Genomic DNA, 64406 nt, shown 5'->3' with positions numbered 1-64406 from the left:
TGGGATGGGTAACAATTCCATGCTCTCTACCTTTAGTATTGGTGGGACGGAATGGGAAATTCAACTCAGCTGCCAACAGGAGTAGGAAAAACACAGGAAAACTGCAAACTGACTGTTCCCCCTTCAGACTTCAGGGAAATGACTGCCTTTCCCAATGCCGTTGGCAGCATATTCCAAATCTTTTGGGTTGTTAATATGGAGGGACTCCAGTCACCTTCGTCTCCTCCTGCCGGGATGAATAAGTGGCACTGGGCCCACCTGCTGCCAGGCTAATTTTCCTCCAGCCCATGTGCTCTAATCTTGACTCTGCCCTGCTGCAAAACTGAATGAATGTCCTCTCCCCGTTGCCACCAACTCGTCATCTGGGCACCCAAGGCCCCAAACACTATGGCCCCCATCTGCCTAGGGTTCATCTCCTACTTCACCTCTAAGTCTATAAATATAGACTTTTGTTGCCCCCAAATTTACCAAACCAAGTCTCACCTTCAAGCCTGTGCTTTGGCTGTTTTTTTTTTTCCTGCCTGGAATGCACTGCCTTTTATAAACTTCTTTGCTCATCCTGCATGAAGCCTTTCCTGATTCCCCCCAAGAAGATATGACTTCTCCTTTTGATTTCCAGAACTGACTACATTCCATCTTAAGTAAATTTGCACTTGTTATATTTCATTCTCCCAGATGAAAAGATCCTTAAAAGGAGGTTTAAAAAAGGGGCGAGGGTGATGATAAACACATACCTTTCTTATACTATGCCAGCCAGTACTGCTATGTATTTCAAATTATTTCATGCTCATAACAACTCTTTTTACAAATGAAAAACGGAAGCACAGAGAGGTTTAGTAACTTGCCAAAGGTCACACAGCTAAACCGGGATTCAATCCCAGGTAGTGTGCCTCCCCGAGTCCATGCTCCTGACCACTGTTACACCTTCTCATGGAGGCAGATGAACATTTACTGTGAAGCCAATGAAGCGCTTTTCAAGGTAGCAATTTATAATCTTATATATTCGTTCTTAATGAGACTTTCAAAACTGTATTAATTTCAGGTCCTATAAAACCAGGATGGAAGTACTCACTCATCTTTGAATCCTCTTAAGCCTTGTTTGGTAACAACGATCATCATGATGATGACGATCATTCCGACCCCTGTGCAGAGCGGTCACCAGGCACCTCAGCTCTCCCCTTGGATCTTTAGAACAGCCTGAAAATTAACCATCGTCCTTGCCACTTTTATAGATGACAAACTGACCTCAAAGAGACTGAGTGATTTTGCCTAAGGTCACCCAGCTGGCAAGTGATAGAGCTGGCCTGAAAGTCAGCACCTCTGATCCCACACGTCATGCTTCCTCCACGCACACATTGGCTGCCTGTGGGTTCTGAGAGCCTCCCCAGCGCTCCAGGGATATTGTTCCTCCCCACCCCTGCCCCGACCCTTTCGCGGAGCACTCTATCACATCCGGCAATGATTGAAATCGAAGTTGCCCATCCTACCTTTTAAGTTCTTCTCCAGCTAATGAACCTTTTCAACTAACACAGGGTGCTCGATGTTCATCACACAGAGAAATGTAAGCTCAATCTGTTCATCTTCGAATATACAGGGCCTAAAAGATATAGAAATTGCCTCTAACTTCTTAAGCCCTACTCTTGCTAATTTCTTAGGGGAAACTTCTCAGCCACCTGTCTTCAAGAGACGTTCAAAACCATGAAGCAATTGCTAAATTGCTTAAGCGATGCTGGAAATACATTTGCCTTTATCTAGAGATTTTTGGTAAGCAGGCTATAATTTCTTGTTCTGTATAACAGAAAGCCTGTGAAATTATATTATAAAGAAGTGGTCAGCTTTCATAGCTGATGTGTAAACACATTCCTAAACCAGAAAAGCAGTGGATTGTCAGTGATGTCTAAACACTGACCCCAGGGAAAGCACCCGAGGTCCAGTTATTTCCGAGGACAGACCGTCTTTAAGTGCCTCCCCCCACGGGGCTTGTCTCCCCTCCTAGACTCACGTAGTCAGTGGTAAAGAGGTAATTGGAGGCAGAGGTTGAGAACTCAGGCTCTGGAGTTAGGCCACCGTGGGTGTGACCTGCATATTTCTGTATAAAATAGGGTATATAGATCCATAGATAAACCTGGGTGTGATATATTACTTAACTTCATTCATTGATTCAACAAATATTTACTGAGCACCTACTAAGTGCCAGCCACCCTTGTAGGTACTAAAGACAAAACAGTGAACAAAACAAAACTATCTCAGGGAGCTTCCATTTGTTTACAAAATGGGAATGAACGTAGCACCTTGCCCATGAGTCTATTTAAGGATTACAACTCAGCATGGTACCTGGCACATACTTATTAGTACAAAAATTAAAAAAAAAAATGTTTTTGTACCTCAAATCTAGATTTTAAAAAGCTCAGGGTTGGTTGGTTGTATGTATGTCGAGCCTCTCCAAACTCTGTTTTTCAGAAAATCCTTGAGAGGTTTCCCTTGATGGTGCCCAGCACATCTGATAAGCAGCATCCGGTTCTTTGGGCCACGTGGGCAGGAACCGTGGTGCCAGGAGGAGGGCAGCGCGCGGAGTGAGTTCATTTGGTAAATCTAGTCATGGTCAGAACTGCTCGGGTGGCCTTGGCATGGTGTTCACGGGAGCTCTTCATTTTTGGTTTTATTATGAAGGGATTCTGCTGCTGTTACTTTCCCTTTGGAGTTTCTGTCTGTCAAGAACATAAGAGTTCAAAATGAAACACTTAACCTAAATCCCTGATGCTGTGGCTCAGATTCATTTCCTTTCCTCTTGCCCTCCAGGTCTCAGTGGTGGGGAGTCGAGTTGGATGGCCCAACCAAGAGAACCCCACTTCTGCTGGGGCTGGGCCCCTGCGCTGTCCCCTGGGCCCTCTCTGTGACACGCCAGCACCCGGGGCTGCGCCGGCCCATCCCTCCTCGGGACACAGACCCGGAAGCCCTCTGTCTCTGAAGACAAGAAGTCATCCTTTTCTCCCACTCCTAAAGTACCGTGCTTTCCTTCTTTTTTCCTTTATTTCCCTTTATATCTCTGGAAGTCCATTTCCCAGTAGGGTCTGGGGGCCATTTCTTTGCCCCAAACTTTTGAGATGGGGGTGAAATAAGAAGCCAAGTCAAATCTTACGAAATTGCCAATACCAACTATTTCTTACCTAAAGGAAAGAAGTAAGAAGCAAAGAAGGAAGGGTGAAAAGCTTGAGGAAGCGAGGGCTGGAATTGTGTAACTACTCCTATATTCTGCTCTTAAATAATAATTGTTTTAGTTAATTCAATGCTTCCTCTGTACCAAGCACTGGGCTAAGCAAAGTTCTACCATACATCATCTCACTTCATCATCACAACAATTGCATGAAGCTCCTCTTTAAATTATTCCCATTTCCAGGATGCAAAAACTAAAGGTAAGAATTAAGAGACTTGTCCAAGGTCCTTTAATATTTGACCACGAAAGCCATGCTTCATCTGCTATGTGAGAAGAAAGAGTTACAAATCATTATCCCAACAACTTCCACCACCTTTTGTGATGCTGTGTTTTCATGATTATGAGAGTAATCATGTTGAGTATAGGAAATTTGAAAATTACAGAATGTATGATAGAGAAAAAAAAATCACATCAAGTCAAAATAAGTTCTATTAATATTTTGGAGTCTCTCTCACTCTGTTTTTCTTCTTTATTCTGTTTTTTAACAAATTTAGCATTGTCCCCTTTATCTTGTTTTATAATCTGCCTTATAAAATAATTAACATTATGTCGTAAATATCACCCCATGTCATTAAAAATTCTCCAAAACACGTATTTGGTTGTATTATATTGACACTGAAATATTGTTCAATAGTTTTTCTCCTGTCGGAAAATTAGGCAGTTTCCAAATTTTGCTGTTATAAATGTGATGAACATCATTGGACACAATTTGGCAGCCAGTGGCAGCCATGTTTATCATTTAAAGGTGATTTCTCTCCCACAAGAAGTGTCACCATTTACATTTGCTGGTTGTTCAGCTACAGCGACCTCCATGGCATGACTGGGTCGATGTAGCTGACACACTGCATTTGCTGGGAACTGACGCAGCTGGGCATGGGTGGGAGCATCCAGACCAGAAGCCATTGCCAGCCATGTGAGAGGACTTGTAGCTGTTTCCCCGCTTTGGTGCTGCCCTGGGCTTGGCCTGGGGAGGATTTCCCAGAGGAAGTGGGGAAGAGCAAAGAGTAGAGAGAGCAGTGAGAGGTGCTGTGTTTTTGTCCTGTGCCTCTAAGAGCTCACTGCTGATTGCCACAGAGCGAGCTCACCTTTGCACCTGCCTGGGCACCTATGGCTGTCACCTGGTGGGCCCAGGCTGTGGATACTGCGTTTTCTGAGACCCCAAGGCTTGCCCTCCTTCTTTGGCAGACTTCCATCCCACTGAAGAGGAAGCCAAGGACAGCAAGCAAAACACTTCCTTTTATTTCTCCTTCCCTTCTTTCATTCCCAAAACCTTCTTACTGGGTCAAACTCACTTTCCCTACTCAAAGGAGAAAGGAGGGAACTGATTTTTTTTTATTGGGGGCAGGGAGAAGAGAGGATAGGTGAGAAAGTAGAAACACACAGATTAGGATGCATTGCCAATTTTACCTCTAGCCTGGTGCTTTCTTTCCTAAATTATGACACCACCCCCATTTTTTAAATATTTTACTCAACAGCATTTATTGAATATGTATTATGTGCCAAGCAGTGTGTTTAATCAATAGGGAATGGAAACGACCAAGGCTTGACTTAAAGGAAAATTTTATATAACTTTGCTTAGATTGGCTTGCTTATTCAAAGATTTAGAATATTGCCTACAATAATTTTCCTAGAGACTAGAAACATGAAGCCCTTTATTAATAGAATTCTAAAATTTTCAGACTAATTCTCTAGTCATTTTTACTTAATTTTTTCCCCTTTGTGCTGCAGACTTTTCTGTTTAAAATCATCAAATTTAGCAAATAAAAAACACAGGACATCCAGTTAAATTTGAACTTCAGATAAAAAAATACCTTCTGGTATATCTTATGAACTATCTATATGTGTGTCAAAATATTGCATAAGACATACTTAATACTAAAAAAAAATTTATTGCTTACCTAAAATTCAAATTTAACTGGGTATCCTATATTTTATCTGGCAACCCTATTTCTGTTGAATAAGAAATTGCCATTTATTGAGTCTCTGCATTAGGCTCTCAACCTGACACATTTAATCTTTATAAATCTTTAAGACATAGGTATCGTCCACATTTTACATGCAGGAAAACTGAGGTCTCTAGAAAACAAGTAACTGGTCTGAAATCACAAAGTGGTAGAGACAGCGTTCAGATTCAGGCTTTTCTGACACCCAGGCCCACGTTTTTTCCTCCAGAGGATAAGTACTTATAAGTATTTGTAGTATAGGATAAGTGTGGACTGGTTCTGGAATATTCTACTTCACTTGTACTTCAGTAGAATATTCGATTTCCAATTGAAAGAACAACTTATATAAAAATGAGGTAAGAAAGAGGAAATTTGCTCTTCTCCACAGAATATTTAAAACCATTTTCACCTGAAAGCACTTGAGCAAACGGCCCTCCAACTTTACCTGAGGATACTCATTTTCTAATCTATACCTTTTCCGAAGCAGGCGACCATTTCGCAGGACGTTTGTAGTAAAGCATCGCCCTCTTCTGGACAGATGGGTGTCACACAATGGCGATGGATCTAAAGGATTATTAAAAGTTAGAACAAAAGTACAATTCGATTATATGTCCAACCACACAATGAATAGCTGTCGTTATCACTGAGGAGGTGTATACCTTATTCTTCAGTATGGCTCCTCAGAATGGAGGCAGAAAGACATTTTAGAACTGGCTGAGCAATCATTTCCATCCATTTTTCTGGAGGTGGCTGATTGGTAGGGATGGAAGTAGGCAAAATCTTTAACTACAGGACATACCTTAAGGAACCAGACTGATATAATACCTAAATCATCAGCATCAAATAGCTTCAATGAATCCAGAATAGGAGGAATTTCACACATAAAAGATGAATGGAGAAAGAAGAATGGAGAGTATCAATCAGTATTGTACTTTGGAGTCAAATAGGCCTTCTCTGATTCCCTTCTCTTCCACTTATAAGCTATATGACCTTAGGCAAATTATCTAACCTCTTTACCCTCAGTTTCCTCCATCTGTGAAATAATAATTATAAAAGTAGCTATTTAGTAGGACGGGTGGGAAGATGAACTGTGATAATATCTGTTATGGTCTGAATGTGTATGTCCCCCGTCCTCCCCACCCCCTGGGCCTAAAATTCATGTGTTGAAATCCTCACCTCCACAGTGATGGTATTAGGAGGTGGGGGTTTTTGGGAGATGATTAAGTCATGGGGCAGAACCCTCATTAATGGTATTAGTGCCCTTATATAAGAGTCCTGAGACCGGGTGATGTCAGGGAAGACAGCTTTCTATGAGGAAGTGGGCCCTCATTAGACACAGGATCTTGACCTTGTATTCCTAGCTTCCATAACTGTGAAAAATACTTTCTGTTGTTTATAAACTACCCAGTGTATGGTATTTTACTATAGCAGCCCAAATGGACTAAGACAATACCTAACAAAGACAGCATACTGCTGAGTTAGACTCAAGATATGTGAACAAGTATTTTATTATTATATCTATCATGATTATTAACACTGTAGAATCAACTTTTTAACTTTTGAAGCACAAAAGTCAACAATGCAGAAGTGAAATGCCATACATTGAATGTTTGTGTCCCCCTCTCCCCAAATTCATTTGTTGAAACCTAATCTCCAATGTGATGGTAGTTTGAAGTGGGGCCTTTGGGAAGTGATTAGGTAATGAGGGTGGAGCCATCATAAATAGGATTAGTGCCCTTATAAAAGAGGTTCCCTAAGGATCTCCCACTCCTTCCATCGTGAAAGGATATAGGAAAGAAACTGTCTATGAACCAGGAAATGGGCCCTCACCAGACATTAACTCTGCTGGCACCTTCATCTTGGACTTCCCAGCTTCTAGTACTGTGGGAAATAAATTTCTGTGATTTTTATACCACCCAGGCTATGGTATTTTGTTAGGTTTTGCCTGAATGGACTAAGGCATAAAGTGTAAAAACAATTTCTTTTTCTAAAGTGTCTCTTTTATTTTCACCCAAATTTTGTCTAATAGCTAAAGTTTAACAACCCAAATATTTCTCCAAATTTGTCCACATTTTAGAGCTGTATATTTTTTTTCAAAAAAAATCAGTGATACCCCCACAAATATGTTTTAGAATAGAAACCTCAGAAATATGTGAACCTATGAAATTCATACCAAAGATAATCTATAACTTGTTTCATCTAATTTCAAAACTGAAAAAAGGTTTAAAAATACCTCAATATACTATTAATAGAATATCAAAAAGATGAAAGCATCTAAATATCCCTATTATAAATAACTTAGATTTTCCAGCTTTGTAAAATACTATCAAGTAGCAGAAAACCACAATGCATTTGATTTTTGGGCACCATTATCATTACTGGAGATGACATAGAGAAAATGTTGAGTGTGCTGAGTTCCCTTTTGTTTGGTGGGGACCACTGCTTCATGCCCCCACCTCCTTCAACACCACAGAGTTGAGTGTCCTGTAAGGACGAGAGGGAAGAACAGGGGCTATTGATGCTTAAATTTAACTTTGCTAGTGCTGGATTATAAACCACAAACTTGAGTCAATGGTGTACCTTAATTGCCTGACAAGTTAATTAATTCAAACACAACTACTAAAATTCTCTATTTATTTGACCTAGGACTGAGTTCTAGCTAGGAAACAAAGAATTACACAAAGAATATTTCAAGTATTCTCTGAGTAGCTTATAAACAACAGAAATTTATTTCTCACAGTTCTGGAGGCTGGGAAGTCCAAGGTCCAATTTTCAAATATGCTAAGTGCTTTAAAAGCAAGTAAATACCATACATTGATTACTTAATTATGTGTCTTATTTTTATTATATAATTTCAGACCCCCATGGCAAATTACCACAGGCCATCCTACATTTGTCTAAAGGAGGTTAAAGTCCATGAGAATTGTATGAAAAGATTCTACAAGATTTAGAGTAGGAATGAAGATGTGACTGTAGGTCACAGCTGCTTGCTCTTTCTTAAAATATATAAAAGGTCTCAAGGGTATGAATTCTAAGCAGGCCAGTCTACCCTTGACCTCTGGTGGTTTTTATCCTCAAATGAGTAGAGCTGACTCTCCATCTGGTCGCTACTTTGTATTCAAAGGTTTACTAGCCAATCAATCGCAAACAGAGAAAATGATTGACTTACGTAACTGAAAAGTCCAAGTTTGACTTCAGATATAAGTGGATCCAGATACTCACATCGTATCTATCTTGGTCTTCAGCTTCTGCTTTCATCTATGTTGTTTTCATTCTAAGCCAGATTCTCCTTGGGTAGTACCAAGACTAGCTAGCCACCAGTAGGCCTAGTTTTAAACCTGTAAACTTAGCAACCCTCATTAAGAAAGAGCATGTCTCCTGCTCTAGTCTCAACAAAACTGATGCTTATTGGTTTTGATTGGCCTGGCTAGTCATGTGTCCACAGTTAAAACTTTCACTAAGGCTAGGGGGATATTGCCAGGCCTTAATGATACACCTACCCCTGAAACTACAATGTGTGGCCAGCTGTATCTGAACCACATGTGCTGAGAATATAAGGGTGGTTTCCCAAAGGCAAATTGAAGAATGCTAATACCAGAAGGAGGAATCGATACTGGGCATGCAAAGCACTACTCAACTTTAACTTACGTGGTGGAAACAAAATAAAAACAAACCAAAAAACCCAAAGCAGATTCAAGAATTTTCTAAGCAGGGCCACATGGATTTGATAATATGAACAAGAGAAAGGCGTCAAAAATGACCGTGCTATATATTTTATTGACTCACCTAAGGCCAGATACAGCAAAATATCTAGTGAAGTGATTTGATTGAGAGCCAGGACCTTTCTGGGAATCAATTTGGAATAGAAATTAATTAGGTTACTGTATTAGGGTTCTCCAGAGAAACAGAACCAATTGGATGTGTGTGTGTGTCTATCAATCAATCTATTTATTTATGGGGAAAAAGGGTTGTTTTAAGGAATTGGCCCACAATTGTGAGCTGAGGACCCAGGAGAGTTAATGTTGCAGCTCATGTCTGAAGGCAATCTGGAGGAGAATACCTTCTTCTTGGGGGACTTCAGGCTTTTTCTTTTAAGCCCTTCAACTGATTGGATGAGGCCCACCCATATTATGCTTTATTCAAAGTCTACTGATATAAATGTTAATTGCATCTAAAAAATACTTTCACAGCAACATCTAGAATAATGTTTGGCCCAAACCTGGGTACTATGGCCTAGCCAAGGTGACACATAAAATTAACCACCACAGTTACCAACTTGAATTCTGAATGACCCACACGCTTAGCCAGAATGGAGCTGGCCTCCTACTGCTCAGGCCAAACCCCAGACCAATCAAATCAAATACCTGGGGATGAAGCTGAGGTTAAAGTAGTTTTTGGTGTTCCACAGGTGACTCCAATGTGCATCCTAGGCTAAGAGCAGTGGTTCCTCAAGAGTGTTTTTCAGACTAGACATCTTCAACCTCAGCTGTGAACTTGCTAGAAGTGCAAACTTCCCTGACCCCACTCCAGACCTACTAATTCAGAAAGCCCAGGAGTGAGGCCCAGCAGCCAGTGGTTTACCAAGCCCTCCAGGTGATCTAATGCATGCTCATTTCAGGACCACAGGTCTAGAATTATCCAAGGATATAATACTAACATATGCCAGAGCATAATATCACACCTGTAGTCTCATTTCTCTTAACCAGAAGGGCGGGTGTAAGGCTTTTTGTGTGAAAAAACTAACTCCTTACTCCTCATTAAGGTTTAAGTACTGGTGTATTTGTTGCAATGATACATATGAAAATAAAAGAGATCTTGACTGCGTGTCCAGGCTTCATTGAAATTGGGTATTTTCAAGATAAATTTATATCCTAATCTGACATCAACTCTGGCGACTCAATGGCAATTCCAGCAGTTGCTGCCTTTAGAGTGTTTAGGTATAGGGGACGCTTATGTTGCTTTATAACGCCTTAGTTATTCTGCCATTTCTTCTCTGTACAATGTACTGAATGCTTTCTCCTTTATCTTCTGTTTAAATTCCTGATGGGACCCGATTGGCTCAGTTTATCACCTTTATCACTTGGGCAGTGTTTCTGTAACATTTGGCCAACTTACAAGCTTTTGGCCAAGGTAAAGATTGGCTTTTCTTTGGTCAAGTCTCTCACCAAGCCCATTCAGCTGGGAACAGGGAAAACAAAATGCAGAATGTTAATCTCCTAGAGCCATTTCCCTTAAAAGGTTTAAGGAGCCTCGTGGATATGTCACAGTGTGAGGCTTGGTCTGTCAGGGATGTTTAGCCGTTCTCTGACCCTTAAATCTAGGTGTAGCTCTTTGACACAGACATCAGAGAGAAAATAAACATTTGTTCAACTATACCTTTTGGGGATGAGTTGGAAACTTTTACTGAAAAACTCACGAAATATTTCTCTTTCAACATTTTTTTTTATAGGAAAGTCTTATTGTCCAATTTAGACATACCATGAGCCAAATTATTTTGGAAGAAAAGAATCTTATTTGTGTACACCAAATTGTCAGGCCTGTATTTTATGCAAAAATTCTCTTTGCATAGTCTCATTCGCTAAACCATAATGGCTAGAAGATTGCTGGCATTATTTCAAAACCTCACCTACAAAGAAGAAAAAAAATTCAAGTCATAGTTTTCTTCAGATTATTTAAGATTGGCACCCTAAGCTCTCTTCTAATAACTGATCTGACCTTACTAGATTAAGCTGAACAGGAAAAATCCAATCCAAATTGAAAGTCTAACCTCTGCAGAAGGCATGAGAGCTTGTTATTATTTTAATGACTTTAATGATGCCACAGTTCACTGGACACCTCTGAATCATTTTACCTCTCTTAATGCCAAAATTAAATTTGCACTTTACCCAGAATCCTGTAGAACCCATTTACATGGTACCAGTATTGTCACTATTGGTTTCTGTATCTTCTGTCAACAAATACCCATTTTTCAAAATAACTATACTACCTTGAAGTTCAAATTGTAAATTTGGGGTTCCAGAATATAAAAATATCTTACTTGGATTTATCAGATTCTTCAATGTAACTGGTTGTTGATAAAAAAGGGATATTTACAGTTAGTATCTGCATTTTGCATTGTTTCAGGTCTCCTTTTAAAGTCCATATTCTCCAGTCTTGGCTTTAGATAAGTTCTCTCTTGGTAAGACAAAGATCCTGCTACCCTGAACCAATGTGTGATTTTTACTTTATTTCACTGAAGGAAAATGTGCCTGCAATTCAAAATATGCCTCTGAAAAGAACCGAGTAAAAGTGTATCATCCAGCAAGTTTACAATGAAAATTACACACCCAAAACTTATTTTGTGTTTTCAGGTATTATTTGTTGAAGTTGGGAGGTTTGGAAGGTTTTGTTAATTTTAGCAGTGTTTGCAAACATTTTAGTTTTAATAAGTCCATTTATTTCAAAACCATAGTGTAGGTAGTTACGGCAACCTTTAAAAAGTATTTGTTTGCTTGTAATGATATGGAGTTCTAATTATTGAATGTTTTTAAAAAAACCCATTATGTTTTAGTTGTGCCACTTCACAGGACTGAAATAAAATACTTCCAAATTTAAATATTCTTTGTATTTAAAGATGTAATATTATCATCCCAGTTAACAATCTGCTTTATATGGTAAATCTCCTTTATTTTCTGGAAGCTAAATTATCTTGGTAAGATTAGTCAATCCTCATAACCATGCCATTACAAACAATCTATAAATTGGGGCATATACTCTACTGAAGTCTACCTTTCAAATTAAGTATTCAATGGTGTTTAATATTTTTAAAAATAGATAAAAGCATTACTTCACCAAGTATCTCCACTTTATAAACATAAAAGAAACCCAACTTTGCCTCTGTACAGTTTCTGTATCCTCACTCATATTCTTAAAAACAAAACAAAACCCAATATAGTTGACTGCTGCTGGGCAAGACCTATGAGTGCTTCACAGAGAAACCCTTTTAGTTTGAGGATTTTTAATACCCACTTCAGCAGGCTATTATGGAATTACATGTCCATAGTTTAATTTAGAAGTGAAGAGATTAAGTGAAAGTAGTAGCAGCAGAGGGCAGTTTATTTTTATGAAGATACCAGCAGATGTCAGCAAAAACTAAGGCAGTGTCACATGAATTCTGCACAAGAATGTTAGGCTATTTCTAGCTGGGTAACCATAACCTAAGTAAGAAATCTCTAATTACCAAAGTTCCATCCAGATAAGACATTTCAGTCTTCTACACTGTAATTCAACTTATAATCACCTTTTTGGAGGTGGGAGGGGTATGTGAGGCCACAATGGGATCTGACTTTGTAGGACAGCAATAGCTTTTTCCAGGACTGAAACGTTCTGGTTTTGTTTAAAACCAACCAACCAACCATTCACAACACTATATAACAAGCCAAACTACACTTGAGACAGCTACCTTCAATGAAAAAAATCAAATGGTTTACAGAATATTCCACAGTACACTAATACAAGTTCAGGGGTTCTGAACATAGAGGTATTTGTGAATACACGAATGCAGTTATTTTTTCCTGGGAAGATAGTTCATAGCTTTCATCAGCTTCTAGAAAGAGTCTTTGACTCCCAAAAAGTAAAGAACCATGCTAAAACTTACTAAAATTATGTTTTTTATTAATAAATCACTCTATCTATATGTGTGTGCATATATGGATATTTCAAAATTGATTTGCTAAAATTATTTGCTTGAAACCATGCCAGGAAAGCAGTATTAGAAAGATTGCCAGGTTGTAGAACAGCTTGTTACAAAGAACCAGACTTAATATTTTAAAAATATAAGAACCCTATGTATGATATTCCAAGGTAAATAGCTATTTTCATATATTTGTAAAAAATAGAAAATAGGCCGGGCATAGTGGCTCACGCCTGTAATCCTAGCACTCTGGGAGGCTGAGGTGGGTGGATCGCTCGAGGTCAGGAGTTCGAGACCAGCCTGAGCAAGAGCGAGACCCCCGTCTCTACTAAAACTAGAAACTAATTAGCTGGCCAACTAAAATATATATAGAAAAATTAGCCGGGCATGGTGGTGCATATCTATAGTCCCAGCTACTCGGGAGGCTGAGGCAGTAGGATCGCTTAAGCCCAGGAGTTTGAGGTTGCTGTGAGCTAGGCTGATGCCACGGCACTCAACTCTAGCCAGGGCAACAAAGTGACACTCTGTCTCAAAAGAAAAAAAAAAAAGAAAGGATCACACAGGATGGCATCTATTTTATTTATGCATTTCTGCTTTGCGGTTTGTGACTTTATCTTAAATATAGACCTCTCCGCTAGGACCTACACACAGCAGAAATTGTTTCTATAACTTTTATTTTTGCTGTTTAGATTACTAGAATTCTAAAATGACTTAGCCACCTGGAATGTTTATGTAAAATATAAAGACGATCTAGATGATATCATTATATTCCCTATTTCTGTAATTTTTATATTAAAAACCACTAAGGACTCGTTATGTAATTTTTCCAAAACACAGCATTTATTACAGGTTACTCTAAATCAGATATACCTTTCTCTGTAAACATTTTTTATGCTCATGTACAGTCTGGTCCCCTAAATGGGCATGATGAATAATATTAGCAAAATTGCTCAAGAAGTTTTCCCTTGAAAAACTTTCTTATTACCATCTTTGAAAAATAATGCATCTATTCTAAGAAAGGCTGAAATACAGCAATTTGAATTTTACTCATTTTTCACTCAAAAAGATATTTTTATTTTAAATGCAATTACCTGAGATTTTAACTTGTCCCTGTGAAAAGCCTAACAAGCAATGGACTAACTCATATTTACAAACAAAAAAAAAGAAAAATGACTATAGTAATGTAACTAAGATCTTATTTATTATACTGGATGTTCAGATAAATTTGGAGTGTTTATATCCTCAACAAAATCTGGCATCTTACTTAAGTGAATAAAGCTAAAATATTTTGTCAGTGCTCAGGTGAAATATACAATGAAGGAATTGATAAGCTAACTTTACTTCTGACAACTAGGGCAGTGAACAATTAGAACTTAAAAATGACATTTCATTCCAAGGTTGCAAGTACCATTCCAAAGTGAAACCAGTTAAAAAGACAGCAACATTAAAGTGAAAAAAACATAAATTTAGTTTTAATGGCTACAAAATATTTCAAATAGCTAACACCTCATTTGATTAAACTGAAGTATTGTATTTATGGAAAAGAAAACAAAAACCTAATTTAGTGGCAATGTCCTAGGTGACAAAACCTTTTAGACAAAATGACAGATAGCTATCTATAGAAAAGAAAGTACAGAGAGAAGATACCATTCCTCCATTCTCCAAGTAGCCCCCATGCAAATTCCAACATCAACAATCAATTCCCCAAAAATTTGTTTATAGTCTATGTCTTAACCAGTGTTTCTCCACCTTTTTTTTAATTCTCATTCCCTTAAGGATAGGTCTTTTAGTCTTAATCAACCAACTCCCAAAGTGTGAATAGCACAGGTACAGTATGTTTATGTATTGTATATATACCTGTGCTTTATGCATAAGAAGACTTTTCTGCCCCCCAAAACAAATTTTCACTAAGAATTCATGGTATAAACAATCAAAGGTTTACAGTATTAAAACATTTTTTTATTTCATGAATAAATGAGAAATATATTTTAGCACTTAGATATGTAGATTATTTCCAAAATAGTTTAACACTTAACTGTCAGTTGTATTACAATCAGTTTTCCTTGAAGTAGGCATTGTTCCCAGCTACAGGCAGTCCTTGTTTTGCCACAATAACGTGGGACCATAAAAATGGCCATGCAAAGCAAGCTTAATAATCAATGGGAAAAATGTGATTGTTCCATGACCTTTAAAAATCTGTCAAAATATTAAAAACTAGCAGTTATAAATGTAGAAGAAAATGCAAAAAAGTTTAAAAATACTTTGTTGTAATTTAAAATGTTAGAAACATTGAGAATTAAACTTTCACTGTAAAAACTAAGAGAAGTCTGAATAGTGCTCGTCTTTTTTTTTGTTTAATTATGATACTGAGTAAAAATCTTTTCTATACGGTGGCAAATTATCATATTCAAGTTTGGATCAGCTTCTATCATTTTATTTGTACTTTCAATGTTGTAAAATATTTCTGTATCCACATTATATATCCTCTAATGTGAATTTTTTTTTAACCACCACTTCCTCTGGGACATGTTTATCTTTTTCGTCACAACCACTTTCCTCATTTATGTTGGTAAGTTTGCCTTCACTAAGTTCCCCTGGATGCCTATCCAGAGTCTCTAGAAAGGCAGCAGTGCAAACATTCCCATGGATCAGTGATTTCTTGTGCAAGTCTGTTAATGTTCCATTCAAATTTCACTTCCAGCATTATTATTTTTCATGTCTTTGCTCTATTGCCATCTTTGTTGGCACTTTTGTAAAATGTCAAGTGGGTGACAAGGAGACCACACAAACTTCGTTATGAGTGAACTGAGTAGCAGATGCACAGGAACCAACCACTGGCAGAATTTGAAAGAAGTAACATGATTGGTCACTGATCATGAAGCACATCTGTTACGTAGTCATCTGTGGACTGAAGAGCTAGCAGAGAAATTTCTACTTCATGCAATTACTCACAGTTAATATATTGTGGTAAGTGAAATTTGAACCACGCTGCTGGGAGACTGGTATTACTTAATTAAGTCATGGTCACTGAAATTTTTGCCTGTGGAAACCGTGCAAATCAAGGACTGCCTATGTACCTTACTTGTTTACATAGGCCCAGACTGGCTTAATGCTGACTTCTGAGAAATAGCCCATCTTAACTGACCACCAAATAATGAATTTTAAAGCACTCAAAATGCAAAATAGTGCACACTGAGTGGATATTGAGGTGGTTTTCAAATACTTGCCATTTGGCAATCAAGCTTAAAATATATTTTAAATGACAGAATTTTAGAAATAGCGAGAGGGTCTTTAAAGACCCCACGGTTTGATACTACAAATTATCCAGCATGTTTATTATGAATTATTTCTCCTCCTTCAATTTCGATTTGCTCATACAGCCACTTGCGGTCACAGCGGCACTCAGCTCCACATTTGGTAGAGCCACAGGCGGGACACGCATAGAAACATCCTAAGCAGTCTTCATCGAGGCAGTCACAGAGGTCCATCCCACTGAAGATCAGGAGGCCCTGGCTGTCATAGACTTTACTCTTCGCTGGTATCACTTGTCTGTGAAACAAAACACAATGAATTACACCTCATCAATATATTATTTTTAAATATTTACTTGAAAATGCAGTAATGAAAGAAATTTACAGAGATAAAATATTTTGAATTAGGTCTTGCCAAAGTGGTACACAAATAATCAAGGTCAAGGCTTACTCTACAATCAGTAGTAAATGAACTCCAGGTGAGGAGACCTAACTCTAGCGTGTTGAGAAGAATCCAAAAAGCCTGGATATGCCTCTTGAAGTCCATTTAAAGGTCATTTCAGCAAGAGAATGGACAAAAACTTTGTCCAAAAAATAAGTACATTTCTGTTACAATGATTTCCCTTTTACCTTAAACAAACAAACAAACAAATAAAAAAGAATGGCTAGTTAATAGTGGCTAATTTTTATGGCTACCAATCTCTTCACTGTTTCATGAACATAGTTTTATCTTTATTATAGTATACTACCCTGTAGGTTTTGATACTGCAATTAAATCTTTTTCTTATACTTTCATGGACTCTAGTAAATTGAGCCTAAAAATATTTAAATGACTCAATGGTAAACTTTAACAGATACAATAAATGGCATATATAGAAATGTTGATTGTATTTAATACTTAAAAATAATTCCAAATGATTATACTATATAACAGTTGTTTTAAAGAGTCATATTCTAAACAATTTAATTCTTCCATTCATTCTGTTGAGTGTACCAGAACTGCATTTTTATTTCAGATGTGTAAAAAATAAAAAGCAACCTTCCATCCTCATAAAATTTAATTACCTTTCAGCTGCCACCCACAAAGCAGAGATATACCAATTACAGGCATACTTGGAGATATTTTGAGTTCTGTTACAGACTGCAATAAGGTGAATATCGCAATAAATCAAGTCACAAGTTTTTGATTTCCCAGTGCATATAAAAGTTATGTTATACTGTAGTCTATTGAGCATGCAATAGCCTTATGTCTAAAAAAGAATGTACATACCTTAATTAAAAATACTCTATTGCTAAAAGATGCTAACAATCTGAGCCTTCAAGCGAGTTGTGATCTTTTCCCTGGTGGAAGGCCTTGCCTTGATGTTGATGGCTGCTGACTGATCGGCAATGCTGTTTGATAGCATTTTACCCACAGTAGAATTTCTTTCGAAATTGAAGGCAATCCTCTCAAATCCTGCCACTGCTCTATCAACTAAGTTTATGGATAATCTAAATCCTTCATTGTCATTTCAACAATGTTCACAGTATCCTCACCAGGAGTAGATTTCATCTCAAGAAACTACCTTCTTTGTTCATCTCCAAGAAGCAACTCCTCATCCATTAAAGTTTTATCACAAGATTGCCACAATTCAATCACATCGTCAGGCTCCACTTCTAATTCCAGTTTTCTTGCTATTTCCATCACATCTGCAGTTACTTCCTCCACTGAAGTCTTGAACCCCTCAGAGTCATTCATGAGGACTGGAATCAACTTCTTCCAAACTTCTTTACATATTGACCTTCTCCCATGAATCACAAATGTTCTTAATGGCATCTAGAATGGTGAATCCTTTCCAGAAGATTTTCCATTTACTTTACCCAGATCCATCAGAGGAATCACTACTGTGGCAGCTATAGCCTCACAAGATATATTTCCTAAATAGTAAGACTTGAAAGTGAAAATTACTCCTTGACCCAGAATGTTTTCATGTTAGTAGGCATGAAAACAACAGTTATCTCCTTGTACATTTCATCAGCATTCTTAGGTGACCAGGTGCGTTGTCAACAAGCAGTAATATTTTGAAAGGAACCTTTTTCTGAGCAGTAGATCTCAACAGTGGGCTTAAAATATTCAGTGAACCATGCTGTAAACAGATGTGCTGTCATTTAGGCTTTGTTGTGCCATTTGCAGAGCACAGGCAGAGTAGACTGAACATAATTCTTAAGAGACCTAGGATTTTTGGAATGATAAAGGAGCACTAACTTCAACTTAAAGTCACCAGCTGCATTAACACCTACCAAGATAGTCAGCTTGCCCTTTGAAGCCAGGCACTGACTTCCTCTCTGTAGCTATGAAAGTCGTAGATGACATTTTCTTCCAATAGAAGGCTGTTAATCTACAATGAAAATCTGTTTAGTGTAGATACCTTCATCAATTATCTTTAGCTAAATCTTCTGGATAACTTGCGGCTTCACCTTGCACTTTTATGTTATAGAGACGGTTTCTTTCCTTAAACCTCATGAACCACTACTGCTAGCTTAATTTTTTTCCCTGCAGTTTCCTCACCAATCTCAGCCAAGACAGAATTTAGAGAGTTAGGGCCTTGCTCTAGATTAGTCTTTGGCTTAAGTGAATGTTGTAGCTGGTTTGATCTTCTATCCAGACCACTTAAACTTTTTCCATCTCAGCAATAAGGCTGTTTTGCTTTCTTATCATTTATGTGTTCACTGGAATAGCACTTTTAATTTCCCTCAACAATGTTTCCTTTGCATTCACTACTTTGCTAACTGGTGTAAGAAGCCTACCTTTCGAGTCTATCTCAGCTTTTGTCACGCCTTCCTCCCTAAGCTTACTCATTTCTGGCTTTTGATTTAAAGTGAGGGACATGCAACTCTTTCTTTAACTTCTCCACTTAGAGGCTATTGTGGGGTTATTAATTGGCCTAATTTCAATGCTGTTGTATCTTAGGGAATAGGAAGGCTGGAGGAAAAGGTGAGAGACTAGGCAACAATCAGTTGGTGGAGCAGTCAGAACACATACAACATTTATCAACTAAGTTTGCCATCTTACACTTGTGTGGTTGATGGTGCCCAAAACTATCAGTAATAACAACAAAGATATTGATTAAAGATTGCCACAACAGATATAATAATGAAAAATTTGGAAAAATTGCAAGAAATACCAAAATGTGACACAGAGATATAAAGTGAGCATATGCTGTTGGAAAAATGGCACCAATGGACTTGTTCAACACAGGGTTGCCACAGACCTTCAATTTGTAAAAATCTATCTACAAAGCACAATAGAGTGAAGTGAATTAAGATAAAACAGGTATGCCTGTACATAATATCAATGTTTTTCCAAAAAGTGAATCAATTCTAAGACATATAGTATGTTTCAATTATTTCAACTCTTATGCCAAAAGTATCTTGTTCACTTCACTGCTACCTTCCTAGAAACAGATTTTTAGAATTGAAAGGGATGTCTTAATTGTATATGAATAAAAGCCAAGGTCCTCAGAGGTTTTTACTAATTCCATGCTATCCAATCTAAAATATCTAAGGAGTAAATTCAAAATTTAAGAGAAAAATAGAGGACAATACAGATGTGAAACAGCAAGTTAACATGTCTTGAGTAACACACAGCTTACCTGTCTGAACCAGTGGTTGCATTTTTTGTAAGCCTTCTTTTTTCTCTTTTACCAGTTTCTGGGGCAAATTCAGTTTGCTTTCCTGGATTTGTAAATTGTAATGACCTCAAAGCTTTAGCAGTTCTTCCCTGAATAAAGGTAAACAAATTATCAACTCAAATCTTGACATCACACAATAGTAAATCTTATACTTAATGTTAATCCAGATTATTCCTTAAACTGGAAGATAGTCTGGAATACATAAGAAAAAAAGCTTTTAGAGCCCAAGTGCAAGAAAATTTGCATGGCCCTGAATCACACTCAAAGCTCATTGGTTCATTAATTAATGACATTTCCATTATTTGATTTCAATCTCTGGCAGAGCAGGAGCAGAGGAGGACAGGCATGGTGAAAACCGCAATCATCTGCTGCCACCATGAGAAGGAAGGTGGAAAACTGCTGTATAACCCAATTGCACATAACAATCCTGGGTCCTTAAGAAAGGGTTCTGTTATTATATTCTATGTATTTTTAAAAGCAAAGAAGTAATATAGTTTTAAGTTCTGAAACAGTATTATAATCTTTTTAAAAAGCATTGATAAAACAAAATTTTGGTGCTTAAGAGTTTAAGTAATAATTCAGAGCTAGAAGCAAAGAAAACTCACAGGCATTTAAAAAACTCAAACAAGAATGAAATAGTGTTGAAGGAGAAAGAAAGATTGAAATAAAAAGCAATTATTGCAAGTCACTTCTCTGATGCTCCTTTTAAGGCAGTTATTTCCATGTCCTTCATAAAAAGGGGAATTCATACTGCTATAAAGACCCCTGCTGGCTGGCATGTCCCACTGATTACTTTGGTATCAGAAACTAAATCTTGGCTTTGCCAGAATGTTCTAAAAGCCACTCCTAATTTCTTAGCACTAAAAGTTGTAGCTTGGAGTCTCAGGCATAGTGTATCCTTCCTTTCCCAGGTTTGCTTTATCACCCAGTCTTGACCTTGGGTATATGGAAAAATTCAGAAACACCATTTACTTTTACCTCCCCAACTTTAAATTCACTGTATGCTAATAAATAAAGTAATAATGTAAATACGATTTCTTTATAGTTCAATAAAATCTCACATTGTAGAAGTTCCACAGTAGGAAAAAATTACTATTATACATACATCTGATTCAGGTTTTCTTCTCTGGCGGTCCTCAGAATCAACATCCACACTTCCATTGATTATCTGTGTACATTTTGGACAAAGCTTCCAACCAGGTACAAGTTGTCTTCCAAATTTTGCACTCAGAAAAGTGGCATCATCTAAGTCGATTACATGCAAATTTTTTTTGGCTAGTTTTTTGTGTATGTTAAATGGGTCACAACATGACTTCTGCAGATCCTCAAATCTGTCAATGTAAATTTTTACATGATGAAAGCAAATTGTATTGTTCCCAGACAGTGTCATTCCAGTTCTAAGTTGAAGTAAGAGCATATCATTTGATGACAATTCTTGCAAAGTCTTGAAACCTGTGTGACGAGTATAGTAGGTTTTATGGCACTCATTTGTGGTACGAAGCTGGACTCCAACTGAACATGGATCCATCATTCTTGATTCCATCAAATTTTCCCACTTATTTTGTTTAGAGATCCCTCTTTAATAGGTCATGTGCTGATCACCCTAATGAAAACATTAAAGAGAATCAGATTTGTGCTGCAAATTTTTCATCTGGGAAACTGAAAAAGCATTTGATAAAATTCCACACCCATTTAAAAGCAAATGAGGAATAGAAAAGGTATTTACCAAAAGCCTACAATAACCATTATATTTAATCAAACATTAGACATATTACCCATAAAGTCAGAACTACACAAGAATACCTGCTATCACAGATTCTACTTATGACCACATAAGGATTAAAAAGGAAGAAACAAGAAACATTATCCAAAGATGATATAAGTATCTACAAGAGAAATACAAGAGATTCAACAAACTACTAGAACTAGTAAGAGAATTCAGCAGGCATGCTGGAAAGCAAAAATACTATAAGATACCTTATAAAATATACAAATCTTACAAAAGATATGCAAGAGTTTCCCTAAATAAATATAGGTATTTTATCATGGGAAGCCTGATTACAGTAAATATGTCAATTCTCCAAGAATCTATCTATAAATCCAATGCTGTTCCAATCAAAATCCCACCAGATATTCTACCCTCACACCCTGGGAATTTAGCAAGCGGGTCTGTGTGAAAGAGTAAAGGTCCCAGAAAGCCAAGATAATCTTGAAGGAAAATAAAGTTAGATTATTAATTTACTACGAAGCTATGATAATTAAAACAGTGTGGTACTGGTATAGATTAGACAAATATATTCATGAATAGCTTTGTGTATGACATGTGGTACTATAATCAATGGGCATGCCACATTAATCTAGAAAGACTTTTAACCAGCTAACATGTTGAAAATGAATAAGATCTCTTTTGCACAAACAAAAATCAATTACAGATGGAGTAAAGAACTAAATATGAAAAGAAAAACTGTAAAAATGTTTATGAGAAAATAAAGATGATTTTGTGATACGGGAGTAGGAAAGAATTTGTCAAAGAAAGCACAAATCCAAGAAAAAGACTGATACATTTGATTATGTCAAAATTACACACATTTCTGTATAACAAAAGGAGAAAAAACACACACCTGAAAGTATTGTCAGATTATCCCAAATATTCGAACAACTTCTGACTTCAATTAGAAAATAAAGAACCCATTGGAAAACTAAACAAATAGGCAATTCACAGAGAAAGAGAACAAAGCCAATAAATGCATACAAAGTGTTTATCTCATAGTTCTTAGGAAAATGTAAATTAAATATCATTTCTCAAACATTAGCTTGAAAAAGATTTAAAACTCTAATATCCTACTGCTGGCTAAGATGTGGCCAATGTGGGGGTGGGGGTGGGCGCAGTGGCTCACACCTGTAATCCTAGCACTTTGGGAGGCCGAGGTAGTAGGATCACTGGAGGTCAGGAGTTCCAGATCAGCCTGAGCAAAAGCGAGGCCTGTCTCTACTAAAAATAGAAAGAAATTAGCCAGACAATTAAAAATATATAGAAAAAGTTAGCCGGGCACGGTGGCACATGCCTGTAGTCCCAGCTACTCAGGAGGCTGAGGCAGAAGGATCACTTGAGCCCAGGAGTTTGAGGTTGCTGTGAGCTAGGCTGATGCCACGGCACTCTAGCTTGGGCAACACAGCGAGACTCTGTCTCAAAAAAAAAAAAAAAAAAAAGATGTGGCCAACTCTTACAGGCTCCTTATACTTTGGTAGGAACATACATTGCTGCAACTGCTTTACATTGTTCTGCAAGTTCTTGCAAATTAAAGAAGTACACACTACAAGACCAAGCACTTTGAGTTCTAGATGTCTATGCTGAAAAAAATTATCTCCAATATGAGCACAAGTTATATACAAAAACTTTCAGCATTCACTGTTTTTGGTAGGGAAAGATGAGAAATAACCTAATTGTAAAAGATGACAAATTGTGGGTTACTCATTCAGGGGACTTCTATATAACAGTTAAAATGAATAAACTGCATGAATTATAGGAATCAACATGGATAAATCTCAAACACAAATCTGAAGTGAAAACAATCTGCTACAAGACATATAGTTTCATCATTAATATAAAATTTTAAATATGTAAAACGGTATGAAGATTTATGGATGAGAACATTAACACATACTAAAATATACACGAGAGTAACAGATGCCAACTTTGTGGATACTTCTGAAGAGAAAAAAACATTTTCTTTTTTTTTCTCCAAAAAGAATTACAGAAAATAAGGCTTGGTGGCATGTAAACAAGTGTCTCATTATTTTCTATACCTCCTATTTGAAATTTTTCAAAGCAAATTAAAAAAACTAAGTTGAATTCTTAAGAAAAGATGCAACAAATGCAAGTCATTAGGAAAAAACTGCTGCTGAGAAAAGATGTGACCCATTGAAATATGGGTGGCGGTGGGGTATTGTGAAATCTAGGATTCTGAAATTTTACAGTTTTGAAGCTTTGCTCTTCATTAAAAAACAACAAAAAAAGTGGTCAGAAATCTTAAATACTTTTTGACATGGTTTCTGCAGAAACTATATAATCAGTAAAGCCACATACAAAGAAAAAAACCCTTGTCTCAAATAATAGAAAATGGTGAATAAATATACATCTGTGTTTTAAGTCAAAATACTAAATTTAGAAAGTTAAAAAATACACTTTGAAGTGTTAAAATTTTATTCAACATTTTAGCTGAAAAAATTTTAAAACTGGTTAAAACAGTGTTCTGTTTTAGCCAACTTTTAAAATTTAAGAAATGTAGGTCCCAAATCACATCTGATAAAATGGCTTGTGTCATAGTAATAATCTGCTTTTTGTTCAAACAGAAAATTGAATTACGATAAACTAAGGAATGGAAAAAGACGAGGCCAGAGTTAAGGTTACAAAACAACAAAATATGGGACAGTGTATCTTAGCAAATATGGGACACAAACCTGGCTCTGATCTTAAGTCAATACAAAGAAGGAAACTAAATCACCCATCCCTCAGCACATTATAGAAACTGCTAATGCTTAATATCTTAATACCACAGATTCATTATATTTGCAGGTAACTGTCACCAATTTGTAGCCACTAATCTACAACAGGATTTTTTTTTAATCATAAAGCTATTTCCTAGTGTTCAAAACTTGGGCTGTCCTGACAGGAAAAGCATCTTATGACTTAGGAAATTTATTTTAGAAACCTTATCTGTCCATAGTAATAATACATTTTTACCCTTTAAGGTAATTTTATTTACCCTATTAATCTTAATTTTAGGTAGAAAAAATATTATTTTTGGCTATTGGGGGCCTCTGTTTCCTTAGTTTCCTTTAATCTTGGCTAAATACACTACTTAATTCACAAGTTCATCAGCAGACTCTTGTAACTTGTGCCAGTGTGAAGTTCAATACCTATTTCTAAGGACTTTCTTGGAAACTTGGAAATATAATTAACTCTTATTTAATCTATTTTTCTAGTAAGTTTTTGCTTGGACATCTTCCATAAGAGCACAAGTTCCTTTTTCCCTCACAAAATTCTTTTATTAACATTAAACTACTATGAACTTTGGACTCTTACTTGGAGTGCAGAGTTAAAAGTTTTTTCCTTCAAGTTAGCCATGATGCTATCAGTCTTTGAAAACATCCCTTCTGGTAAAGAGTGGCTTCCAGCCATTTTGAGCTCTTGGCATACTTTAGAACACTATAATTTTTGGAGAAGCACTTAAAGGAATTAAACTGCCCCCATAATTATGGTACTACTTTCTAAGCAGCCATTCTCCAAGCGTCACTGCTGGGGTGGAATTATTTATTATTGTTATTGCCAGACAAACTGCAGGATGTTCAGCTAAATTGCAATTTAGGATAATATGCAATTTTTATCTAACAAATAATTATTTTAATTATGTCCCAAATATAGCTAAAAATTCACTGTCTGAAATTCAAATTTAACAGTGCATCCTGTATTATTATTTGCTAAATCTGGCAACCCCATTTTCTGCATCTTCCAGTAAGTAGAGATCTTTCCCATTTGATGCCAACTCCATATTTTACCTGTTGCTAAGAGAAAACTGAATTTCCTATGAGCAAATTACAGGACTAGCTCAGTTTAAAATTAAAATGTCCTACTGGACAAATTGTCAGTTACAGTAAAAACTGAATTTTACACACTGATTAAAACTCAGTGGCACATTAATACCATTCACACTTGATTGAACTATCAGGGTAAAAGTGCATACCCCCAGTTAAAGACAGGTTCATGTTTTAAGTCTTACATAGGTTAGCTTCCTGACATAGGTTAGCTGATTTACAATGAGGTAGTTTGCTCATGTACTGCCAAAAAAGACTACAACTAGCTCAAAAAGCATAAAATTTCTGGCAGTGATAAGTGATCACCGTCTGCTTTCTGAAAACTATACCCTCTGGTGGCTTCTCCTCTGTTATATTCCTCAATGTCCTCATTTCCAGATTTTCTGTCCTCTTCTTAGCTTAAGTTCTGCTATAGAGCTCTTTGGATCTATTCCCTAGCAATTGTTATTGCTCATTTTGACCTGTGTTCTGGCAATGTGGCCTAAAATTGATATTTTATTTTCTTCAAGTGACAGTCCAGCAATTTCATGTTGTTCCCTTTACCTACAGTACAGTGCTATGTTCTTCTTTAGTAAACTACCTAACCCCTTCCTTAACTAATACAGTCAGAAATGCACTGCTATTTGCTGTCCATGAACCAGCACTGGCATCAGCTGGGACCTTAGAAGTAACACAGAATCTCAGTACCAGCCCTAGACCCACTGAATTAGGATCTGCATCTAAAAAAAGATGTCCAGGTGATTTGTAAGCAAATTACAGTTTGAGAGGCACTGCTTCAGATAATTCAATTAAAAAAATTCTCCAAACATATTCTAAATTTTATAGAATATATCAAAAAGAGTAAGAAAACCACACATGTATTTGCCTTCCAGGAAGTCTGACACTAGGGAAGACTATAGGGGCAGGGAGTTTTAAATTTGACAAAATAGGGACAGAGAAAAATATCTGCTTCAATAGAAAACTGCACTGTTGAAAGCACAGCCTTTCAGGTTTTCACATTCTGATTATATGGGGCCTCTGAGTCTTTCAACGCCTTTGAGTTATTTTACAACTGTCAACTGTAGATAGCCAGCAGCAATGAAAAATAATTTTTGTCTATATTCTTATAAATTCTATCTTGGTAGAGGTTCAATGAACTTTCCTGCCCCACTGTGGAAGAAATCAGTTTTGCCTTCATTTGAACATTTATTTCAATATTCCTGCTCTATAAACATGTCTGTAATTTTTATTGTCATTTAAATTGGTTATAACATCTTAACTGTTCCCTTGTTAATAAGTTAAACAAAAATCTTCAACATGTGTTCATTTTCTGTGTGATAGTCATGATTTTACTCCCCTGTCCCTTTTTGTGGAAAATTATCTCTTAACATACGAAAAGATTAATTTGCTCCAGGCAATCATTTTGAGCAGTACAATACCTAGTATTCCTCATGGAAGAAGAAAACAAGTCCTGCTTCTTATAGGATAACAAGCAAACCAATAACAAACAAAAAATCCTAAATGTGTTCATTTATACCTCATTAATTTGGATTTATTTTACCTACCCCAATCTTAGAAAGATTCACCACCATACAAATGAAATCTAGGTTTAAATACTTTCAAAACTACACCTAGTGATGTAGATTTACAAATACTAATACTTACTTAATTCCTGAATGGGCCAATGGGCCTCCTAAGGCCTTTTTTCTTTTGACACTGGGTCTCATTCTTTTACCCAGGCTGGAGTGCAGTGGTCTCCCATAGCTCATGGCAAAAAACTCCTGGGCTCCAGCAATCCTCATTGGCCTCCCAAAGTGCTACAATTACAGGCATGAACCACTGCACCTAGCTCTAAGGCCTTCTCATATAGATGTTTGTGTACTTATTTATTTTCAAGGTCCAACAGCAAAAATACCTTTTGACAAGTTGAATTTTACCTGAGTCCTGTGTTCCTGGTTCTTTACCAGCCATAGTTAAAGAAATCCTCCCATTGTTCCCTCCACTTGACTAAGACTCAAGGATGCCTGACCCCTTATGTACCTATGACCAGAGCCTTTTGCTTCATTTATGAATTTATGAATGATTTGCTGAATTGCTTGTCCCTCCTTATCAACTGGAACAAAATGCCTGTTGACCAGCCTTTAAAGTTTTTCTCCTTCCCTCAAGTCCCTGAACTTCAGCCAACCCTTGGCCAGAGGCAGTGAACAACCCCTCCTGAACAGGCTGGCCTCAGGGGGAAACATTCTCTGGTCTATACTACAAGATAAAACACTCTTATATCCCACTTCCTCACACCTATTATTTTTTTTTTAAAACCTCTGCAATTATTAGTTTATTAGTATCATCCAGAACTCAGATGTTCAGTATTCCTTCTGAAATTACATAAACAAATGCAAATGGAAAGAATCCAAGCCAAAATTATATAACGAAACAGCACTCCATCACAAAAGCGTGTAAAATTACACAACGCTATTTTAAAATACTGGCACTTTTTAGAGGATAATCCCAAAAAACCACAAAATTGCCACATTGTTCCCTAAATTGCTGAGCAGATAAACATAACTTTAGTGAATCAGTTTGGGTTTTGTAAAGAAAAATTAAATTCAAATAACTTGAATAATTTGTATTGAGATGCAAAGTTTAAGTTTCACCTTTCCTCATCAATTTGATTCATAAAGGGGCAAACCACAATACAGGAAAATATAATGTATTTTTAAAATGTGGTATCATTTTGAAGGCTGGCCCAATTAATTAAAGATACTCTTAATGGAGAACCTCAAGTTTCCTGAGTAGTCCATATTTAGATAAATGGGAAAAGACATTTATAGCCATCACTTTCCTAGTCTTTGCTGGGACTAACATCAACAAAAAATGTAATATGGCAGTCTTGTATTTTAAGCTAACGCTTTTGGGGATACATTCTCAGGTCTTCTTTAATGTGGGAACTGCAAAATATAACTGTCATTACATGGTAATGGGAGTTAAAGAATAGAGCCCTCATGTAAAGATTAGAACATATTTTTCTACCTATTCTTTGTAACATAATTTACTCCTTTGAGATGCTTCACAGAGATCTTTTGGCCAGAGTTCTCCCCATTGCAGTGGTCCCTTTCCTCCTTTTGCAATAATCTTTTTTAAATTATCAAATAAAAGTTATTTTCTCAGTATATTTTGTGATTCTAAGATTAACATTTAATATTTTTATAGCACTACCAAAAGTGTCAAAAGAGAATGAAATAAATGTAGAATAGATTAGACCCATTCTACTAACTTAGGTAGTAAAAGTATTTGTTCCCCATATAATTTGAAAGCTGCCAGCTCAGGGAATTATTCAGCTTTACATCTTGAGTTTTAAATGAGCTCTTAAACATATCTCTTGCTACCCACTACCAAACTATAAGGTAGGTAAGGTTAGAAGGATTGAGGACCATAAGCAAACACATACAAGGACATGATGCTTGCAAGCCTCCTCTAATAAGGCAAGGTCTAGGACATTATCACAGGGTTTCTACAGGTATTAAAGCAGAACACCATCACTAACAAAACAGTAACAGAGGGAGCTGAGGATTAATCAGGAACTCATTTTTTCTTCCCAAATTTTTAGGGGAGATGTGACAATCTGTGTTCCAATATGTTGATTTCCCTTAATACAACTTTTTACTTTCTTACTAGCCTCCCAATTAGTCAGAAAAGTAGCATTAAGAGGAAATTTAACCAAATAAGAAATTTATTTAATTTCAACTCATAGGTCTTTCTCTTTCACGAAAAACAAAGTTTTCAGGAAATGTTCCACAAAAAAAAATAGGACTTTTTTTGCATAGTCTTACAACTTATAAAGCATTTACCTGGATTATCTTTTATTGAAAATAAAATAATATTATCTACCCCTACTACCTCAAATCAGCAGCTTTACTTATGGGCACACACACCTACAAAAGTCAGGCATCTTGCAATTGTGAACTTTTTTGTGTCTATTATCTTCAAATATCAACTATCTATATCATGTCAATGGGCATTAGCTGAAAGCTTCAAAAGCCAAGATGATAGTCTCAATCCTCAAGAAGACCCAGGCTCAATATGAATGGTAAAGAGAATTTAAAACAAAAATACAGCCCATAGTACCATTTAAAAGATTCGGTTAAAAAGTGCCTGTAGTTAATAAAAAGTGCCAGGTACAGCACTAAGTGCAAACATCATCTCATGAATCTTCACAACCTTGAGGTAAGTACTATCATCTCCATTTACAGATGAAGAAACTGAAGCTTACAACTGTAGTTACCAAGCCTAGCACAGTGCCTGCTATTGCTCAAGCATTTGCTGAATAAAAATAACTTTTAAACAAAAATCCTACTTTTGCTTTATATGAAGAATTCCTCTTAATTAGTTCCTATCAGTTTACTCTAGGCTCACCTAATGCACTCCCCTCACATTTTTAAATGCTTTGTCCTGTGTACTTTCAAGTCATTTCTGTAACAATTTAGCAAACCCTTCTGGCTTCCAAACCCCATTTGTAATTCCTTCCTATCCCTCTGGCCCTTAAAGGTCAAAGAGAGCACAAGAGGGATTTCAGCACTTAGAGGTTATCTCCAGACCAAGAGGAGTGGGTGAAGCTGTTCTCATTCTACCTTATTCTTGTTGTGGCCCAAACTGCCAAACAATACTTATTAACACTGTGGATATTAAATGACTGTGAAACTGAACTGTAACTATTTTGTTGAAATACTTTCACCCCTTCCTACAAAATAATGTCTGGATGCTTGCACGGTTTGTTCCAAATACCACATAGTCCAGGCCAAATAACACTACCAACAAAGCTCTTTTACACGTTATGCCTTTAATATCGTCCTCTCTTTTTGGAAAGCCTTTGGCCCTTTCTGTGCCAGGCAATGCTAACATATCTTTCAAGACACCATCAGTGTCATCACCTATCTGGTGAAGTACCCAAATACTACTGTTACAAGTCCTCTTTGCTCTCTGTTTGCACAACCCTTTCATAGCGCGTTGAAACTTTTTCTCAATTACCTCTCAGCTGCTGGAAGGCTGAGAGCTATAGGGTGCTAGTTTCCGCATCAACCAATGTAAAAGAATAACTTCAAGGACTTCCCTTTCCATATCACTCATCACATGATTTTTGTCACTTGTTAGTCTTTTCCATTACGTATAGAGCTGTGAGGGAAAGGGATCCCCAGATCCTGTTTACAGTTATGGCTTCTCTAGCACAACACTGGCACTTAATTGACACTTAACGTCTTTTGAATGAAAACATGTTCAGAAACTGACAGAATCTCACGCTCAGAAGGGCGAATCTCGCGAAATCATTATGACTAGACCTACAGGAACTGCAGTCAGTCCCATCCCAACCCTGTAGTGGTCACATGGATTACTGCCCTTACATCAGAATGACAGAATCCACCAGACATCCAACGAGCACCTACTATGTTCATGGTACCTGACTAAAAAATACACATATATATATGTATATATACATTACTTAGCCTCCGACCTCAACCAAATAGCTAAGGCCGAGAGGATTCTGATTTTGAAAATTCAAAACAAAATACGAGATGTAAGAGGCATACAGGGTTCAAGGCCACAATAATCCTAACTAGTAGAAGCCAAAATCATAGTTTTGAGAGCTCCGGGCCTCCTGAAGAGAAGCGACAACCCGCGGAGGGGACAGAAACTGCACCAGGCTTTGCCTCAAGCGGCCCTAGGAGAACGGGGGTTGGGGGTGGGGATCCGCAGGGCGGGAGGTGGCGGGAGGCCCCAGCCAGCCGCACAAAATCCCCTTCACGTGTGCGGGCCTCCTCTCCCATCTCTCCTCGGGGACCTCGGTGACGCCGCCCGGGCTCCCTTCCCACGTCCCCTCTCGTCCCCCGGCCCCCCTCCACCTTACCTTGAGCTCTCCTCAGCCCGGGTTCGAGCAGGACCCTGGTCGCCACTGGACAGAAGCGGTACCCGCTCTCCAGCTCGTCCCCGCGCTACCACCGAGAAGACGGCGGGTGTGGGCTAGAGAGGCTCAGAGCCACCATAGAGAGAAGTCCGGGAGAAGCCTAGAGCGGAACCGAGCGCGCGGCCTCTGGCGGCGGCAAGGGCGGGTGACGTGAATTGGCGAATGATTCAAGGCCAGGCGATAGTTGCTTCAGACGCTGACTGGTGTTTGCAGGCTCCACGATTAGGGAACTGAGAAGGCGCAGGGGGCCGTTTCTGACAAGATACAGATTCCACTAACTTGGATTGTGTTTGCAAACCTCTACACTTGTGCATGATACTAAACCTTCGCACCGAAATACCCCTAAACCCTGAAGGGGAGTGAGCGAGTTTAACGGACCCTTTAAAGGACTCACATTTTATTTCTTTCATTCAATCGAAATCTATTCCATCCCTTTTGTTATACTATAATCTATAAAAATAGCTTTTAGTTAGAGTAGATTGTAGGCTCCAGGAAAAAGCTTCTAAACTTTTTGAGGAAAGAGTATCTTTCTAATATCCTGTTGTCTGGTACAATGCAGGGGCTCATTAACTTTTAAAGTGAATTTTATTCATCTAGAATCATTGAGAGCTCGAAGTCTCCCAGTCTGAAGATTCTTGGCCTTTTAACCATTTTAAGGCAGGGGTAGGAGGGAAAGAAAAACAATTGTTTTAACCAGCAAGTGAAAAATATGGGACAGACAAGATAAGGGTATACACCTGCTGTAAGTTGCTTTCCGCAGCGATCCTGTGTTCTTCCCACCGCTTTGATACTGCTCCCTGACTGGGCAGGCTTTTGATGCTCACTGTGTTATACAAATCTTAGAACTAGAGAATGGGAGAAAAGTGAAAACAATGGATAATCACCCAACTGTTTCTGCAAGAGGTTGCATTCCCTAATTTTACTGTTTACTTGTGATTGGTACTTTGTTAAGTAATAATTAGACAAAAAGAATAAAATATCCCTGCTTCCAAGGAATTCACAGACTAGGAAGAGAGGAGTAAACAGTTAATCACAGTGTGGTGTGATAAATGTCATAACAGAAACATAGTGGAAATGAACAGGATACAATGAGAGGTGCTAAAGCAGGGGCATTCTCGGAGATTAATGCTTGAATTCAACTGGCAAATGAGAAAGTAACTTAATGCAATGATGTCCTCTAAGTAAAATGCTAGGCAAACTCTCCTAGAGGTGATGAAATAGAAGGTTCACAGACCAAATTAAGATTCTTAAATGATATTGAATCAATTTAAATATCCAGTGAAAAGCAAGGAAAAAAGTTGTAGTGAGTTGATACACTTAGGATAAGGTGCAAGCAAGTGGAAGCACACCACCACCTGAATCACGGTTGAGCAATGCCTATCTGCCATATGAACCTCCTCCACTGATGATGTACTTACGAGGACCAGAGATGAAGTTTCCACGAAGAGGCCACAGGTGGAAAGTGCTTTGGCCCAATGGCACGTGCCTGCTCTATTAGATTGATGCAGGGAAATATGCCTGGCCACAAACAGAGCTTACTATTGATATTATAGTTAAGCTGCTGAACAGACAGGTTTTATTTGCATTTCTTGGCTAGAGCACGTATCAGAAATACCCTAGGTGTCATTAATGGGTGGCTGATTTATGAGTGACATAGTTGTTAGCCCAGAGATGTCATAATTGTTTATAACTTAGTTTTTTCATCCCTTTTTGACTACAATTGACCCCCTGTTCCTTGATATTTTCTATTTATTTTAACTTCAACATGCCTATAGTTTACTAACTTACTATGCATATTTAACACAATTCTGCCTATGTTTCACCAAGTACATGCTTACTCATGTTCTATATTTAAAACATCCTAGGAGTTTTGCATTTATTTTATAAGCTACTAGCTTACTTGCTGTCTACAATTAACACTTCTTATGACTTTCATCCATCCCTAAGGAAACTGCAAAGGAATTCAGTATGGCTGGAGAGGTAAGTAGAGGACAAATAATGTTCTTTTTATGACATAGTAGAGATATTAGATTTTATCCTGATTAAAACTATAAAGCTATAAGGTGTGGGGAGAATGGGGGAGAGGTCCAGTCCTGGGCAAGAGGGCCAGGTGGAAACTCTTGCCCTAATGCAGATGATTAATAATGAGAGCCTCAATCAACTAAGGCAGCAACTCTGTGGAGTGAGATGTGATTCTCTCACTACCACCCTCTCCCCCTGGACCTTTGATAATGTCTGGAGACGTTTTGGCTGTACTAACTAGGGAGTGCCACTGGTATGTAGTGGGTAAGTACAGGGAAACTGCTAAACATTCTACAATGCACAGAACAACCCCCCAACCCCCGCCCCAAACACACAACAAAGAACTATCTGGCGCATAGTTTCAGTAGTGCCAAGATTGAGAAAGCCTAAACTAAGGGAATTAAGGAGGAACAGAGAGGATAGAAGCTAAGCAAACAGAATTAGTAGCATTTTGTAACTGATTAGATATAGATGTAGGAAGAAGGAGATAATTATTTTAGGGTCCTTGCTTGGGTAACTGGGAAGTCAAAAGGAGGAATGGGTTAGGGATAATAGAGATAATAAGTGTTGGATGTGCTAAGTTTGAGACATCCCAGTGAAGATGCATAGTTGGCTGTTGGAAGGAAGAGCTAGGAGGTGAGAGGAATCTGAGCTGGAAGATAAGAATTTTGGGAAATGTTAGTCTGTGAGGGGCAGTTCTATCCTTGGGGGTGGGGTGGGAAGATGAGTTACCCAGGGAATTCTAAGGGTAAAAGGAGAAAGAATAGGGCCGAATATTAATCCACATTTCTGGGCCCTCATTCCATTTTACTAAATCAGATTCTCTGTCTCCCAAGCCAGTTTACCAGATTGGAATCTCTGCAGATAAGGTCCAAGAATCTGTACTTTTGGCAAGCAACCAGAGTGATTTTGCTGCACACTAAGATGTGACAACAATAGATTTAGGTCTCAGAAGAGAAGTCTGAGAAGGAGCAGATGGTGGGGTAGCAGGAAAACTAGATAAGAGCAGAGAGCCACAAATCAGCAAAGGAGAGAGTTTAAAGCAGGGCTCTATCAGTAGAAGAGAGTAGTACTGGCCATTAGAAGTATAATGTGAGTCACATGCATAATTGTACATTTTCTAATAACAATATTAATGAAGCAGGTGAAATTAATTTTAGAAATATATTGTTTCACCCAGTTTGTCTAAAAATTATCACTTTAACATGTAATTAACATAAAAATAAGGCATGTTACGTCATTATTTTCATATTAAGTCTTGGAAATCTGGTATGTGTTTTATGCTTCTAGCACCTCTCAATTTGGATTAGCCACATTTCAAACATTCAGTAGCGACATGTGACTAGTGGCTACCCTGTTGGATAGCATAGCTGTATAAGGTCTAGTAAGAAAAGAACTAAGATGAACTGGAAAGAAAATGAAAATAAAAGGAACTTAATATATTCCTTAGCTATACTAATAACGTGGTTATAGGTGATGTAATACGACCTGTTTCAGTGAAGTAGTAAGGGTAGAAGCCAGAATATACCTAGTTAATGAGTGGAGTGGGAAGTTAGAGATGATAACAGCTACCAAGGAACATTTTCAAGAAGGTTTATTGTGTTAAGTATGAGGAACCTTTTTTGGGTACCTTTAGAGTATAAATTTTAACATCAGACAGTACAATCCAGTTTTTTATTTAGGTTTTGACAACTACATTTGAATTTTTGCTTCTGCAGAATTGCCCTTTCACAAAAAACAACTAGAAAATTAGGTATAATATGTGAAATAATTGTTTTCAGACATTGGCAACAGGCAATGCAGGATTGCGATCCCTGAGAGGAGGGAAACAGATGAATTAAGTTCTACAGTTTTCCCAGCTTACAACCTGGAGGCAGTGGCTAGGACATAGAGCAAGGAGGGGAACCTGGAGACCAGTGGTTTCAGTGAATGAAGGAGACAGAGGTGGGAATTCTAGGAGGCTGGTAGGCAGAGTATCAGAGAAGAGGACATGGCACAGAGAGTCTTGGACATGTGCAGAAGTATGCCCTTGTACGTTTGGCTGAGTACTTAACAGTGCAATGGAAAGGTGAATATTCATGAGGTTGAGGAATAAACACCAAAAAGCAGTAAGCCAAACAATTTCTGGCAGACATACAGGGCTGGGAATAATGTGTTTCCATCAGATAGAGTAGATAGACCTTGTAATTAGCACTTAGTCTCTATCAATTAAAATAACAATTGGAGGCTGGACAGGTTGGTGTCTGTCTCTCTGTCTGTCTTTCTCTCTCCTCCTTTCTCTTCCTATCTTCATGTGGGCTCTCTGCTCAGGCTAGTTGAGTCTTCCTCATAGCATGGCAGTCACAGGAGGATAGTTGGATTTTTACATGGTGGCTTAAGGTTCCCAGTGCTTTTGTTCCAGCAAGCAACGTGAAAGCCTCTTTGCCTTTTATGACTAAGCTCCTGGAGTCATGTAGTGTCCCTTCTGCTGCATTCTATTGGTTGTGTTGGTGTCATTAAGCTTGGCCCAGATTCAAGGAGAAGGAACATAGCCTCCACTTCTTGATGGGAGCAGTGTCAAAAAACTTAGGCTACGATGCTTATAATACTACATAAAATAGCATGGTCTAGAATCAAATCTAAAAACTACCATAATTTCAAAGTAGTAAGAATACAAATGATATTTTGAGATATCTGTAACAACTGTATATGATACCAAAAAAACTGTGATTTCTATTGGTGACAAAGTTATGGGCACTGTAGACAAAGTTATTAGTATTGCAGCAGTATTAATATGCTCTGCTAATAATACTATAATTTGTTGTCTTCCATTTGTAAGTAAATGAAATGCTAAATTTCAGTTAGAAATTAGGAAAAATAAAGAGATAACTAACTAGAGACATATTATAAGAGAAGCATTTAGGGCCTAGAAGAAGTTAGAGACCATGAATATGCAGAGACATAAATTCATGATGTGAAAATTTCAATTTCTCTTTTAGTGTATACGTGTCCTTATGTGGGAGCAGTGAAGGCAGACAACTGGATTAATTCAAGGTAGAGGAATTGTCAGTCAGATGCATAAGAAGGACAAAGGATAAGAGAGTTTAGGGCCTTGTCATGGAAGTCACTAGATGGTAAGAATCATGAGACAAGATATTATGTAGGTTTAACAATTGTATTCCCAGAGCCTAACACTGGGAATATTAATTGAGTCAGTGGAATGACTGGGAAATCTCTGCAAACAAATAAATAAAATGGGGAAATCTGATTGTGAGACTGAAGAGAACTGGAGCTTTCAAAAATCAAAATAGAAGGTAAAGTGGTAAAGTCAGTGATCAAATTGGTGGAATAAACAGTTGTGGTCAGAGAGTAGAACTGTAGTTTGAGATATCAGCTGGTAGAGCAGTTCTCCATGAGAAACTCACAGCTTTTCCTCAAAAGCACTTAGGAATGTGCAAAGCAAGCAAGAATTAGGAAAAATGTGAAACATTAGCATATCAGGGTTTCAAGTTTGGGATGAGATGACATGCACTCTGAAAGGGAATATGGGAAATGAAAGAGGATGAATTCTTAGTAATTATTTTCTTCTTCTTTTTGTAAACTTTTCTATGCAATTTTGTCATACCACAGAGAAGTACACAAGTCCTAAGTTTATAGCTTGACGAATTTTATCTCCAGGTAACCACCACCCAGGTCAAGAAATTACAAGATTCCCAGAAACCTCCTTTATGTTGCCTCGAATGACTAGCATCTGTTGCCAAAGGTAACCACCATTCTAATTTCTTTCACCATAGTTATGGCTGGTTTTGAACTTTGAATTTTGGAATTGTACCATATATATTCTTTTGTGTTTGGCTTCTTGTGTTCAACATTATGTCTGTGAAATTTATCCAAGTTGTATATAGCAATTAGTTCTTGGTCATTGCTGAATTGTATTTCTATTACATGAATGTGACATTTTATTTTATCTGTTTCACTGTTGATGGATATTGGGTTCATTCAATATGAGGCTTTTATAGATAATGCTGCTATGAACATTCTATCTTTTGGTACACATGCATTCACACTTTCAACTGAGTATGTAGTGGGGAGTGGAATTGTTGGATCATAGGCAATGTCTGTGTTCAGTTTGAGTAGATACTGCCAAAGAGTTTTCCAAAGTGGTTGTATCAATTTACATTCCTTCCAGCACTAATTTATACTCTGAAACATGCTCACCAACACTTGGAATTCTCAGTTGTTATTGTTGGCTTTCATTTTAGTTATTCTGGAGGGTGCATAAGTAGTTGTTTTCTAAAGCTTCAATGTCCCACTTGGCATACAAAACAAAACTCTAACTGAGCGGACTCTGGAATCAGACTGCCTGCTTCCAATCCTGGATCAGCCATTAGTTAGTGGGATAACCTATGGAAATTACTTAAATTCCCTAACCTTCAAATCCTCATTGGTAAAATAGGGATAATAGCATCTACCTTATAGGGTTGTTGTATGGAATAAATGAGTGTGTGTTTGCATAACCTAATATATATACACAAATATAAAAAATATAGTTTAACATAGTGCCTGGCACATAGTGAGCTCTCAATAACTAGTAGCTATAATTATTCTTGCTACTATTTATGGGCCTCTAATCACGTCTGGAAACACTGGAGTGATCAGCTCACATGTGTTCTCTCTTTCAAGACATGCCATATTTCAATCTTGAAAGAAGGATGTTAAACTGAGAAGTGGAGTTGTTATTTGAAGAATTTGCGTCTCCTGACTTCCCTCTTATGCACCTTGTTCCTTCCTTCCTTACAACGATATTTAAAAGTCAGTTGATTTAAAGAAATATGATATAGGGGATTTAACTAATGACTGGACAGAAGGACAGATTAAAACTACATTTTTCAGCAGTTCTGATTTTTCTCGTTTGAAGTAAAGATTTCAGACTGTTGTGGGGGTGGCGTGGGGAAGGAAATACAGATCTGTTCACAGCTGCTACTCAAAATACTAGCCATATAACCAGGAGAGAATTTGGCTCAAATTAAAATCCCATGATGGCTCTTTATTACCATCATGATCATTATTGTATCAATTAGGATTCATTTGGGCATCCACAGTATGTTTGGCACTACATCAAGGAAGGAAGCTGATAATTACAGGAATGGTTTCAACCATTTTGGTTATGGCTGAGAATTACCCAAATGGTATAAAGAAAAAACAGGAATTAATCATTAAAATTTTGTAATTCAACAGCACTTGGAATCATAAAATATTAGAACTAGAAAAAGTTCCAGTGATTCTGTTACATAGCTTCTTCATATAGAGGTCGATGAAGCTCAGTTCCATAAATGATACTGTTGTGCAACCAATATATAAGTGACAATTTGTAGAGGTTATACAACCAGTAAGTAATGGGGAAAGTCAAGACTCACACCCAAGTCTTCTAACTCAAAATGCAGTGTTTTTCCTACTCTATCAGGCTGCATCTCAATTTGTAAGGCTCATATTCTTAGAAAACCAGAAAACATAATTTTATATATTTATGATATTTTTTTGAATTGCTTTCTTGGAAAATTAGTCAAGGAATTAGATTCTACCTGTTCTGTCTTTTCTATAGTAGTCAGAGATAGGGAGAGAGGGTAACTGATGGCTTTGGTGGTGATGTTTTGGATTTGGTGGAACTTATTTAGATGAACATTATGAATAATTTTAGATACTTTTGAAAAAAATTGCAAAAAAGAATATATATTTTTTGGGATTCCAGGAAAGAATTTCATTTGGGCCTTTGGACAGAAATTTGAAAAGCGATGCTGCTTATGAGCCAGCAGAGGGAGAACAGAGCATTGTTTTGCTAATTTTCACCAAGTTTCTCTTCATTCTGTTTTACATTTTGCTTATTTTAATACATTCCTTGCAAGTGGTGAAAAAATACTATCTTTTTGTGCACTTTTGGGGAGGGCAGTGAATGGCTCTATCATTGAATTGGAGTTTCATTTAACTCAGTGGTATTCAATAGGCTATCAAATGAGCTGGATTGGAAAGTTCTTAAGCATAGTGGAAGTTTATGTGGCTTTTACATGTTTTTTCTCTACAATATTGTGTCAATTAAGTGATTTTAAATATTATATATAATCAAATTAATTATACAGATTTTCTCACCCCTAATTGCTTTTAAGAGAAAGTAACAATGCAATAATAAGGTTTGGAATTATTTCATTAGTCACTTGATCTTACTATATAAGAGGATAAATGTATATTGACTCCCAAGAAAGTTTAAAATGATAAATTTTTATAACTAGAGTTTTAGAAAGAAAATTTAAGTGTCAGTTAGTTGAGGTAATCACCTATTCTTCTTTCCAAAAATCTTTAATTCAGTTAAACTTTCATTATTGCTTTGTTTTTTTTCTGTGTCCTCAGAGGTTGAGGTACGAAACTAAATATAATACACACCTATCCTCAATGAGCTTATAAGAAATGAACACAGAAACATATCCTCAAAAATTTTAATTCCTGTGTTAGACAGATTCATGAGGCAGTAAGTGTGCATAGAACATGGGCACCCAACACAATAAAGGCAATCTGGAGTGCTTCCTGGAGGAGGGTCACCTGAACTAAGTTGTGATGGAAGAGTAAAAGTGCATTCTACTCAATGTACTCCATAATCTGCCATCCCCCTTCCTCTGCTTTTCGGGGTGCTTCCCTCCCCTATCCACATGTTTATGGTGAGAGCAGCCATTCAGTACACCATTACACTGCATCCCTGGACCACAAATGTTTTGTCCATGGGTAGGCACCTGAAACGTGCTGAGCCAACCAGTGTCCCTCTCTTTGAATTTCTCCACATGGTACTCAGGGAAGCTTGAGAACTGTCAAGCTTCTGCCATTTGATAGAGGAAAAGCAATAATAACAACGTGAGTTACCTTGGTACAAGCTGTAGAGAATGCATCCTCTCAGCATCTCCCAGAGAACGAATTCTATTGCTACCTACAGTAGCTGTGTAGCCAGTTCCCTGTCCTTCTGTTTCATGAAATATCCCAGTATCCTTATAATAAATTTCTCTTTTCTTCTCAAGCTGGTTTGAGTTGGCTTTCTTTCCTTTGCAGCCACAGGAATCCCAGCTGGTGTGAAAGGTTACCAAGGCAGATGGAGGGCTAAGGACATTTCTTGGACTGCATGAGCATAGGCATAGAGACATAAAAAAGTATGGCATGTGTAGATAACTACAAATAGTTTCATTTTATTGAAACATAAAATGAGATAGAAAGAGTGTTAAGAGATGAGATGGGAGCTCTTTCATTTTAAGTAGCTTAAGTTTATCCTGAAGGCAATGAAGAGCCAGACTGGTTTACTCAGTGAGTGATATAGTCAGATAGGTGGTTTAGGCAGATCACTCTGGCAGGAGTTTCTTCAATAATTCTCTCATCTCTGGGCTTATCCTGTGTTCCCTTATCCAGGACCCTGGGGGAATAGGATGAGACATGGAAAATGTATTCTCACTAACCAGAGCAAAGCTTAGGGTCATGACTTTTTACTATTTCTATTTTAATTGCTATTTAACAGTCTGTCTTCCCCTCCATTCTGAAAGTCCCACTGAAACAGGGGCCATGTCTACTTTGTCCATCACTGAATTTCCAATGCCTGTCTTAGTACCTGAACATGTGGTTATTCACTAAAAACTTGTTAAGTGAGTAAATGAATGAACAAGTAAATAAATAGTGGTGAGATAAAGGAGATTAAATTCAAGATATATTTTAGAAGTAAATAGTCAGGATTTGATGAGTTTTATAAAGTAGCTACATTTATTGAACATTTATGTGTTAAGAAGGGGACCGGACCGAGTGCTTTGCATGGATCACCCTATTTAATCTTCACAACAATTGCCTGTGTGATGTGTACACATAGGTTTTCCTACTTTATAGATGAGGGAGAAAGAAGCATAAACAAATTAAGTATTAGTTTAAACTGTATGAAATTGCCATCTGATAACTTGTCCAGTGTAGTTAATGAGTCAGCAAGTATACTATGGAATGAATGTTTGTGTCTCCCCAAAATTCATTTGTTGAATTCATCACCCCAAGGTGATGGTATTAGGAGGTGAGGCATTTAAGAGGTGATTAGATATGAGGGTAGAACTCTCATGAATAGGATTAGTGCTCTTCTAAGGGGCCAAAGAGGCAAGGGTTCTTCCTTTTGCCATAGGAGGATACAATGAGAAAATACCTTCTGTGAGGGAAGTGGGTACTCACCAGACACCAAATATGCCAGAACCTTGATCTTAGAATTCCCAACCTCCAGAACTGTGAGATATGAGTATCTGTTGTTTATAAGCCACCAGTTCATGGTATTTTATTATGGCAGGCTGAATAGACTAAGACAAGGTAGTACTGAAACAGCTGAGTATCCAGATGCAAAAAAATAAACTGTGACCTTTATGTCATACCATATACAAAAATTAATTCAAAATAAATCACATATCCAAATATAAGATCTATATTCTTTGTGATCTTGGGTTAGACAAAGACTTTTTTTAGACAGGACCAAAAAAACATGAACTATAAAAGAAAAAAATGATAAATTGGATTTTATCTAAATGAAAAACTTTTGCTCTTCAAAAGACACTAAATAAAATGAGAAGAAAGCCAGGCATTGTGGTGTGTGCTTGTAATCCCAGCGTCTCAGAAGACTAAGGTAGGAGGATCGCTTGAGACCAGCCTGGGGAACATAGTGAGACCCTGTCTCTCTAAAAAAAAAAAAAAAAAAAACAAAAAGAGAGAAAAAAAAAAAAGAACAGAAAAGCAACACATTACAATAAAATATTTGAAGACGTATCTGATAAAGAATTTGTTTCTAGAATATGTCAAGAATGCTTATAATTCAATAATTATAAAACAGACAACACAATTTAAAACAAAAGGGACTAAAGATTTGAAGAGACACTTTGTCAAGGAAACTATACCAGTGGCAATGGCATATGAAAAGATGTTCAATATCATTAGTCATTAATAAAATACAAATTAAAACCACAATGAGATATCACTATACATCTACTATATGGCTAAAATGAAAAAGAATGACAACACCAAGTGCTTGAGAGGATGTGAAGCAAATGGAACTCTCATATGTCTCTGGTGGAAATGCAAAATAGTAAAGCCACTTTGGAAATACCATTTGACAGTTTTTATGAGTTAAAAATATCACTCAGAAATTCCACTTCCAGGTATTTATCTGCAATAAATTGAAGGAAATACGTGATAATTTGGATTTGAATGTTCATAGAAGCTTCATTCATAATGGCTAAAAAAAGAAAGAACCACGTTGTCCATTGAATGATGAACGGATGAATAGATAATGGTGTGTTGGTGCAATGGAATACCACTAGCAGTTAAAAGAACCCAACTACTGATACACACCACAACATGTATGATTCTCAGAAGTATCATGCTACGTAAAAGAAGCCAGATACGAAAGACTACATACCGTATGAGTCCATTCATTGATGTTTTAGAAAAGGCACAAGTATAGGGATAGAAAGCAGATCAGTGGTTGCCCGGAGCCAGAGGGGGATTGACTGCAATGGAGAATGAGGAAATTCTTGAGATGATACAAATGCTCTATGTCATTATGGTGGTAATATTTGAATGACTGTATATATTTGTCAAAACTTATCAATTGTACACTTTAAAATTGGTGAATATGACTGTATGTAAGTTACACTTAAAAAAAAAAGAAAAAAATCCCAGCAGCTACTTGGAGGAAGGGAGAGGACAGAAAGTACAAGCTGACCTATGCTATTCTACGAGGGCTGGCAGCCCGCTGCCCACTCACTTTAGCAGAGTAAAGGAGGAGAAACTTTACCTTTGACTGAAGGTTGAAGAGATGTTTAATATCATGGACTGTACAAGTTTACTTTCTGAACAGAGACGATGGTTTGTAACTTGAATGGCCATAGAGAAATGAAGTCATGAGGCCTGTGAAGTTTTCTTTTCAGTGACAAAGATCTTCCTCCTCTAAATAATTTTAAAGGACCTGTAGGAGGCAAAAACCAAAGTTTGGTCCCATGAATCATGCTTGTTTAATGTGCTGGTTACATTGGCAGGGGAGTATTTTAAAACGGTATCCAGGAGAGGAGAGAGTACCTGGGAGAAAGTGAAGGAAACTATTAATAATGAGTAGGGGTTATTAAGATCTTGCTAATAGGAAAAGTTGCTCATATGAGTGAACTAAAATGATAGGGATTTGTGTCTTATTTTTTTAAACATATATCTGCAGGATTAGGGAAATATTTCATATCATTTTCCCTTTAGGTTTTTATCTTTGCAACAAAACTCACTAATGTATTACTATAATCAATCATTTATTCTTCAACAAATATCATGAAGTGTCAGCGCACTGCTAAGCATTTAAGTACAGAGGTGATCAACCAAAACACAGCCTCTGCTCTCCTAGGATTTATAGTTTAGCAGGAAAGGAAGGCAATTAAATACAATTATGCACTGCATAATGACGTTTGGTCTGCAGCATACCAGATATATGATGGTGGTCCCATAAGAGTATAATATTGCATTTTTACTGTACCTTTTCTATGTTTAGCTGTATTTAGATACACAAATACTTACCACTGTATTACAGTTGCCTGCAGTACTCAGTACAGTAACATGCTGTACAGGTTTGTAACCTAGGAGCAATAGGTTGTATCATCAGCCTAGGTGTATAGTGGGCTACACCATTTAGGCTTTTGTAAGTACACTCTATGATGTTCTCACAGTGATGAAATCACTAAAGGATGCATTTTTCAGAAGTATGTCTGTCATTAAACAATGAATGACTATATATAATTTTGTTTTTGATTATATCCCTGGAATCTAGCTTATTAAGTACTTAATAAATATTTGTTGAATGAATTGACACATTTTGTAGTGTGTGTGTGTGAATATCAAAACCCTTAAAGCTGTTGATATTTATTTTCTCTGTTGTTTATGGATTAACTACAGCTTTCTCAATAAAAATAAAATCTCTAGCAATGTTTGGCCTTGCTTCTGCCCTCTTCTGCATGATTTATAAGAGTCTAAAGATATAGAAAACATCTTATTCACCCAGAATTTCCATGGGATTGGAGAACACAGATCTGCTTTTGGGAAGTGAAATCTACATTTAATTAGAAGAATCAGACTTCCCAGGCACACTAATGAAGAAGACATGTGGGAGCATGAACTTTTGGAAAAGTCAGAGCATAAGGGATCTTGCTGAGAGGAAGAAAGGTGAAGAAGACTGGAGCAAGCCAATCTTACAGATGGCAACGCACACTACAATAAGATTCTCTTACCTCTGTGGCTCCACAGGACTTTAGAAAATCAATAAAGAATATAGATGTGATCGATGTGACTAGAAATTTGTGTAAGTGACTGAAGCTGCTAGATCTGAAGTGGCATAGGAGCAAACTGACCTGGACAAATTCAGGAGTAGAGGCAGAAAGGGGAGAAAGCATGGTATAAAAATCATGGGGTAGTTCTGGGAGCCTGGTAGTCTGAGTCAAGGCAGAGATACTCATCCCCTGTAACCACATAGAAATTATGGGTGAAAAATAACAAAAAATTGTTTGTTATACATGTCACTGGGTACAAGAAAATAAAAGTTAAAGCCAGAGAAATAAACTTAGCTGATGCTATGGTGGCCTGGGAAGCTATTGACTGGACATAGCACATAGGAACTAGAGGCTATAGTATTCAAGCTGTCCTGGGGACAGAGGATAAGGCTTTGAGTTGTGTGAAGGTGAAGGTTGGAACTGAGATCCCTGCGTGAAGGCAGGACCTTGGAATTGCTGTTTCTCAGTCAGTGAAAGGGGAATTAGAAAACTAAACACTAAAACTAAAAACTAAAAAATTCTCCTGAGAAATTGAAGCTCTACACCTTTACCATATTTAAATGTGAAGTTTCATTTGACATTCTCCCTAGGATTTTAACATGAACACTAATTTTTCATACCAGTGAAATCCTGGTGTGTCCAGTGGAAGCAAAACTCTCTGAATCTACACTTCCAACAGTCCAGGGTGTTAAGAAACTCCCAACGAGAGCCCATAATTAAAATTTACAAATCACAAAAATAATTTGCCATGACAGAATAATTAGACATGGTGAAGAGAAATATTCAAGAACTTGAGAAACTAGAACAATATGAAGGGTATTACAGAGTAACAATGCTTACCGTAATTAAAGTGATAAAAGAAAGAGTAAAAACCACAAGGAAAGAATAGCATAAGAATACATGAATTTGTAAAATAATTGAAAAGAACTGCTAGAAATGGAATAATTGAGATTAAAAACTCAATGGAAAGGTTAAACAGTATGTAGATCAGAGCTAAAATGAGAATTACTAAATTGAAAGGTAGAGTTGGAAAAACGAACCAAAATGCAGCACAGATAAAGAAATGGAAAATAGGAAAAAAAACCCTGAGACATATTGGTAGACTGACTGGGTTGAAGATACATCTATAGTGAGAATTCTAGAGAATGAGAAAAGAGAGTGGAGATGAGGCAATATCTAAAGAACTTTCCATAACTGAGTGTGTGATGGTTTTAAACAGAATATAGTTAAGCTTTGTTTCTTTTTTCAGTCTGACAATCTTTGTTTTTCTCAGTATATACTCTTTTATGTAATCAACATAATTACTGATATATCTGGGTAGATATTGACCATTGTATTACAGTATCTGTTTTCTTTTTGTCACATTTCTTCTGTGGCTTTTTTTCCCCTTTGATGGATTAATCAATTATTTTTATTAATTATCTTTTTTCTTTATCAGCCTGAGAATTATACATTCTATAGTGATCAGAATTGTGCTGTCCAATGCAATAGCCATAAGGTACATGTGGCTCTTTAAATTTAGATTTAAATTTGAATGTAAATTAACTCAAATAAAAAAGAAAATTCATTTCTTCATGTCAAGTACTCAACCATATGTGTGCAGTCATTACTGTACTGAATTGCACATACATAGGATATTTTCATCATTGCAGAAAGTTCTATTAGACAGCACTGATTTAGATAATCTGTGGGTCTGTTTATAGCACCTGGGTTTTATTTGTGTCTTGTTTCTTGGTTTGCCTTTGTTGGGGATAAAAGATTTCTCACCCATGGCTGAGGCACCTATAATAAAAGAGAGATTAACAAGAGCAAAGCATACACATTTATTTAAAATAAGTTTTACGTGACATAGGAACCTTCAGAAATGAAGACCCAAAGAAACAGGGAGTACTCTGTATTTTTATATTTAGGATTAATGAAGAGTAGACAGTCATGCAGAAGTATGATTGGGCAAAAGTGAGTATGATCTAATGGTAATAAACTGGGATGGAGGGTGTACTTAGCAAGGCCTGTTTGTTCGGATTCTTCTTGGCATTTCTGTGTCTTCGAGGATATGGATATTCTTTTCCTCCAAGTATAGGAAGGGCACCTCTAGAATGAAGATTTTATGACCTACTTTAGGGAAGATCAGCTAGGTTTTATGTCCTGCTTCATGGGAGAAGGGGCGAGGGGAAGGTCATAGTGATCTTCCTATTTCTGCTGTTTCCTCAAATCCAAAGTGCCATATTTTAGGATAATGTGTTCTAAATGTTGGCATGTTTCATTAAACGATAGGTATTATGTATGAAAAAAATTTTGTATGTTCTAGACACTTTTATCTTCCCCCAGAAAGGATTTGCTGTGTTCTCTGCCTGGAAGTTAGGGTGAGGGTCAGATCACCTTGATTTAATCAACAACAGAGTTGACATAAAATGTCTGTGTTGCAGTTTTTATGAAGTCAAATAAATGTTTCTACCCAGTCTTGGAGTGTAGCCTCCAATGGTCTTAACTGAGATGTTGGGGTGTTTATAGGGCCCCTCCTTTTTTCAGAGTTATATTTTCTCTTGTCTCCTCAGCACTGTCAGACTATTGGAAACTCTGCTTTTCCTTAAAGTTGCATTCTACTTAGGTACTTAGCCTTTTGCTTTGGGTATCTTAAAAATCTCACTATGTGTCAGGCTTGTTTTTCCCTCTATCTTTGCTGTCTTGGGACCTCTGGACTCCACTTTTTGTTTTTTCTGTCTTGTGAGATTACCAGAAACTCTTCTAGCTACTCTGCTTCTTAGCAACTATGCTCTGCACAGATACTTAGCCTTTCACACAGTACCAAAATTAGCAAGTTCTCCAAGGGGACACTTGTTGGCTTACCTCCTCTTTCTGCTTTACCTCTCTATAGGATCTTGGCCCTTTAAGTCCTGGCTGCCTAAGCGGCTCTCAATGCTTTCAAACAGAGATTTTTTTTTTAAAAAATCCTTTTTTTTTTTTTTTTTTGTTAGCTTTTCTGTGTGGGAGCTGCTATAGTTTGAAAGTATGTGTTCCTCCAAAATTCATATATTGGCGCTTAACCCCCAAGGTGATGGTATTAAGAGGGGGTGCCTTGGGAGGTGATTAGGTCATGAAGGATTCACTCTTGTGAATGGGATTAATGCCCTTATAAAAGGGCTGGAGAAAACTATCGAGGCCATTTTGCCTTTTGCCTTCCACTATGTGAGGACGAAGCAACAAGGTATCATTTTGGAAGCAGAGAGCAAACCTTAACCAGATGGTGAATCTGCCTGTACCTTGATCTTGGACTTTATAGCCTCTAGAACTGTGAGAAATAAAATTCCATTAATACAAATTATCTAGTCTGTGGTATTTTGTTATAGAAGCACAAATGGACTAAGACAGGAGCATCATTGGTTTGTTACAAGCTATGCTATTATAGCTGGAAATGGCAGCCTTTCCACTTCACTTCTAGTCATGGTTAATTCTGATCCAAGCTATCAATATTGACCAGAGAACCACGTATTACCATTTTTTTTCTGTATAGTTATGTGTCTTTTTGTGGTATTAGTATGACTGCTACTGTATTTGTAAGTCCTTAATGAAATATTGTGAATGTATTAGAAAAATTTATATTATTTAATAAACCTTTTTTTGTTTTGACAAACTTATGAGGGCTATAATAACAGGTACCATTTATCAAACATCCATCAAATGCCTTTTGTGTTAGATATTTGTTGCATCTAATTATTAACAATAATTTTGCAACGTATATATTATTGCTCCAACTCTACTGATAAGAAAGCCACGTCTCAGAATGATTAAATAACTTCCCTTTGGAGAGAATCCAGGTCTGACTGACTTTAAAGTATTCACAGCCATTTCCCACCTATTCTTGAGAATGTAGCAAAAGCTTGGGAAGACTGTTCTTCACATCTCTTTAAGCTTAGCTGCAGAGTCATTTGCTATAATTCAACCAGCCTTTCTAGGTGATATCCCAAAGAAATAAAAATAGAAATAGTGACAACAGGCCATGCTTATTGCACTGAGAGCCTCTAAAATCATTTTAATGAGCTAAATCTACTAGTATTAGCAATAGTCTAGTGACCACCAGCATGTTGTCTGCTTCAGGCAAAATTTAGCTGGCTGGGCAAGGATGCGAAAATCACAGATGAGGACTCTTCTCATTTAAATAAATTAGCAATGCCATGACATTCATTATCTATAGTATCTATTTTTAGCTTAGCATACCATGCAGAGCCATGCAGAAGATGCTGGGTGCAATCTTTTGTTTTACTTGCTGGCTTGGAAGAAAGTTCCATGACCCCATACTGACATGCAGACAGGACCTCAAAACTGCTCTTCTCCCTCCCCAGCTCCTTGCTGAAGTGTAGATTCTGAACTACCCCTCAACTTGTGACCTCTTACTCCTCAGGCTCTTTCCACAGTGCCCTTCAAATTTATCCCATTCTTTGTGATGTTTTATTCTTATTTGAAATATAACAGAATGATGAGAAACTGACTGATGGTTGTGGATACCCTCCAGTGCCTATGTCAGAGCTTAGCAAAAGGATAGCTGAGGACTAATTCTAATTCACTGAGAACCACAGGTTTGTTTTAGACTGTGACTCTGTCTAGAAACATTTAGAAAATGGCAGTCTAGATATTAGAAGAAAAAAATATAATGTTAGGAATGACTTATTACAAACATATTCAGAGTTCAGAGAATGATGCAAAACATTTCTCACCTGTTGCCACTGAGTCACCTTTCAGTCCAAACCAAGTAATCATCAGATGGGCACCAAGAAATACCTCTTTTTAGTCTCTTGGTCTCTGTCCTCTTATTGCCTCCATTTCCCTCCTCACTCCCTCCCTACCTCCTGCTAGGTTCTGGTTAATTTTGCTGCCCTGGGAAGCCTATTTCAGATTCCATCTTTGGATGGCAATGGTGAAACTCTGTTTTCTTAAATGGAACATCTGTAAGGCAAACAGACTTGTCTTTTGGATCATAAGTCAGCCTTAGAGCATTCACATAGTTGCATTTTTATGGGAGAAGGTCCTTTGTGCTTCAGAGATGAGAATGGAAAGTGACAGGGTAAAGGAGAAAGAGGCCCCTAAGCTCCAGGATTATTAATAAAGAGAGCAGGATGGCATGACTAATGGGAGAAGATTTTAAGAAGTGTTTTCTTTTTATGTTACAAATATGAATTGCTCTATAGCTCTAGGGCTTTAACTCATTTATTTATTCATTCATTCAAAAATGCTTATTAATCTAACACTCTGTATTAGGAATTAGGTTGGACACAAGTAGGAATGTATTTGGTAAATAAAGAAGATGGGGGCTCCTGCATTGGCTAAGGTACAATCTAGTTGGGAAGACAGACAGTTAAAATGTTAAAAACAAACAAATGGTGACGAGTGCAATAAAGAAAAGTTGAAGGGTATAGTCATAGGGATTATATGCAGTGTAGGTATGTGAATGCACTAATTAGGTATAAAAATAGAAGTCATCAACATATACATGGCATTTAAAGCTGTGGAAATCTATGAGTTCAACAAGAGAAAGTGGGGAGAGAGATAAGAAAAGAGATTCCTGGAACTAAGCCTTTGGAGAACTCACTTTTTTTTTTTTTTTTTGTAGTCTAAATGAGGCTAAATCTGGTTCCATCTGCTAAGATTGCTTGAAAGTTCATTATCAGGTATTTTATTTCACAGCCGCCTTTTTCTTTCTTGGTTTTTACAAGAACCCTGGGGACATACAAGGTCCCTAAAGGCCAACACAACAGTCTATTCTAGGTTAATCATGTCCGGTGTGTAATTCTTTCCACTGTACCAAATTTAACCAGATGGACCCTCACTTAGACTTCCAGGAGTGTAGCACTTCTTACCCAATCAGCTTTCTGTAGCCCTTTCACTTCACAGGTAGTTTAGGAAAGATCCATCCTCACACCCTGGCAAATTTGCAGTCCTAGAGAATCAGCAACCATCAACCTGCTAGACACTCTATAAAGCCTCCACTTCTCTCCTTTCCAAAGCTTTGGTCCTCTAAATGGACCTAGACCTTTGAAGCACAAAGACCTATCTAGGGGTGTCTTCAATGATAGTGGATTCCTGCCTGGCAACTCCTCCTTCTGGCTCTGATACACAACATAATTGTTTATTCTTTTTTTGGATCTCATGAAGAGCCCAGGCCTTAGAAGTCAAGGCCTGATCACCTCCCTGGGTGGTGAAGATGGATGAGGTGTTTTCTTTTGTTCTTATGAATATAGAGTAGCCAGAAACAAAACAAAATTATTATTTCTTCCTTATGAATGTACAGTATCCAGAAATAACAAAACCTATTATTAGCATATTATAGATTATTCTGTCAAAGTGGCAGAATATATTTTAAATAAATCTAACTTTAAAATACATGAAGCACTTCTAGTGGTAATAGAAACTGGTATAGCATTTCTGGAAATTAAGCTAATAATATGACTGTACTCTATGAACCAGCAATTCCATGTCTGGGTATGTTCACAGGAAAATTTTCCCACATGTGTATCTATATAGATATTCATCACTTATGGGATTCAGAGGCAACATAGGTGGCCATCACTAGAGATATGGATAAAGAAAATATAGGGACATGTACTACAGAAATGTATGCTATAGAGAATGCAACATTAGAAGCAACCAGGTAGATCCATATTTAGCCACATGGATAGGTCTGAAAATACTGTGATACATGGAAAAAAGTACATAAATTAAAAATACAAATGTAAAACAAATTTTATAGATGTATAAACAAAATCAATACATAAATTAAAAATTCAAAGTGGCTACCTACTGGGTTGGCAGTGGGAAATGTGTCCATCTAGGATGAAGGGAGAAAATAAGTAATAAAATAGGAGAGGGACCCTGCAAAGACCGAGGGTGACAATCTTCCATGAACTAGGTAGTGTTCCATGAACTAGGTACTTATTCCTTTTGTACCTCAGGGAACAGACTAACTTCAGACCTCAAAAATAGTAGCCCAAATTCTCATAAGAGAGAGAATTATATTTTCTAATCTTGATCCACATAGGAAATTCTGTGGCTATGTTCCTTAGATAAGAGCTATATTACTTCTCTTGGTTTAATCACACTTAAGTTTATTGGCAAGCCTTAAATACTGGAAAAGTATACTACAATAGTTTGTTTAGAGATATGTATTAGCAGGTTGTTTTAAAAATGAACGTTATTGACATAAAATTTGCATGCGATAAATTTAACCCATTTATAAGTTCAATGAATTTGAACAAATGTGTCCAATCTTGTAATAACCTCCTCAGCTGGGATATAGAACATCTCTTTCACCCCCAGACAATTCCCTTGAGGCTTTGAGATTCCCAGGCAATCTCCCACACCAATTTGCAGAATAGACAATTATCACTATAGATTAGTTTTGCCTGTCTTAGAATGTCATATAAATGAAATTATGCAGTATGCTTTTTGTGTCTGCCTTTCTATGCTTAGTAATGTTTTTGAGATTCATACATGTTGTACATATCAGTAGTTCATACATTTTAACTGTTCAGTAGTATGCCATTGTATGGAAATACCATTATTTGTTAACCCATTCAACCTATTGATTTACTTTTAGGTTGTTTATAGCTTTTGACTACTATAAATAAACTTTAAATTATAAATTTATTTTTGTGTTTGCTGTTAGGTAGTGAAAGTTATTACTATTATTATTATTACTTGCATGTGAATATTCATTTTTTCTGCCACCATTTGTTGAAAAGATTATCACATCTTTGTGATTGCATTACATTGGCATCTTTGTTTAAAATAATTGTGTTTTAACAATATACACATGTACATGTGGGTTTATGTCTGGATTCTCCTTTTTGTTTCACTGATCTGCATGTAGCATACTATCCTTAGTAGTGTGGCTTTGGAAAGTCTTTGTATTAAGTATGCAAGTCCTCCAAATTTGTTCTTTATTTTTAAAATTGATTTTGCTATTCTGGCTTCTTTGCATTTCTATATAAATGTTAGGATCACCTTGTGAATTTCTTTAAAAATTTTGTTGGAACTTTGGTATTGTATTGAATCTATAGATCTATAGAGAACTGAAATCTTAAAAAAATATTAAATCTCCCAACCGCAAACATGGTATATTTCTCTCTATATATTTTCTTTCTTTTATCTCATCACTATTTTACAGTTTTCAGTACACAGATTTTTGCACATATTACTATTGCCTAAGTAGTTTATATTTTCTTGATATTTTCGTAAGGTATTGGTTTTGTTAAATCCCTTTTAACATATAGAAATATAATTGTGCTTTGTATCTTGGCATCTTATACTCTTGCTAAATTCACTTACTAGTTCTAGTAGTTTTCTGTATATTACGTAGAATTTTCTATTTATGTAATAATGTATATAACTAAGGACTACTTATTCTTTGCAATGGTTTTCTTGGCAACTGGACTAGATAAGACACTTATTATGATGTTGCATAAAAGGCGATTTAGTTTCTTCCTGATCTTAGGGGCAGCATACTTATTTATTCACCGTTAAGGATTACATAGCAGTAGGTTTTTTTGATAAATGTTGTTTATCAGGTTGTATTTTTATTACTAGTTTTCTGAGAGGTTTTATTAGGAATTAATTTAAGCTTTTGTCAAATTCTCTTTATGCATTTATTGAGATGTTCATATGATTATTCTCTTTTTCATGTTAATGTAGTGAATTATATTGATTGATTTAAAAATGTTATACCAATTTTTCATTCCTGCAAAGTTGTGATGTATTATTTAGCTGTGATGTAATATTCTTTTTCTATATTTACATATTCAATTGTTTAGTATTTTGTTGACAACTATTGCATCTATGTTCTTGAGGGTTATTGGTCTGTAGATTTTACTTTCGTAATGTTTTTGTCTGGTTTTGGTGTCAGGGTTATAGTGGCCTCATGAAATGACTTGAAAAGTGTTATCCTATTTTTTTTAAAGAGAGTTTGTGTAAGACTGATGTTTTATCTTTCTTAAATGTTTGATGGAGTTCTCCATGTGGATGAAGCTAGAAAATGGGACGACCATATTCTTTGTGGGAAGATTGTAATTATAATTTAAAATTTTAAAATAGATGTCAGTCTATTTGGATTATTTTTTCTTTCTGTATTGGTTGTGCAATTTGTGCCATTCAAAGAATTTGTTCATTTTTATCTGAGTGTGAACAAAACACTTTCGATACTGAAAAACATCTGCTTATTTCTCTGGGAGGAGAAACTAAGACGAGGCCAGCAGTGGTTAAGTGGGAGGCTGTTAAGGGGAGCTAAGGAACATAGGCTAGTGTGTGGCCTTTCTGGGTTTCTGTTGAATGGCTCAGGTGTTCTTGAGGTCTCTCTACTCTGACTGGTCATAAGTCAAACATTCCCTGTAGATATTCAACTTACAGCAAGCTGATATTTTTTCTTTTCATTGTAGTTGTTCTTTGATCAGCTATGTGACATCTTAGAATTCAGCTAAGACTGGAGACCCTGATTTCTGGTACTCTTTTTCTGCTTAATTCTCTTGCCTTCTCTCTGGCAGTCTGCCTCACGTATTTCAGCTGTTCAGCCTCGCAAACTCTGATTCTGTCTCACCAGTTCTGTAAACTAGTTTTCTCTGCTTGGCTTATACCTTTCTGCCTTATGATCTGGACAGTTCCTCTGGGTAGCAATTGGGAGTAAACAGAAGGGATCACAGTCCTATACTACCTGTTGTCTAAACTCTGAAAACAGTTTTTTCACAAGTTTTGTTCAGTTTTTTGTTTGTGTAAGGTGAGATGCCTAGTCCAGCATCAGTTACTTTGTCAGGACCAGAAAAGGATGGTTTTTCTTTCCCAGAAGTCTAGAGCAATCTTTTTCTAAGCCAGAATTACTTAGAGTTTTATATTCATTCCTGAACCAGTCACTAGCAAGAGGTATGAGATTACTATTTTTAATGGAATCTAGCAATAAGCAGAGTCCACTCATGGAATTGAGGATGGCAAACATTCTTAAGGCCACATTGAAAAAGATGCATTTCAAAGGGATATGAGGGAACTTTTTGGGGTGAGTTAAATGTTTTGTATCTTGGTGGTAGTACTGGATGTACAACTTTATATCTTTAAAACTCATCAAATTATAAACTTAAAATTGGTGAATTTTATTGTAAAATTATTTCTTAATAAAGCTGTTTAAAAATGATTATTGCTTGCTTTTGTTGCAATATACAGAAAACTGTATTTTATTTAATTTTTTAATTTTGTAATTTCAAAATATTAGGGTGGTGCAAGTGTTTTTGTTACATGGATATCTTGTATAATGGTTAAATCAGGGCTTTTGGTGTGTCCATCACAGAAAACTATATTTTAAAAGGTACAAATATCAACAGACAAAAAAGCCTGAGTCTCCATCTCTCAGTCTCACAGTGAGCATTATACAAGGTAATGTCTTCATTGTAGAATTACTAGTGGCCAAAAATACTCTGGAGAGAGTAGCTTCCCAGGCCAGAAGTCTTGAGAGTTTTTTTCTTGCATTCTGTCTCTTACTTTTTTCTAGTTACTGTCATCTCTTGGGTAGCCAAGTTCTTTCCTCTCATACCTCACTTGAAGAGAAAGTGTTTTCCTCTCTCTTTAATGGAATGGCTTCTTTTTCCTTATAGAAGTTCACCCTCCTTAGTCTCCCTTAATAGCCTGCAGACTTCAACAACACAGTGCAGTGACTTAAACTAAGAGAAATTGTCTTTTCCTTAGTATCAGAAGTGTCTTATCCTTATTTTATTTGGGATCATTGGTGAAATAAGCCCATTATAACTTTGAAGTGGCTGCCCTATAACAGACACTAATAATTGTCTACAGACTGTCTGCCCCTCTTTCTCCTACTTAGAACTATGAATCTGTTCCAGTATCCACTACATCTCTATACGGCCTATGTGACTCAGGAGAAATGGACATCTTTCCATGTAATATGAGCTCAATAAATATTTGAATGAATTGCGTTTATTAGACTTTAACTTTTCACTTGAGCTCCTGTTTCCCCTAGTAGACTTAGGGTTGTTTTAGTTATTAGGTACTGTTGACATAATGTGTAAGGCCTAGAGGGAAAGTCTCTGAAGATGTGAGAGAACAACAACAACAAAAAAACCAAAAAACCAAAATGGGGCTTTGTGTTCATCAGTGTTGGTTCATTTGTGCTGCAATAACAATGATTTCCCAGGTGTTAGTGGCGTAACCACAAAAAGCTTTATTTCTAGCTCATGTTATATACTCCTTGCAGGTTAAGGATGAGGGGTTAGAGATTCTAGCCTCCATAAAGTCACTCAAGAACCCAGGCTGATAGAACCTCTGCCATCTCTTAGTTGCATCGTCTAGAAAACACAGGCTTCCTGATTGCCAAGGTAGGAGAAGAGCCTGAAGAATTGGTCATAGGCTTTTTTCTGCCTCACGACTCACCTTTCGTTGGCGGGGGACTAATCACATGGCTTTGCTCAAGTGTAGAAACTGAGATAGAGACTGAGATATGCAGCTCTCTGTTTACCCAGATGAGAGGATGGCCAGCTATTGGTGAATATTATTATTACATCTACCAAAAATTTGAACATATGAAAATAAGGCTGAAAATCCAAACTAATTCAAAATTAAAAATAAAAAAATCCAAATTAATATATACCTAATTAAATGTTACTCCATCAATACATTAGATATTCATAAATATTTTATTGCATTCAAAAAGTTTGTTTTTTAATTTCAAAGTCCTCAATAGGTATAATTGCTATAAAATCATACCACTTCATGAATTTATATGTTACTGGTACCCAATATTGTCAAACACAAAATTGTGAAACTTCCATAACTTTACTGTTACCTTTAAAAATGTTTGATATCATGTGTGGTATGACCACCAAAATTAAAACACCCCAGGAAAGTCTCTTAATTTCCTTAGTAGACAGTGAATTCCATGAGAGCGTGGTCTTTCTCTCTTGTCATTTTATCTCTGGGGTCCAGCACAATTTCTGGCATAGTGGAGAAGCTTGTCAATGCTTGTTGAAATAATTTAGTCTTCAATTTTGAGGAAAGTGTAATCCTAGTGAAGAAACTGACAAGTAAAAAAGTTCAATACGTTTCTGTAAATGTTAACAGTCAAAGTCTCAGTAGGAAAGAGCTGTACACACACAATGAATAATTCAAGGACAATGTAATGAAGATGTGGACTAGGCCTGATGAGGGAGAGGAGGAAGCAGTTGCTGGAAAGAGGGCCACCTACAGCGAAGGTGACTTGAGGTGAAGAGACTCAGCCAGCCTGCAGAACGTGAGGTGGAAAAGTCTATGGCAGGCAGAGGGAATAAGATTTCACAAGGCAAGGAAGAGTGAAAGTGTGTTGAAGTGATGGTGAGGATGTCAGAAGTAGGCAGGGCAGAAAGGTTCTGGAATGGAGTGGAGTTGATGAAGATAGATAGACAAGTAGATGGGAGCTGTAATGTGAAGCGTTTTGGAAATGGGTGTTCCCCTGTAGGCGTGGTCCATTGACTGATTTAGAAAACCAAACCCTCCAAAGCATTCCTGGATAATGCAGACATCTTCCTACTGAAAACAGAAATATGAGCACAGGGGCTGATGCCAGAGACATTGTACAGGTTAGCTTTTCACTTTGCCTTCAAACTATGGCTCAAAATTATGTTATTTTTCCCCCCAGTCCTATTTTAAAAATTCCTTCCACATAAATTGAGAGACTGAGCCAAGAATATATCTGAATGTAGCCCTTGCTTTGTGGCGGCAGGAAAATGTCTGGGTTGAGGGGAGGTGATGAGGGGCCTGTCTGGAGAAGAAAGTAGGGGGAGAGAGGGAAGGAGTCTAGGAGATGGTCCTTGAGTCTCTGGACCCAACACCCTGGAAGTAGAGCTGCAGTTTCTCTCATGTTCCCACCATTTTCCAGAGTTGCCTTGGCACAGGGGTGCTCAGGCTTAGTTTAAGGCTCTGAGCCACTGTGCTTTGTCAGGTGGGCTTTCCAGGAGTCGCTGCTGATTGGCTGTGGCTCCCGTTCCAGCTGGGGCAGACACCTGTCAGTTCCATCAGCAGGTGCAAGAGCAGCTGGAAGAAGTTTGAATTTGCTCCACAGGCTCCATCCAAAGCCCAGGAAGCTGAAAAAAGGCATCCTAGACATGAGAGGTAAGGGGAGGAATGGGTACATGAACTTACTTGCAGTCACTTCTTTTAGTGTCTGCAGACTTCAGTTTCCCACTCTGGTCTTGCATTCCTGGGCTGTCCCACATCATGCCCACTTCCCTCTCTCTCTCTCTCTCTCAAACCTTTCTAGCTCTCCCATCTTCCTGTTTATCTGTTATGAGGCTGTTTTCCAGCTCATTCAGAGTTCAGCTCCTGTCATGGTTACCACCTGGGAAGTCTTCTTTGGTTTAACTAAACTACCATTGGCCAGACTTGGAATTAGCATCATGTAGAGGGGTAAAAACCAAGTGTTACATCTCTTTTAGAATTTGTCTAGAAGATTTTCCAGTCCTCACCTGAAGACTCTCCCTTCCCCCAAAAGGGGAAAAAAAAAAACCACAACAGGAAAAATAGCATGCCAGCAGGCCAGTCAGCCATTTCTCTTCAGTGCCAGTAGTCCTCACAGCAATTCATACTGTCATCCAGGAGTCAGTCCTTTTTGCTTCCCACCCTCACCCCAAGTGTCAGTTCAGTTGTGAGGAGAGGAGATCTAATTGGGTAAGTACAACATCCAGCCTGGCTTTAAGGCCCTATGTCCCAGATATGACTGAGTTTCTCACTTTAGAGTCACAGACACAGTTTTCAGGATTCCTGCAAGGCACATGCTCGGTACAAGAGTATCGCTATCATAGAAGTCTGAAGATATGTATTCCAACCAGGTATTTATAGCTCATACACCTGAAATTCCCTTCAGATGCTACTGTATAGAATTCAGGGATTGTTTTTACCTAAAGCACGGTTGCTTGGTAACAGAGCTGCTCTTCCACCTTTATCAAGTTTCCAGGGGAACAGTGCTAAAATGTTAACCTAAGGTCAAATCTATGGAAAAAGAGAAGGGGTATTGTTAATCCTTTATCCATAAACAGTTTCACTGAGAGGCTATGTGAGAGAAGGGTTGAAGGGGAGGTGAGGGAGTTAGCGCTGTGGCTATCTGAGAAAAGCTCCCCTGGCAGAGGGAGCACTCCGTGTGAATACCCAAGGTGGAGGCTTGTCTGGCATGAGTGAGGAGCATGAGGGATGTCAGTGCATCTGGAGTAGAGTGAACGAGGAGAAGAGGAGGCGCTGGTGAGAGGTAAGCGGTGAGGCTACAGGCTAAGTAGTGCTTCTCAGGGACATTGAAAAGACTTGGATATAAGACTAGTGAAATCTGTCTTATATTTAAAAGCGTCATTCTGGCTATTGTCTTGAAAATAGACTATAGGAAAGAGTAGAAGCGTAGTGACTTGCTAGGAGGCTGTTGGAGTAATTCCATATGGGCAGTGGCTTGGACTCGCATAGTGGCAGTTGAAGAGAGGGTACTAGTCACACTCTTCATGTTATAGACAAAGCATGGCATTTAGCTTTGTGCTCTCTAAGAAATATAACTTTTAAAGCTTATTCAAATATCTGTTGAAATGAATGTACTACACAAAGTGCTATAGCAGGGTGGCCTGAGAAACTGAAAATATGGCCAACAAATGTTCAGTGTTTGATAGTGAAGAAAGTAAAGAGTTTTAAATTCGTATTGCCTAAATTAAAACATGAAAACCACGGAAAGGCTTCATTGCAGTATGAAAAGCCAATGCTGATGTCTGTAAGTGTGCAGAAAATTTATTAAGTTTCTGTGATGAAAATTATGCCAAAACCCAGGCACTTCTTTTCCCTCTCATCCTTGTTCAAATGCTACTGTGCCTTCCTGGCCACCCTCATTAAAACAATGAACTGGCTAGGCACCGTAGTATGCACCTGTAGTCCCAGATACTTGGGAGGCTGAAGCAGGAGGATCACTTGATCCCAGGAGTTCAGGTCCGGCCTGGGCAACATAGTAAGACTCATCTCTAAAATAATAATAATAATAAAAACCCTGCCAACTGCCTTCTCCTGACTCCCAGTATTCTCAACCCCACTTCCCTACTTTATTTTTCTCCATAGCTCTCATCACTATCTGATATATTGTGTATTTTACTTGTTTATCTGTTGTCTGTAAATAAAAATGTAAGTTCCTGTTGGCAAGTACTTTTGTCTGTTTTATTCACTCCCATGTCCCCAGTGCTTGACAAATACTAGGAGCACACACATTTTTTTAAAAAGACTAAATGGTATATTTCATAGAAACCAGTTGGTTTTCAACTAACCTATTTTTTCCCTTTCATGCTGTATGTTTGTTTTTGTTGTTTTCTTTTGATGCAAGCTTGGTATTTTTTCCCACACATCTACTCAATTATGAAAAATTTCTATCATATAAAAGAAAATAATATAATTAAGTCCTATGTGGCCATCATCCGTCTTCAATGATTATCAACTCGTGGCCAATCTTGTCTTATTTATTTCATCATCCTTATAACCACCCCCCTCCACAAATTAATTTGAAGCAAATCTAAGACATCATATAATTTCAGTATGTATCTCTAAAAGACAAGGACTCTTTTTAAATACAAAGTTGGAATACCATTAACATACTGCAAAAAATGAGCTGTAACTCTGTAATGTGAGCACAGAAAAAAAGAATAATTCCATAATGTTAGCAAATATCCAGCCACTGTTTAGAGTTTCCCAATTGACTCACATTTTTAAAAAACAATTTGCTTAAATCATAATACAAATAAGGTCTCTATACTGCAAGTCAGTGGACTTATCATTTATCTATTGCTACAGTAATGCTTCCTAACAAAAACCATAATACTTCTGAAGTTAAAAAAATTAAGCATTTATTGCTGATGTATCTGGGGTCAGTGTGGCAGTTCTATTGATCTGGTCTGGGATCATTCACATGTCTGGGTTTGGCAGGCTGTAGGTCAGCCTTACCTGGGATGACTGGGATGACCTGACCTTGAACCACATCTCTCATCCAGCAGGTTAGCCCTGGCACATCCTTATAGTGATGGCAAAGGAGTGAAAGAGTGATATGTAGCTTTGAAATGATTCTAAACACTTACTACTTTGATACTTGAGTGACATCTGTTTTGCTGTAATAACATGGGGTATGATCCCCCTCCCGGTAAGAATCTTGCACCACACCTATCAGACCACATGTGTGAGTTATTGGCCTCAGCTACTGGAGTCCAAAACACATATAAACCCAAGATTTTGACAGATGCATTGAGAGCTCAGGGAAAGTCTCTGTCAGCCTTCAGGCTATTCTCTGAAGCCTTGCCCACTAACATTGGCACCACTTGCTAGTATCCAGGGACCGTGTGTGTCTTTGTTGATCTCTGCAACATAGGTCAAACTATCTCTCCTGAGAACCTCGTGTAGAAAGGTACACTTTAAACTTTGATTAGACTTTATATCTATAGAGGACTGCTTTCATCCTAATTGAGCAACCAGGCTTTACTAATTGGACTCTGCACAAAATAGGAACTCACTATGCAGTGAATGTACCTCATATCTCAAGTGTATTCCTTGTGAGATGTGGTCTCATTATTTTCCCCCTCTTTAAACAGTGTGAAAAAGAAAAAATTACCTGTACAAATGGTAATAACTCGTGGACTTGTGAAATCATACTTTGATCATCTCATAGTTTTAGCCATACAAAAGAGAGAGCAACCAGTAGCACACAAGTCTCTTCAGGTTTGGGGCTTAGAAGTGGCCCATAATTACTTCTAGCTCATTCTTTTGGCCAAAGAAGGTCACATTGCCAAATCAGAGTCAGACTGGAAAGTACTAAAAAGTTACATGGTATAAGGTGGGATGAAGGATTGGCGACTTTCTTTATCAGTCACAGTGGATACACCATTTATGTTTTTTAATCTATTGATTTCTTCTCTGTCTCTTTCTTCCTGTCTTTATTTTCCTTGTTGCAATTTATTTGTTGAAGAAAATGCAATTGCTTTTTTTGCCCTAAAGAGTGTGATTTTTCTAATTTTATTTTTATCACGTTGTTTAACATATAGCTATACCTCTATATTCCCTGTAGATTGTAGTTAAAAGACAATCAGATTCAGGTCTGATTTTTTTCTTTTTTTGGCCAAAAACGTTATGGAATGTCATTATTTCTAATAGAAGGCACATAGTATGTGGTTGTCTCTCTTTTTGTGATATTAGAGGCCATCAAGGATCTTTGCCTCATTCCATTATTGTATTAGGAATAGTAGAATGGTGATCCTCTAGTACGGTCATTGTTCTTCATTTTTAGCTGGAATACCTCTAGAAAGAAAAACTTTTTCCCTTGTTGTCGATTATAAACTTTTTCTGAGACCCAATTGGAATAGGAAAGACAGAGCAAATGATTAATCCCTTTCCTTTAGTCATCAGTTTTCAAAATGATGAGTTGGTTCACTAGCATCCTCCAAAGGTGATAAAAAATGATTGTTTTTGAGCATCATTGTAAATGATGAATTTAAACATATTTGATTCATTTTAATCCTTACACTTATTATTTTCATTGTTGCCTAAATTTTCCTATCTTTGGCCAGTGGAACCTTGTTCAAGTTGACTCTTGAATTCTTTTGACCTCATTGGTCTTGAATAGCTTTTTTGCTTTCTGATATGACAAAATATACCAGGCTTATCTTGTATTTTTCCTGTGTCAGGCTGAGACATATTATTTCTCCAAAAAGCCTGGGTTCTGTTTAGTAGGAAATGTGTGTTTTGAGAGAGACTCTGGGTACTAAGTATGTTCATTATAACTGGTTTTGTGGCAAACTCAGAAAAAATTAGGATTTTATTTAACTTAATTGATTTTACATCTGTGTTTCTCTTCTCCCATACCCCCCATCTCAATTTTGAATGGAACCAGCATAAAAACTCATTTGCTTTATTTTATAACACACACACAACAATCTCAGAGTAACTGTGCCAACATTATCACCAACTGTATGATTACTGAAAAAAGTTTATCTTTTTTGGGTAGTCTTTTTGTCTTTTAGTTATATCCCAATTCAGAATGAATGGACAAATCTGTGTTTTAAAGTCATTTGAAATAGTTACTTTCTGTGTGGTTATCAACTCAATATACAGTTAGTTTCACTAATTTCTCTTTACTTTCGGTTTTAGTATTGCTTTTTAAATGTAATTTTATTTAAAATAAAAGAAATCAGTATTTTTCAGAGAAATGTAAGCTCTATGTTTTTATTCTATCCTTTGTACTCTGTGGTCCCTTTCTCCTCCTATAGATTGAGTGTGTGTATTTTTTGGGGGGCTTTGGTTTACACTTCCTTTGCTTTTTTGTCTTCCTTTTAACATAATATTTTAGATGTTAGGAAATGAACATATATGTATATGTGCCATCTTTCTTAGATAAATGGTGACATATTCTACATACTTTTCAATACCTTATTTTTTCATCCCCCCATAAAAATATATCCAACTTCTGACACTAAATTAAAAAGCAAGGTGCATAATAATATGTAAAGTACAATTGTTGGTGAATATAAAAACAGAGAGAGAAATATATGTATATGCTGACATGTGCATGATTTTTAGTAGAAGCCAACACTGGAACATTAATTGTGAGTACTTTTAGGGAGGGTGACCAGGAGGGTGAGGCAGGGGGTCAGGCTCTCATTATTTATTTTAAACTCTTCTATACTGTCTCGAGTGTAAATAGAGTCAAGATCTGCTGGATCCAAGGGCTCATAGGATGTTAGTAGAGTTCAGTGTCTCCCTCTCCATCTATCCCTTCCCTCTTCTTTCTCACGTGTGCCTGCATTCTCAGCAGCTCCGAGCATATTCCCTTATTCCCTCAGCAACTGTAGCAGATGTAAAACATGCCACTTAACAAGTCCCAGATATGCCTGATTTGCCTAGATAATATCATATTCATTCCCGAACTCTTCACTGTGAGATATTCATAGAGAGGTGGGATGCTCTCAGGTGCCACACATCCACTCTTTGAGCCAAGGGTGTGGACACAGATGAAGAAGTTGTGCAGTGAAATTCAGTACACTATTATCAGAAGGAAAAGAGATGCTAGTTAGGTTAAAATAGCAGATGTCCACTCTGCCAGAAGAGGAAATTATTTGGTCCAAAGTCTATTTGTTTGGCTATTATGACAGGGATGCCTATTGAACATGTCATTGAACATATGAATCATGTAGCCAGCACATTTTAAAAAATTCCATTTTCACCAAGCAACTTTATGATTATGATTTGGTTTCCTATATTAATCTGCCTTCTGAGTTTTTAGTGATGTTTGCCTTGCAAATGAATAACTTCATTCTATTAATCATTCAGGTATATTTTGAATGTGATTAGTGAGAGCCAGCCTTCTCAAGTCAAATCTGCTGTAGGAATTTTACACTAGGAAAGGTAAGGACTAGATTCCAGACTATGGTAAATTCTTCAAAGTAACATTGTCCATGGATGGCTCTTTTCACTAATGGCAAGCTCTGCCTTTCAATTTAGCTCCTTCAACCTGCAATGGTGTTACAATGGCGTACTCTCTATTATAAATGGATAAACTGTTTTTTTGATGAACAAGTCAGATTCTGTTGTAAACTTGTAACTTTTTTTAGGGTGAGTTCTCTAGAGTCTTGACATTTTCTAAGTGAACTTGATAAAATATAATTTAGAGGTTATCAAAACTGAGGACCTTCTGTATCCATCAATATATTATTATGAGAACTTTCTGAGTAGCTAGGCAGTTACTCTCCTTAATATAAAAACAGTTTTCATCTG

At 37.2% G+C, this 64406-nt stretch overlaps 1 protein-coding gene and 1 non-coding gene across 2 annotated transcripts; one reads left to right on the top strand and one right to left on the bottom strand.

Annotated features, from left to right (window-relative positions):
• Positions 1–14273: 14273 nt before the first annotated feature.
• On the bottom strand, positions 14274–31342 carry LOC123642546 (ADP ribosylation factor like GTPase 14 effector protein). Its single transcript, XM_045557713.1, has 4 exons — positions 31222–31342; positions 20857–21354; positions 19713–19840; positions 14274–16378 (listed from the first exon to the last, which is right to left on the bottom strand). Exons 2-4 carry the CDS (start codon positions 21292–21294, stop codon positions 16150–16152), a joined length of 795 nt encoding a protein of 264 aa, XP_045413669.1. The 5' UTR covers positions 21295–21354; positions 31222–31342; the 3' UTR covers positions 14274–16149.
• A 26713-nt stretch (positions 31343–58055) lies between these two features.
• LOC123643104 lies at positions 58056–58118 on the top strand. Its single transcript, XR_006736667.1, has one exon. It is a non-coding gene; the product is annotated as a U7 small nuclear RNA (small nuclear RNA).
• Positions 58119–64406: the final 6288 nt, after the last annotated feature.

The sequence above is a fragment of the Lemur catta genome, chromosome 7, assembly GCF_020740605.2.
Source record: "Lemur catta isolate mLemCat1 chromosome 7, mLemCat1.pri, whole genome shotgun sequence".
NCBI classification, from domain to species: Eukaryota; Metazoa; Chordata; class Mammalia; order Primates; family Lemuridae; genus Lemur; species Lemur catta.
This window is presented reverse-complemented; position numbering and strand designations above follow the sequence as displayed.

What these genes read in the sequence shown, in the direction of transcription:
- LOC123642546 (XM_045557713.1), bottom strand. Translation starts at nt 21,294, where the DNA reads ATGGAATCAAGAATGATGGATCCATGTTCAGTTGGAGTCCAGCTTCGT. An exon ending in GAAGAAAACCTGAATCAGAT is followed by an intron (nt 19,841 to 20,856) that starts GTATGTATAATA and finishes ACCTTTATTCAG; the next exon opens with GGAAGAACTGCTAAAGCTTT. An exon ending in GCAACCACTGGTTCAGACAG is followed by an intron (nt 16,379 to 19,712) that starts GTAAGCTGTGTG and finishes TTTGTTTCACAG; the next exon opens with ACAAGTGATACCAGCGAAGA.